Source organism: Arachis hypogaea, chromosome 15, assembly GCF_003086295.3.
Source record: "Arachis hypogaea cultivar Tifrunner chromosome 15, arahy.Tifrunner.gnm2.J5K5, whole genome shotgun sequence".
Lineage (NCBI taxonomy): Eukaryota > Viridiplantae > Streptophyta > Magnoliopsida > Fabales > Fabaceae > Arachis > Arachis hypogaea.
This window is the reverse complement of record NC_092050.1, coordinates 20023465-20095553: the sequence shown is the minus strand read 5'-3', so window position 1 is coordinate 20095553 and position 72089 is coordinate 20023465. Positions and strand designations below refer to the sequence as shown.

At 34.0% G+C, this 72089-nt stretch overlaps 4 protein-coding genes across 8 annotated transcripts; 2 read left to right on the top strand and 2 right to left on the bottom strand.

Moving 5' to 3' along the window:
• Positions 1-26574: 26574 nt before the first annotated feature.
• Positions 26575-33783, top strand: LOC112749884 (long chain acyl-CoA synthetase 6, peroxisomal). Of its 2 annotated transcripts, none has more exons than XM_072218828.1 (23): positions 26575-27032; positions 27864-27924; positions 28030-28107; positions 28256-28327; positions 28436-28517; positions 28605-28710; positions 28806-28882; positions 28997-29045; positions 29123-29205; positions 29561-29650; positions 29782-29861; positions 29969-30062; positions 30542-30630; positions 30724-30812; positions 31056-31185; positions 31301-31419; positions 31587-31710; positions 31800-31886; positions 32120-32223; positions 32326-32411; positions 32942-33028; positions 33127-33213; positions 33323-33783. In XM_072218828.1, exons 1-23 carry the CDS (start codon positions 26915-26917, stop codon positions 33416-33418), a joined length of 2088 nt encoding a protein of 695 aa, XP_072074929.1. In that variant the 5' UTR covers positions 26575-26914; the 3' UTR covers positions 33419-33783. The 2 variants fall into 2 exon arrangements, with proteins under 2 accessions (XP_072074929.1, XP_072074930.1); XM_072218829.1 differs by having other exon boundaries at positions 26640-27032; positions 28264-28327.
• Positions 33784-34736: 953 nt separating this feature from the next.
• On the top strand, positions 34737-42616 carry LOC112749882 (chloride channel protein CLC-d). Of its 4 annotated transcripts, none has more exons than XM_029292820.2 (22): positions 34737-35525; positions 35676-35748; positions 36522-36743; positions 36851-36897; positions 36986-37084; positions 37429-37592; positions 37698-37838; positions 37928-37998; positions 38098-38177; positions 38372-38521; positions 39207-39266; positions 39346-39420; positions 39639-39790; positions 40062-40197; positions 40266-40397; positions 40607-40684; positions 40772-40827; positions 40951-41037; positions 41123-41279; positions 41381-41482; positions 41570-41611; positions 42188-42616. In XM_029292820.2, exons 1-22 carry the CDS (start codon positions 35343-35345, stop codon positions 42200-42202), a joined length of 2322 nt encoding a protein of 773 aa, XP_029148653.1. In that variant the 5' UTR covers positions 34737-35342; the 3' UTR covers positions 42203-42616. The 4 variants fall into 4 exon arrangements, with proteins under 4 accessions (XP_029148653.1, XP_029148651.1, XP_025654091.1 ...); XM_029292818.2 differs by having other exon boundaries at positions 42065-42616; XM_025798306.3 differs by having other exon boundaries at positions 41570-41616.
• A 488-nt stretch (positions 42617-43104) lies between these two features.
• On the bottom strand, positions 43105-44349 carry LOC112749883 (mavicyanin). Its single transcript, XM_025798307.3, has 2 exons — positions 44049-44349; positions 43105-43966 (listed from the first exon to the last, which is right to left on the bottom strand). The coding sequence occupies exons 1-2, from the start codon at positions 44221-44223 to the stop codon at positions 43563-43565; spliced, it is 579 nt and encodes a 192-aa protein (XP_025654092.1). The 5' UTR covers positions 44224-44349; the 3' UTR covers positions 43105-43562.
• Positions 44350-47041: 2692 nt separating this feature from the next.
• Positions 47042-52190, bottom strand: LOC112749881 (sugar transport protein 13). Its single transcript, XM_025798305.3, has 5 exons — positions 51950-52190; positions 50155-50480; positions 48848-48972; positions 48057-48348; positions 47042-47949 (listed from the first exon to the last, which is right to left on the bottom strand). The coding sequence occupies exons 1-5, from the start codon at positions 52083-52085 to the stop codon at positions 47254-47256; spliced, it is 1575 nt and encodes a 524-aa protein (XP_025654090.1). The 5' UTR covers positions 52086-52190; the 3' UTR covers positions 47042-47253.
• Positions 52191-72089: the final 19899 nt, after the last annotated feature.

Genomic DNA, 72089 nt, shown 5'->3' with positions numbered 1-72089 from the left:
TCCTCTTGATGTGCTGATCATGTACAGCCTTCATCTTTTCCTTGTACAACCTTGAGTTCTCATAAGCTTCCAGGCAAAGTCTTTCTAATTCTTGCAGTTGCAATTTCCTTTCAGCTCTGGCTGTTTCAAATCCCATGTTGCACTCTTTTACTGCCCAAAAGGCTTTGTGCTCTACTTCAATTGGGAGATGACAGGCTTTTCCATAAACTAAGCGGAAAGGACTCATCCCAATGGGTGTCTTGTATGCTGTTCTGTATGCCCAAAGTGCATCTTGTAGCTGGTGCTCCAGTCTCTCCTATGAGGTTTGACTATCTTTTGTAATATACGCTTTATCTCTCTGTTTGACACCTCGGCTTGCCCATTAGTCTGAGGATGGTAGGCCGTTGCAACTTTATGAATTATCCCATGCTTCTTCAGTAATCCTGCTAGTCTCCTGTTACAAAAATGGGTGCCTTGATCGCTCACGATTGCTCGTGGGGATCCAAAGCGACAAATAATGTGGTTTCTAACAAAGGAAACAACAGTGTTAGCATCATCAGTGTAGGTAGAAATTGCTTCCACCCATTTGGAAACGTAATCTACAGCTAACAATATATAAAAGTAACCATTATAATTTGGAAATGGACCCATGAAGTCAATGCCCCAAACATCAAAAACTTCACAGAAAAGCATAATTTTTTGAGGCATCTCATCCCTCTTGGATATATTACCAAATTTTTGGCATGGGAAACAAGATTTACAAAATTCAGCAGCGTCTCTAAAAAGAGTAGGCCACCAGAATCCACAGTCTAGGATTTTTCTAGCTGTTCTTTGAGGGCCAAAATGTCCTCCACTCTCAGATGAGTGGCAGGCCTCTAAAATGGACTGGAATTCTGATTGAGGCACACACCGTCTAATTACCTGGTCAGCGCCACATCTCCATAAATATGGGTCATCCCATATATAATATTTAGACTCGCTTTTCAGCTTGTCTCTTTGATGCTTAGTAAAGTTTGGAGGAAAAGTGCGGCTAACTAGATAATTAGCTACAGGTGCATACTGAGGGACTACCTCAGATACTGCTTGTAGGTTATCAAATGGAAAATTATCAGCTATAGGAGTGGAGTCATGCTTAATGTGCTCAAGGTGACTTAAGTGGTCTGCCACTAGATTCTGGTTACCACTCCTATCCTTAATTTCTAAGTCAAATTCTTGTAGTAGCAGTATCCAACGTATAAGCCTTGGTTTGGATTCCTTTTTAGCTAATAGATACTTTAGAGCTGCGTGGTCTGAGTACACTACTACTTTCGTACCAAGTAAATAGGCTCGGAATTTATCCAGAGCAAAAATAATAGCAAGAAGCTCTTTCTCAGTAGTAGTATAATTAGACTGAGCGGCATCTAAAGTTTTAGACGCATAAGCAATTACAAAGGGGTCCTTACCTTCACGCTGAGCCAGTGCTGCACCTACTGCATGGTTAGAAGCATCGCACATTATTTCAAATGGCTGGCTCCAGTCTGGTCCTCTTACAATTGGAGCTTGAGTCAGGGCGGTCTTCAGCTTATCAAATACTTGTTTGCAATCCTCACTGAACTCGAACTCAATATCTTTCTGCAGTAGTCTGGATAAGGGAAGAGCTACCTTACTGAAGTCCTTAATGAATCTCCTGTAAAAACCTGCATGGCCAAGGAACGAACGGACTTCCCTCACAGAAGAGGGGTAAGGTAAACTAGAAATAACATCCACCTTTGCTGGATCTACAGAAATTCCAGTATTAGACACAACATGTCCTAGTATAATCCCTTGTTTAACCATAAAGTGACATTTTTCAAAATTCAATATAAGGTTTGTACTGACACATCTATCTAACACTCTAGATAAACTATCCAAGCAAAGATTGAAGGAATCACCATATACACTAAAATCATCCATAAAAACCTCCATACAGTCCTCAATAAGATCAGAGAAAAGACTCATCATACACCTTTGGAAAGTAGCTGGTGTATTGCATAAGCCAAAGGGCATTCTCTTGTAAGCATAAGTCCCAAAAGGACATGTAAAAGTGGTCTTTTTCTGATCTTCAGGAGCTATATGAATCTGGAAATAGCCTGTGTAACCATCTAAAAAATAATAATGTGATTTACCTGACAGGCGATCCAGCATTTGATCAATGAATGGAAGAGGATAGTGATCCTTACCAGTGGCCTGGTTTAGGCTTCTGTAGTCAATGCAGACCCTCCAGGCGTTCTGAACTCTGGTTGCCATGAGCTCTCCATGCTCATTCTTCACTGTAGTAACTCCAGACTTCTTGGGCACCACTTGTACTGGGCTTACCCATTCACTGTCTAAGATGGGGTAGACGATATCTGCCTCCAGTAGTCTGGTCACTTCCTTTTTGATAACCTCTAAGATAGTGGGGTTCAGTCTTCTCTGGGGTTGACGGACAGGCATTGCTCCCTCTTCTAAAAATATTCTGTGCTCACAAATTTGAGGGTTGATGCCTACTATGTCTGCCAAACTCCAACCAATTGCCTTCTTGTGCCTCCTCAGTACACTAAGTAACTGCTCTTCTTGTTGAGAAGTGAGTTCCCTTGCAATGATAACTGGAAACTTCTGCTTGTCTTCAAGGTAAGCATATTTGAGGTGTGGAGAGAGGGGTTTCAATTCTAACTTCTGCTCATGGTCAGGCTCTGGGGTGTCTGGAGCTGGTAACAGTGGTAAAGCACTTTCATTGTCCTCTGAGAATGTCCCCACACTTGGACCTTGTCCTATATACCTCTCTTCAAATTCCTCCTGGTGAACTTCAGCCACGGTTTCATCTATGATGTCACACTGGAGGATAGAATGATCCTCCGGAGGATGCTTCATAGCTCCATTCAGATTGAAGATTACTACTCGGCCATCTATTTCAAAAGAGTATGTTCCTGAAAAAGCATCCAATTTGAACTTTGAGGTCTTCAGGAATGGTCTTCCGAGTAGGATTGATGATGGCTTTTCTGAGTCATTTTGGGGCATCTCCAAGATATAAAAATCAATGGGAAAGGTGAGCCCTTTAATGCCCACTAATACATCTTCAGCAACTCCAGCCACTGTAATAATGCTTTTATCTGCTAACACAAAACGAGTTGCCGACCTTTTTAAGAGAGGGAGCCTCAAATTATCATTTATAGACAAAGGCATTATACTAACACATGCTCCTAAATCACACATGCAGTCAGAAAATATCACACCACCAATAATACAATTAATCATACATGGACCTGGATCACTACACTTTTCATGTATACCTCCCATTAAAGCAGATATAGAACTACCTAAAGGAATAGTTTCTAATTCATTAATTTTGTCTTTATGTATACATAAATCTTTTAAAAACTTTGCATATTTAGGTACCTGTTGAATAACATAAAAAAGGGGAACAGTTACCTCAACCTTTTTGAATATTTCTACCATTTTGAAATCAGGTTCCAGCTGCTTCCTGGGCTTCCTTGCAAGTTATAGAAATGGAAATGGAATGGGAATGGTGTCTTCTGCAGTGTCAGCATCCTCTGGTGCTTCTTCCCGTGGTTGAACTTCTTCTTCATCAACCATGTCCTGTATGTCCTCTTCCTCTTCAACATCTTCTACCTCCACCACCTCTTCAGCTGAGGCGTGTTCTGGTGGGTTTGGCTCGTCCTGATTCCTCTCCTGCAGTGTGGTTCCAGACCTTAGGGTGATGGCATTGATGCCACCCTTTGGCTTGGGTAATGGTTGAGAGGGGATTCCACTAGAGCTCAAAGGCTGGTTATTTGAGTTATTCATTGATCCAATCTGTGAGATAAGAGCTTGCAAGGTAGAGTTCAGACCATTTAGAGTAGAATTAAGGTTATTTTCCATGGCCTGTTGCCTCCGATCAATAGATTGTAGTAACTCATCATTAGCAGATGAAGAGGGGTAAGTGATCTGAGAGGTCTGCTATTGGTTATACAGTGGTCTTGGGATTGCCTCAGGTGAGGTGCTCTATATGGCTGGTTCTGGTTCTGCTGCCTGTTGTTGTTATTATTCCACCTCTGATTTTTCTGATTATCTCTGCCTCCTCTGTTATTGTTGTCCCTCTAATTCTGGTTAAAATTATCTCTCCAATTCTGGTTAGAATTGTCCTGCCATCCATGGCTGTAACTGCCACCTTGATTGTGCCCTTGGTTGGGGCGGTCATAGAAGTTATGAGTGCCTGCCACGGTGTTATCTTCCTGCTGGAGCTGCGAACATTCATCAGTATAATGGCTATAATCAGCACAGATTCTGCAAACTCTCTGTGGGACTAACTGTTGGCTTTGCTGTGGTGGAGAAGGTTGAGCTTGCTGACTTTGTTGTTGATTCAATTGCATCTACTTCAGTAAGTTGGTCATTTCACAAATACTCTGAGTTAGAGCAGCAGTCTCTCTGCTAGAGGATATTTCTGCAACAGCTTTTGAACGGCCTTGTTTCTGCCTGTGATTCCGAGTAGATTCAGCTAAGTCGCTGATCAATTGCCATGCCTCATCAGTGGTCTTGTACTTTTTCATAGACCCATTGCTAACACTTTCCAATGTGGTCTTATCTTGGGGCCTCATACCCTGAGTGACGTAGCCGAGCAACACTATCTTGTCAATCATATGGTGGGGGCATACTTCCAGAAGGTTGTTGAAGCGCTCCCAGTATTCATAGATAGTCTCCGATTCATCCTGAACAATCATGGAGATGTCTTTCCTCAGTTTATCAGTAACTTCAGCTGGAAAGAATTTTTTCAAAAATTCTCTTCTAAGTGTATCCCAGTCGGATACAGTTGCTGCGGGTTGAGTGTAGTACCACTCTCTCGCCTTTCCCTCAAGAGAGAATGGGAAGGCTTTTAACAAAATTGAAGTTTCATCTGCACCATCATGCCTGACAGTAGAACAGGCTGCTTGGAAGTCTCTAAGGTGCTTGATAGGCTCTTGAGCAGGTAAGCCATGAAACTTGGGCATCAAATTGACCAGTGCTGTTTCTATTTCAAAGTCTGTAGCCACCGTTGGGTGATGCGCTTGAAACGGTTGCATTGAAAAATCAGGGGCTCCAGCCTCCTGGATAGTAATTCTCCTAGGTGCTGCCATGTCACCTGCACGTAAATCAACCGAATCAGCAGAAAGGGAGCCTGTTTCTTCCTCAAGTGACGTTTCAGATCCGCCCTCAGAGAGGACTAACCGACGCCGAGCTTGCCTTATTCGTGAAATAGTTCTTTCAATCTCAGGATCGAATACTGGCAAGCTTGGATTAGGAAGTGAACGTTTCATCTAACGACAGAAACATGCAGCTCATAGTAGCAAAATAAAATAAAATACAAATAAATAAATTCCAATTAATAACTTTAGCACTCTATTGCAACTCCCCGGCAACAGCGCCAAAAATTGACGTGGCGGAAATTGGTGAATTAAGAAATTAATATAAGAGATACGTTGCAAGTACAGTTCTTAACCAACCAGAAATCCGCTTATCAATTTAGAAGGTTGTCACAAAATTTAAATTAAAATAATGGGAGTATGAGTCCCAGGTCGTCTCCCAACGAGTTGCAGAAAGGTGTGCTATTTTATTAATCAGATGTTTTCAAAAATGGTTTGAGTTGAATAACAGGAAATTAAATTAGAAAATTTGTGTAATTTTAAATAAAAGCCTTGGCTGGGAGTAGATTAGTTGGAAGCCCTATTCTTGTTGGAGTACTCTCAAGATCAATTGATAATTGAGGGTTGTTCTCTTTAGTTATCCCTTACTAGGTAAGGAAAAGTCAAACAAGTTGGAAAGCTATTTCTATTCACAAGTCCCAATCCGCTCAATTGAAAAGGATTGGTGTCAGTGACTAGAGGGCAAACCAATAATAAACCCAATTACAATTTTTCTTTTAAGCATTCCAACTCAAGGTCTTCCTTTTAATCAACTCCCATCCAAGTTATGGAACTACTCGCTCATTGTGAATATAGAATTCATAACATAGGAAAGGAAAATATAGAAAGACATGATAAATAATAATCAAATGGATCAATTAAAAATAAAGATAGTTCAGGTATTAATAAACTCTAAAAATAATTCAATAATAATTCTAAATTAACAAAGGACATGGAAGAGTAAGAGATAGGTAAAGAAAACAAACTAGAATGACGAAGTCTTGCTGAGGTAATAACTCTTCTCAATATCCCAATGCGAAAAGCAATCAAAATAAAATCCTAAGAACTATGAATGTGTAGAGAGAAAACCTAGAGGAGGAGTAAAACTAGATCTAAAACTGAGAATTGTCTGTAATGAATTGTTGTTTTTGTTTCTGCATGTTCCTTGGCTCTAGTCTGCTTTTCTGGGCTGAAAATTGGGTTAAAACATGGCCTAAAATCGCCCCCAGCGAATTCTGCAGATTCTGTAGATCGCGCATGTCACGCGATCGTGTCATTCATGTGGATGCGTCATTCGGCGTTTTGCCTTGCCACGCGTGCGCGTTGTCTACGCCTCCGCGTCACTTGTGCAGTTCCAATCCGCGCGGTCGCATGAGCCATGCGTCCGCGTCACTGCGATTTCCTCTATGTCGCGCGGTCGCGTGAGCCATGCATCCGCGTCACTTCTCGCTGGTCATCTCCTCAATTTCTTGTGTTCCTTCCATTTTTGCAAGCTTCCTTTCCAATCTCCAAGTCATTCATGCCCTATAAAGCCTGAAACACTTAACACACAGATCACGGCATCTAATGGAATGAAGGAGAATTAAAATACATAATTAAAAGTCTTTAGGAAGCAAATATTCAATCATGTAATAATTTTAGGAAGGAAATATAAATACATGCCAATCATATGAATAAGTGGGTAAAGAATTGATAAAACCATACAATTAAGCACAATATAAACCATAAAATAGTGGTTTATCATCCCCCCTTCCTTTACCAAAAAAAATACAGATAAATTGAAAACTACCATCGCAAGGGTGGGTCAAACTTAATACAGACGGAGCATCTAACAACCAAACACAAAGAACATGATGTGGAGGTGTGTTGCGCACTTACTTGGGAGAGTGGATTGGTGGATTTGAAGCTAACACAGGTTATTGCAGTGCAGAACAAGCAGAGATGCTTGGGATGAATTTGGATCCTCTAAGTTTTGAATTTTTACTTTAGAGGATAAAGTGTGATCTCTCACATTTAAATAGTTTCTCTTTCATATTTTCTCTTGGTCCCACCTATAAAATAAATGGTGAGAGACCATACTTTATCCTCTAAAGTAAAATTCAAAATTTAGAGGATCCAAATCCGTTTGAGATTCTCCATGGGTTGCGGATGGCTTGGGATATGGGTATGCGCCGAGTCATTGTGGAAAATGATGCAGAAGAAGTTCTCAGGTCTATCACCAAAGAAAGAGGAATTAATCAGATCCATGATGAGAGAATAAGAGAAATTGTTAGAATGAAACAAAGACGGTGAGAGTTAAGGTTCTACCATATTTACAGAGAAGCCAATAGAAGTGCTAACTGGTTGGCAAGGAGAAGTTTAGATAGTGATTTAGGACTTAGGTTCCTAGACATAGCTCACAAAAATTTAGAAATGCTATTACAAGAAGATGTTTAGGAGATTGTACTCCCCTGTACTCTTAATGTAATTCAAGACTGTAGCTAATGTTTTTCTTTCCTTGGGCCTAGGTCCCCTTTTATTACCAAAAAAAAATGCGCCCCACCAATAAATTATAACTCAAATGACATAGTCTCTCCCTCTCTATCTAGAGATTTCGGGTTCGAATTCCACAGGTTACAATAAAAAAAATCTAATAAATATGTGAGTGTGTTATATAGTACCTAATATTGAAAATTGTTCAATCCATCAAATTTTGTCATGTTTTGATAAAGTTTCTTGTACGGAGGAGCTGTAATTGGTGTTTTATTATAAATAAAATATTAAACCTCTTTTTTATTTCTTTGATGTTAGGCATCAGCGAATGGTGAATTCTATGGTGTCTATAATTTGGTACCTAATTTTTGTCTAACTTATTTTTTATGGAAAATTTTGAATATTTAATAATTATTTACTTTTATATTTTTAAAATTAAATATTAACTTTTAATTTTTTTTTTTGTAAGTTAGGTAAATACTTTTAAGCAACATAGCAATCACCTTAGCAAATGGCAAGTATGACAATAATATATGTTAAAGTACTAAATTGTTTTTTTTTTTTTGGAGAACTAACTATCAAATAGCAAATCTACAAATTTATTATTAAACTATTTTCTCTTTTTATCTATCATAACACTCAAGAAAAATCATAGAAGTTCATACACAAATAATTTTTGTTCAACAAATAGAATAAATTTCTTTGTCATATTTTTTTATATTTTTTTAGAATAAACTACTATTTTTACCAATAAAAGTTAAAAATGCTAATATATTTATCTATAGAAGACAAAAAGTACCATTTGTACTCATAAAAAATAGTTTTTGCAAGTAAAATTATCCAAACCCTAAAAAAATAAATAAAATTTTTAAACTACCTGATAGAGAAATAAAATGATAAACAAGAAGATAATGATTCAAACTGAAAAAAAGAAAGATATATTGAAATTGAAATAGAAACAAATAGGATAGATTGAAATTGAGTACAAAGAGAATCACTCTACTTTCTACCCAATTTCTTGACACAACAAGAAAGGGGCTCCTTAACCTAACTTGTCAACGCCATAGTTTGAGAATTGAATCGAAGGGACTCCTCAACCTTTTACTCAATTTTTTGATGCAACAAGAGAGGGACTCCTCAACCTCAATTGTCCACACCATCGTTTCATCACGAAACCAAAAAAGGGGTTTTCAAACCTCTAAATCATTCTATACCGCTACTACCCTAGTTTATGAGGTATTTATAACCTCGTATTAGGTTAAAATATAGAAAATCTTAAGGCCACAAACATAAGGCCCAATCTAGTAATTAAATAAACAAAATCAAAATACATTAAATTAAAACATTCTAAATATGTAAGCTAATATCTTTTAAATAATACTTGAACTCTTCATATCACAAACATTTGAAGCATGTATCATTCTCCTCCTCTTCAAAAAAAGATTCGTCCTTGAATCTTGTAGGTAGAAAAATAGTATATGAAAAGGACAATAATTACAAGGAAGATATTTTTTTTGTATATTTTTCTCTTTTCTTTTTTTTGCACTGTATGCTTTTTTTTTTAATTTTTGTTAAACAATAAAATTAACAATAATGAAACGCAAATGGAAAACAAGAACATAAGAAAACTTAAAGAAAGACACGACAGATACTGGACTCTTTTTTTAAAATAAAAGAAGAACAGATATAGATTAATAAGAATTAATCCAATACTTGAACTTAAAGAGTACACACCTTGAAGTTTCTTCTTATTATTAGTAATTTTTTTTGCCAACACATCTTGAGTACCAAAAAAAGAGGAAGAGTACGCACTTTGAAGTTTACAAAGTGGTACTTAAGCAAAGTAAAAAAAAAAAACACAGAAAAAATCATTGTGTTCTTATTTTTCTTATTAAAAAAAATCATTAAATAAGTTATTATTATTATTCTTATTCTTATTATTTTTATTTTTTTATTATTCTTATCTTTTTGTCTTCTATGTCTTTGTCCCTTTTTTTCTCATCTTTTTTTTTCTTTCCATCTTTTTCTCTTATCGTTGCATCGAGTTTTCTCTATCTTTTATTTTTATTTGATTTCTAAAGTACAACAGTTAAAGAGATTCAAGAGTGGTAAAAAGTAAGACTGGTAAGTTTAATAGAGAGTAAAAGCTAATTTTGAAAATAAATACGAGTGTCCATCCTTGAGTGAAACACATGAGAGAGTGATTGTGAGGTCCTTTCTATAACATTTTTGTTACAGGATCATTGTTATGGCAGCTCATTCCGAAGATACTTTAGTTGACATGGAGTTTATGCAAAGGGACATTCAACACTTAACTAATCGCTTGACTGAGTTGGAAACATGGAGGCAAGAGGTGACACAGACACTGTCCAAGAATACTAAACAAGGACCTTTCCAAAATTGGTGTCAGAATCATGTACCTTCTGATGATGACTCTGATGGGGTTATAACACCTCGACATAAAAGTGAAGATAGCAACATCAATGCCATCAAGATGCAAATACCACCATTCAAAGGAAGAATGATCCTGAAGTTTATTTGGAGTGGGAACGTAAGGTAGAAAGAATTTTTGCTTATCATAATTACTCTGAGGCAAAGAAGGTTCATTTGGCAGCAGCTGCATTCTCTGACTATGCCTTGCTTTGGTGGGATGAACTAGTGAAGACAAGACGGCAGAATGATGATCACCCTATAGAGTCTTGGGATCTCATAAAGCGCCTCATGAAGAAAAGATTTGTGCTTTCGTATTACTACAGGGAAGTGCATCAGAGGTTATATCGGCTGATTCAAGGCTCCAAGTCCGTTGAAGACTACCATAAGGAAATAGAGATGCTTATGATCACTTCCAACATAGAAAAGGACACTGAGGTTACTATGGCATGATTTGTAGGTGGTTTGAATAGAGCGATTGCTGATATGGTGGAGTTACATCATTATATGAAGATGGAGGATTTAGTCAGTATGACAATGAAGGTGGAGAGACAACAACAAAGAAGAGCACCAAGAGGATTGTCTCATGCTAATCTAAAATGGGAGTCTTGTAGCACTAACACAACAACGACTAAGGGTGCTAAACCTAATACATTGTTTGATGCTACAAAGAAGAAAGGTAATTCTAACTCTTCTTCTGCCACTTCTAGGCATCGAGATATTAAATGCTTCAAATGTCATGGTATGGGTCATTATGCTAGTGATTTCCCAAACAGAAGATTGATGGTTATTAAAGGAGATGATATTGTCTCTGATTCTGATCATGGTGTTGATTCTGATCATAATAGTATGTCACTTTTGGAGGATTGTTCTGATGGTGATATTGAGTATGAAGTCTATGATGAATCTCTTGTTGTTAGACGTGCTTTGAATTTGCAAGTGAAAGAAGATAACCTAGAGCAACGGCAGAATCTTTTTCACACTAGATGCTTGGTGGATGGAAGGGTGTGTAGTCTGATTATTGATGGCGGGAGTTAGACTAATGTGGCTAGTACACTTATGGTGGAGAAATTGGGTTTGACATGTGTTCGACATCCTAAACATATATGTTGCAGTGGTTGAATGATAGTGGAGAGATCAAGGTTGACAAACAGGTGACAATTGCATTCTCTGTTGGAAGTATGTTGATGAGGCATTGTGTGATGTGGTGCCAATGCAAGCTTGTCATTTATTATTGGGGAGACCTTGGCAGTTCGACCGTCGAGCATTTCATGATGGTCACACGAATCGGTTCTCCTTTAATTTTAATGGTTGTAAGATCACTCTTGCTCTTTTATCACCTAAAGAGGTTTACCTTGACCAGTTGAAGCTTCAACAGGATACTAAGGGGAACATGGGATGTGAAATCACAGAAAAATCTGAGAGAAAAGAGGCTATGAGAGAAAAGAATTTAGCAAAAGGCCCAAAGGTGAGTGAAAAGAAAGAAAAGAGTACATGTCATGAGAGTAGTACAAATACAAAGAAAATTGAGAAAGTTGAGAGCAAATTGTGTTTCTTTGCAAAAGAGAGAGATTTAAAGAGTGCTTTAATAGGCAAGAAAGCTTTGTTTATGGTTCGATTTAGGGATACTTTATTCTCTGACACTGACCTTAACCCAAATTTGCCAAACATCTTTGTCTCTTTGTTGCAGGAATTTGCCAATGTCTTTCCTACTGACGTGCCACATGGTTTGCCTCCAATACGAGGGATTGAGTACCAAATTGATTTTATTTCTAGTGCTAGCATTCCTAATAAACCAGCCTATAGGAGTAATCCTGAAGGGACAAAGGAGTTTCAAAGGCAAGTGGAGGAGTTATTAGCCAAAGGTCACATCAGGAAGAGTATGAGTCCATGTGTTATACCAGTTTTGTTTGTTCCAAAGAAGGATGGTACTTGGCGAATGTGTGTGGATTGTCGTGCAGTCAATAAGATTACGGTAAAGTATTGTTATCCATTCCCTAGGTTAGATGACATGCTTAATGAGTTATATGGTGCATGCATATTCAGTAAAATTGATTTGAAAAGTGGGTATCATCAAATTAGAATGAAACCAGGGGATGAATGGAAGACTGTATTTAAAACAAAATATGGGTTATATGAGTGGTTAGTAATGCCTTTTGGACTAACTAATGTACCTAATACTTTTATGTGTCTAATGAACAATGTTTTGCGAGAATTTTTGGGTAAATTTGTTGTTGTTTATTTCGATGATATTCTCATTTATAGTACTTGTTTGAATAACCACTTGTCACATGTTTCAGCTGTTTTGGGAGTGCTTCGAAAAGAAAAATTATATGCCAATCTTAAAAAGTGCACTTTTTGTATTGATCGAGTTATATTTCTTGGTTTTGTTATGAGTGCGAGTGGAATTGAGGTTGATGAGGAAAAGGTAAAGGCTATTCATGAATGGCCCATGCCTAAGAATGCTTTTGATGTAAGAAGTTTTCATGGGTTAGCTGGGTTTTACAAGAGATTTATAAAAAAATTTTCTACCATTGCTGCACCTCTCACAGAGGTTATCAAAAAGGATGTTGGATTTAAATGGGAAAAGGAACAAGAAATTACATTTCATACCTAAAAGACTGTTTGTGTTATGCTCCTATTCTTGTTTTACCTAACTTTGATAAAATCTTTGAGATTGAATGTGATGTTTTTGGGATTGGTATATGTGTTATTTTGATGCAGGAAAAACGAGTCATTGCCTTCTTCAGTGAAAAGTTGAATTTAGCTCAGCATAAATATTCAACATATGACAAAGAATTATATGCTTTGGTTCGGGCTTTGGAGGTTTGGCAACACTACCTCTTACCTAAGGAGTTTGTGATTCACGCGGATCATGAATCTTTGAAGCACTTAAAAGGACAAGGTAAGCTTGATAAAAGACATGCTAAATGGGTGAAATTTATTGAAACATTTCTATATGTGATTGCCTTTAAACAAGGTAAAGAGAATGTCGTTGTTGATGCTTTATCTCAGAGGTATGCTTGAATTACTACACTTACTTCTAAGTTGTTAGGATTTAAGTTTTTAAAGGAGTTGTATGCAACTGATTCTCACTTTTTTGCTATTTATGCCTCTTGTGAACATAGTGCATTTAACAAATTTTATAGACATGAAGGTTTTCTGTTTCGTGGTAATAGAATTTGTGTGCCTGCTTGTTCTATAAGGGACTTGTTCTTGAATCACATAATGGGGTTTGATGGGTCATTTTGGTATGCATAAGACATTGGATGTCTTATCTGAACATTTTTACTAGCCACGCATGCATAGAGATGTTGAAAAATTTTGTGCTAAGTGTATTGCATGTAAACAAGCTAAATCTAAGTCTTTACCACATGGTTTGTATGCCCCTTTACCTGTTCCTATGCATCCGTGGGTTGATATTTCTATGGATTTTGTTCTTGGTTTGCCTCTAACTAAAAAAGGTAGAGATAACATTTTTGTTGTGGTAGACAGATTTAGTAAAATGGCTCATTTTATTGCATGCCATAAAACTAATGATGCAACAAATATTGCTGATCTGTTCTTTAGAGAGGTTGTCCGCTTGCATGGTGTTCCCCAAACTATTGTTTCTGAACGTGATGTAAAATTTTTGAGTCATTTTTGGAAAGTTTTATGCGGTAAATTAGGCACAAAATTATTATACTCTACTACTTGTCATCCTCAAACTGATGGTCAAACTGAAGTAGTAAATAGAACATTAGGAACCTTATTACGTACTGTTGTTGATAAGAATTTGAAAACCTGGGAAGATTATTTACCTTTTATTGAGTTTTCTTATAATAGAACCATTCATTCTTCTACTGGTTTTTCTCCTTTTGAACTTGTGTATGGTTTTAATCCTTTAACTATTTTGGACTTATTACCTTTGCCTTTGAGTGATCTTGTTAGTTTGGATGCAGAAGGTAAAGTTGAAAAAGTTAAAGATATGCACTTGAAAGCACGTGAGTTGCTTGAAAAGAAAAATAAATTGACAGCTCAACGGGTGAATAAAGGTCGAAGAGAACTTGTCTTTGAACCTGGTGACTAGATATGGGATCATTTGAGAAATGAGAGGTTTTCTACTCAAAGAAAATCCAAGTTAGCCCATAGAAGTGATGGTCTATTTCAGATGCTCGAAAGGATCAATAACAATGCTTACAAGATTGACCTTCCATGTGAGTATAATGTATCAACTACTTTTAATGTCTCTAACCTATCTCTTTCTGATTTGGATGCCCTCGAATCTTTTTCGGGGGGGGGGGAGGGATGATATGAGCCTGTGGGACAAACTAAGAACTATCATATGCCAATTGGTCCAATTACAAGAGCAACAACTAAGAGAATAAAAGAAAGTTTTGCAAACATGGCTAAATCATTTGTTCAGGAGATGCATCAAGAATTGGGCAAGACAATGATTAATGATTATCAAAAGTCAAACATCTTACTATTTACAAGATGCATTGAAGACTCTCATTAGTCAAGATGAATGAAAAAGACATCACCTTCTTAGAATTTATTTTATGTTTATTTTATTTTTGTTGTTTTGTTTGTTTTAGGCCCAATTATGATTTGGCCCATATTTTTTTATTCTAGTGAACTTATGAGTTAGGGTTTTAAACTCAAGAGGTATAAAAACCCTCTAAAACCTAGTAGCCACTTTTTTTTCTTTAATTTTTATGAATGAGAATTTCTTTGAGTTTCTTTGAGAAATTTGGGTGTGAAGATGTGAAGTAGAGTTATTCCCTTAACTGTTGCATCAGGAAATCAAATTGAGGTAGAAGAGTCCCTTTCTTTGATTTTCCATCTTATCCTAGGTTATATTCCGTATCACTACCCTTCTTTCCACCACTACTACCATCGTCTTTCCCCCCTCCCCCCTCTCTCTCTCTCTCTCAATGTTCTCAGCTACTCTAATTCTAAATTCTGCCACCACTCTCCTCCCCAACTACCGTTATCACTGCTGTCATTATTACCATCACCACCACCACCATCACCACCATTCCTCCTCTCTTCACCTCTTGGACTCCGATCTTAACCGCAGACTCCGTTTTCCCCTCACCTTCCACCTCTTCCAAAACTCCAACTCCGTTGCCTCCTCCCTTACCAGCTTTGAAAGGAGATGGGAGAGCATGAAGAAAACCATTAACCAGCAAAGACCAAGTCACTACAAACTTCAAGTAATTATTACAAGAAGAAGACCCATCACCCTTCTTATCCACTTCATCACCATTCACATTCGCATTCCCATTACCACTCACCGAGTTCTATGAAAAAATACTCAAGAAAGCTTTCAAGGGAACTTTCCTTGACAACCCTCTCTTCTTCTTCACATCACATATATGAAATTCAATATCTTGTTTCACCTAGGCAATCAAACAAACACCTTTCGTGCCCTTATTCTTGTGTCTTGATAGGAAGCAGTGCTCAAGATCTTTTACAGCTTTTTGAATACCCACTTCCAAAGGGGACAATAATTCCTTCACAACCTAAATAGAATTGAAGAAGGACTCAACTGGGTCATTCCCAGACACCATTTTCCGGTCAACCCTTGAAAAAGTTGCAGCCTTTGAGTGTGTGTGCAGAGAAAACCCAATTCGATTCTCTGAAACTCGATCCAAATCATCGAATGGTGGAAGCAAAGATGCGTAATGTAGAAGCCTCTTCAGGTGCTCTATGGATTCCGTTAGGGTGTTGAATTCTGAGGCCAGACAGTTAAGCTTGACGGTGATGGAAGATGGGGAGGATGATGAGGTTAACGGTAGTGACGGTTTACCCATCCCAACGGATTGCTCATGCTGCTCACAGCATCCTTAGATCTAGAGGCTGAGCTTGCATTAGATGATTATGCTGGTGATGGTGGTGCTGGTGCTGTTGAGTCGCGACTGACACCGATGGGGGAGTGTGCGGCGAAGGGTCTAGGGTGCGGTTGAGGAGGAGGGCGAGGCGGTGGTACTGAGCGGTGATATGGTCAATGTTGGGATTGGGTCCCTGAGAACATTGAGTGAGAGAGAGAGAGAGAGAGAGAGAGAGAGAGAGAGAGAGGAGACGATGGTAGTAGTGGTGGAGAGAAGGGTAGTTTAAGAATTTTATTTAATTTGTTACGATTTGGATAATTTTGCTTGCAAAAGCCATTTTTTATGAGTGCAAATGGTAATTTTCATCTTCTATGGATAGATATATCTGCGTTTTCAACTTTTATGGGTAGAAATTGTAGTTTACTCTTTTTTCTAAAACAAAATTAGTTATACTGACTTACCTTTTAACAGTTAATACCTTAATGGAATCACCTAGAAGATTTTATTATTTTATATATTTCTATATTTTAGTATAAAAAATATACACAATTAAATTATTCTTTGTCTTAATCTTCTTATCAATTTATAGTTTTATTATAGTATTAGAATTCTACTCGTGGATAAAACAGCCAATTTAAATCGTCAATTTTATTTCCTCACCTTTTTCTCCAACGATGGATGATTAGCTTTTCAATTTAGTTCAGGATCCCACCAATTTCTACTATATTTATCCTATTAAAAATCCTACTTCAGTTTTTATTACCTCTATTTTAATAGGAAGTAATTAATATTCATAGAGTAGAGCATTCATTATAGCTATTATTTCTAAGAATAAACATGTATTTTTTATCGGTTCTATCTCATCTTCTATTCCTGATGATCCTCTTTTTTCAGTCTAGAAACGTTGCAACAACATGATTTTGTTTTGGATATTTCATTCTCTGTCCCTCTTTATTATTTGAAGTGTCATCTGTTTTGCCATTAACTCCTCTGTTTGGACAGACTTAAAAGAACGTTTTGCTCATAGCGATCTTCTTCGCATTGTTGAGTTGCAAGAAGAAGTTTATATACTCAAGCAGGATAATTTGTTCGTTACTAAATTTTATACATATCTGAAGTTTCTCTAGGAGAAACTTATCAATTCTTGCCCTCTACCAGTTTGTCCCTGTTTAGTAGCATCTCACAGATAACAGGATTTCATAATCTGATTTTTCAAGGGATTGGATAAATTGTTCTCGGTGGTTTGATCTCAAGTGCTTCTTCTCGACCCCTTATCCCTGGTAACCTAAGTCTTCGACTTAGTCATCCAACACGAATGACAGCTATAGGCTGTCGTGCGATATTCTCGATGATCTTCACTCCATCTCTTTCGTCATTGATGCACGGCGTCCTCCATAAGGTCGCGGACGCAGTCGCAGCATATTCTTTTCTGGCGTGGGTCACGGTGGTCCTTTGAAGCTCTGCACATATTGCGGTCGCGGTAGCCACACAGTTGAAGTATGCTATTCGAAACACAGTAACCGTTGGGGCACCCGCGTCCTCTCGGCCGTCTAAGGTTTCATGACTATGTTTCATTTTATGCAAATGTGGTCATCATCACTGATTCTTCAGTTGCTACTCCAGCCCTAGTTCAAGAAGAAATGACAATCTAGCAGTTCACTTCAAACCCAGTTTTGGATCTTTCATCAACCCAATAATAAACTTTCATAACATTTCTAAAAAAGGCCGAGTCTCACTTATCATAATGTAGAGATAAAATTACTCTATCTTTTTCCAAAGATAATAGGCCATCTAATCAAAATAGATTTTTGTCAAATTCAAGTATTCATTACCTTTGTTCTTTAAACACATTTTCTATCTTAAATAATTTTATCAATCGAAACATTTTCTTAAATTCTTTGATTATTGATTCTGGTACCACAGACCATATTGCATCAGATTTATCTTGGTTTATTTTATTACAAAATCTCCCCTATCATTGTTCACTTACCAAATAACACTTAAGTTACTGCTTCATATAAAGGTTTCGTGCAATTTTTTTCTCCTTAATCCTTATTCGAGAACGATTGATTTGGGTAGAAAGAGGGAGTGATTATATGTTCTTGAAAACACCTTTATTTATAATCCATCAATTTTGCACTCTATTCATACAATCCAAACAAATTCACCGATTACATCCTCCAACTTATGACACTTTCGTTTGAGTTATTTTTGTGGACAAATGGTCAATTATTTACACATAGATAATTTTTTTTATTTTTATGCATCATGATGAAACTTGTCATATTTGTCATTTTTCTAAGAAAATAAAACTTTCTTTCTCTCAAAGTTTTACCAAAGCAAGTGCTAATGTTGATCTATTATATTTTGATATATGGTCATATGGAGACTGTTTCGGCAAAATTCTATTCATAATCATAAATATTTTTTTACTATAGCCGATGATTTTAGTCGTTTTACTTGGGTTGTTTTATTAAGGGATAAGTACTTTTTTCGTCCCCAAGGTCTAGGGTCAAAATCAATTTCGTCCCTAACCTTTTTTTGTTATTAAAATCATCCTTAATCTTTACAAACACATTAAAATTGTCCTTCCCCCAATTACGAAAATTTTTGGACACATTTGCCCCTGGAGTTGTTACCGGTAGTTGAACCACATAATGGTATAGAAAATTAAGTTTTATTGTTAATTAAAAACCTCACCCCCAAACGAGAAGCACAAAGCGTCTGCTAGGGTTAGGGTTCGAGTGCAGCAATGGCGTCGAAGAGCTCAAGGTCGTCTCGGAGCAGGGGGTCTGAGCAGAAGAGGGGGATTCTTTGTGGGCATGGAGAGAGACCAGTGTTGCGAGTTTTGGGAACCAAAGAAAACCCAGGTCGCCGATTTTGGGGCTGCGTCTACTATGAGGTGAGTTCATATTTTATTGTTCTCAGCTGATCGCAAAGTTTTGTTTCTGAGCACTGAGTATGGTGGGCTCATGTAGGTTAATGATGAATGTCAGTTTTTTTGTTGGGCAGACCCAGAAGCTGGAAGCAAAGATCCGCATGTTGCAAGGTTGAAGAGGAAAGTTGTAGCCCTGAAGGCAGACGTGAAGGCATCTGAGTGGAAGTTGAAGGTTGCTGCAGTGTTCTGCTTGGTTGGCAAGGTTGGTTGTTTATGTTGCTGGCTGCAAGTTTTGTTGAACCACAACCAGGGTTTACCATGTTTGGTGCCTCTAAAACTGGGTTGATGAAAGTTTGGTAGAAAATAGGGCACTTTTAGTTAGTTTGTACTTAGGCATTGAAGTCTACTTTATGTAATTAAAAAATTACTACTGTGGCTGGATAGTTATTTGGTATTGAAATTGGTTCTTGTAGGTGAGTATATGTGTATGTAAGTGATGGTGTTGTGTCTGTAATTTCACAAGAAATTGGCAATGAAAGTGGAAATGGTTGAGATGAAATATGACTGAATATTTGTGTCTGTTTTACTAATGCATAACATGTAGTATAGAGTACTTGCACAACATCAGAATGAAAGTAGAAACAGATAAACCAACACATAACCATGTGACTTCATTCATTAACAAGCCAAGGGTAATAGTCTTAAAGCATTCATGAAACCAGATGACACTTGGACTTATATCAAAACAGCAGTAATTCTGTTCACTTTTACACAACCTTAGGCATAAAGAGTATGTAATAATTTCCAATCAAAATGAAATCTCACAACCATACAGTATGATCAAACTGGATCTACATTAACAAGCTAACATCTTAAATAGTTAGTAAACATTGTTAAAGTTTTCCCCATTCCCTTGGAGGCAGTTTTGCTATCAGCCTCAATTTCCTTGGAGAAACATGTAGTGCAATGTTGTGAGTGAAGGAGACCTTGTTCATAATTGGTTGGCTTGAGCTGGATGCACCCTTCTCCTTGGTAGCTGGTGGTGGTTGGGTTGAGCTTCTGATGGGCTTCATGTTGGGCCTTCGTTGGGGAGTAGCTGTTGGTATTGTATTGGGCCTAGTTGCATGTGTTATGGGCTTGGGGATGAGCTGGGAATGGGATGACTTGGACCTGGTTATGGGGGTTGAGCTGGTGGCTGGTTGGGGCTGTGATGATGAATTTCCTTGTGCTTTGGACCTCTTCCTCCCTCTGGTAGCAGATTGCATAGTAGGTTTCAAAATTGACCTCTTCCTTCCTCTAGTATCTATCTTGGCAGCAGTTTGTTTAGGTGGTTGGGCCTGCAATACACCAAGAAAGAGACAGATAAGCCCTAATATACATATGGAAAACATTGCAATAAACCCTAACAGTCATTAAAAGAACTGAGCTTACAGGGAGGGGTGGATTGTTGCACCTTCCTCTCTTGTGACCTGCTGCACCACACTTTGAACACCTCTGTATCTGTCCCCTCCTAGACAAGTGTGTCTGGCATCTATCCTCTGATTCATTAGGTCCTCTTTTCCTTTTCTTTACTGGTCTGTGGCTAGGATTCCAATAAGGTGGTGGCATGACATCATCGAAGTTAGTGTGCTCCCACAGATCTGGGCCATTGAGAAGGTTGATTACGGATTCATAACACTTGACGTAGGCATCTCTCTTGTAGCAGTCATCCACATACGAATCCAATTCAAGACCCTTGAAGTTTATACAACTGATTGTATGTGTGCAAGGAATTCCACTTAGCTGCCATTTCCTACATGAACACTCACGAAGAGACAAATCAATAGCATATTTGCTCAACCCATTGACAACCTCATAAGTTTGTGCAGCAGACCAGTAAGGCCTCCACTCACTGGCTGCCCTTCCTCTTCTCTCTATCTTTTTCCTAATTCGAGGTAAAATTGTTCCATTGAACTTTTTAATTCCTTCTTTATTAACAGCCCATCTACTCATAAGGTACACCCTAATTTCTTCTAGCATAGTAATGATGGGCTTCTCCCTAGACTCTAATATTGCCCCATTAAAGCTTTCACACATATTATTTACAAGAGTATCACATTTGGAATGGAAGTTAAACCTGGACCTGCTCCAGAATCTAGGAGGAATAGAGTTGAGATGCTTGTGAGCCTCTACATTTACCCCTCGGACCACTGCCATTTCTCTCTCCCAATCCTTCCAGTGTGTAGCTTTAGCACATCTCCACATCAGTTGCTTCAATTGCAGTCCAGAGAACTTTTTTCTGAAGTTGCTGTAGAGATGCCGAACGCAAAACCTGTGATCTACAACTGGGATCACCTCATCAAAAGTTGGCAGTAACCCCTACCAAAAGGAGGTAAGTATGCATAATATTAAGTTCATATTAAGTTAAATGAGGAAGCTAATATTAAGTTATAATCTCATACTGTTGAGTATGCATAAGTATGTTAAATGAGGAATGTATTTCAATTTCACACAAAATCATTTACCTTTTGCTGATCAGACATGAAGGTTGCCCTGCCAATTGTCTCAGACCCAAAATCATCAATTAGCAGCTTCAGGAATCAAGTCCAGCTATCTTACGTTTCTGACTCCACAACGGCATAGGCAATCGGGAGCATTTGATCATTCGGGTCCCAACCTATAGCAGTCAACAGCTGCCCCCCTTGAGGTGTTTTCAGAAAGCAGCCATCTAACCCAATGAACTTCTTACATTGCAGAAAGCTTTTTTTGCAAGCATCTAGGCATACATAAAGTCTTTGAAATATGCAATAGTTGTTCAAAGATGAGTGTTGTTGCTCATGCTCAAAGTCAGGGACATCTGTACCTTCAGAGTCACTGAGGATCCTGGATTAGAACGGAGCAACTCATAGCAGTAATCACCAATCCTCTTGTACTGCTTCGTATACTCTCCCTGTATGTCATCCAACGCCGCTTGCCTTGACCTAGCTGCCATTGAAGTTGTAACTGTCAGATTCCACTTTCTTTGTGCCTTGTTCACCAATTCCTTGATCTTAACCCTTGGATTATGTTCCACCTTCTTCTTAAAAGCCCTACTCAGCCACGAAGTATGCATTATCCCAACCCTATGAGACTGGCCACAAGTATGCTTAAGGTTCATGGATCGAAGCTGCCAAGTTGCTTCCTCTTTCATCTTAGTAGCATATAACCAGAAAGGACAACCAGGCTGACAAACAGCCCTCACTCTAACCAAATCAAGCTTCGCATACCTGAGTCCCCTTCTCGTTTGTACTGCATACGATGTCACAATATCCTTAAATTCCTCTCTTGAAGCAAAAACTGTTCCCACGTCCCACTTGTAACTATTCATGTCTTTACAATCCTTATGAATTGGATAACTCCTTGCCTCATTCTTATCTTCCCCTTGTCCTTCCTCATCATCTGAACCAACACCAACCTCATACTCCAAGTCCACTTCATCGCTATTAAAGCCTTCCCCATCACTAAAATCGCCATTCATAACCCCTTTGCCTTTATCAACCCTCTTACTACCCTTGGCACTTGTATCTTCCTCAAATCCACTCTCATCATCATATTCCTCATCACTATCTGTAAAATGAATGCCGTCTGCACTATCACCCTCAGGATCAGACAGAATAAACTCCTCATCATCGCTGTCATCATCGCTATTTGTCTCAACCCGTTCATTTTCAGCTCCCACATCTGTATCTAACTTATCTCCTTCATTGCCTTGTTGTACATCATCATTTTCCATCTCTTGAACTTTTTCACCCTCATAAACCACCAACTCATTACCCGGATTCTGCTCTGTTTGGCCTCCAACATCAATAAACCCAGCTTCAGGAAATTCTTCTACATCCTCAATCACATGCACCACAAACACCTCAACATGACCCCTCAAGTTCACTATTCTGCACATCTTAAGTGCATCTTTATCCGTAGCAAATAATTTCAGGGCCTTCTCTAACTATTGACTAGCTGGATCCTTATACCACAGAGCTGAAATGTTCTCTCTGGTGTATCTGAACTACCTCAGCTCCGCATATGCCTAAAATAAATACTAGCAATCACTATCAACATCTTCTATAACTGTCTTTTCTCCCCCTAAATACCACAACGACCCTTCCTCATAACCAAATCGACCCCCATGGTAAACAGTCAGAGTAAAGCTTCCCATTTCTTAAAGACACAAGAAAAACCAAATCAAACCCTCGCAATACTATTATTACACAAATGCTGCATACATACCTCAATGTCGATGACAATGCCGGACCGACCTCCTTCCTCACCGTAGCTAGCGACCTCCAAATGCAGTTCAGATACTCCTCCGATGAAGACACACCACAGCTAGGGCATTATTGAACATGAAACATCACCTTCGAATGTGTGTAATGGCAAATGAGATAGTAAATGACTTTCGCGGGAATGAAAAACGAAGCGTTATAGACCTCAGGGACAAATGTGTCCAGAAATTTTCATAATTGGGGGAAGGACGATTTTAATGTGTTTGTAAAAATTGAGGATGATTTTAATAACAAAAAAAGGTTAGGGACGAAAAAAGTACTTATCCCTTTTATTAAAATAAAAAGGAGAAGTACAAAATCATGAAAAGAATTTTATCAACTTAGTTGAAAGACAATTAACTCTAAAATTAAATGCAATTATTCATAAAATGGACTAGAATTTCTTTTACATGATTTTTACTCTTCCAAAGACATAATTTCATCAATGCAGTTGTGTTGAAACCCACAACAAAATGGTGGAGTCGAACACAAGCACCGACATACTTTAAATATAGCCCTTGTTTTTATGTTTCAATCTAATTTATCTTTTTTATTTTGGTCTTATATTGTTAATCATGCTGTTTATTTGCTTAATCGGATTTCTTCTTCTGTAATTAATTTCAAAATATCATTTGAGGTTTTATTTACTCATTTCCCAAATTATCATCGTTATTCTGAATGAGTTTGCTTATCTCCAATATATCTCTTTGATTATTTGTTCGATTCCTCTCTCACCTACGCAAATTCCTCTTTCTCAAAGTATCAATATCCTTTATTTTCATTCATGTCTTTTTTTTCTCTTTCACCTACACATAATTAGTCTCTTTTATCTATACAGTCTGATATTGAGCCACAATCTTTTAAAGACATCAATACCCACTCTAATTGGTACAAAGCTATGAAAAATGAGTTAGATACTCTTGAATTGAACAAAATCTGGTGTATTGCAGGTGTTAAGCAGTTGGCTATAAAAGAGTATATCACATCAAACACAAGATTGATGGTTTAGTTGATTGGTATAATGCACGTCTTGTGGCTAAGAAATTACCCAAATTGAAGATGTTGCTTTTTTTGAAAAGGTTCTCTCCTGCTATTAAATCTTCCACCATTAGATTGGTTTTGGCTTTGGCATCTTTAAAGCATTGGCCTATATCAGTTAGATGTCAATAATGCTTTCTTACATAAGGATCTTTTTGAAAAAGTTTACATGACTTTACCATCCAGGATTATATCTCCTTGACTAAATTGATGTTGAAAGTTATTGACGTCATTGTACGGTTTACGACAATCAAGTCGTATATAGTATGACAAACTTTCTAATCTTTTGCTATCTCATGAATATCAACAGACCTTATATGATTATAACTTATTTGTAAATTAACTGGTGCTGAAATCTATATTCTTCTAGTTTATATTGATGATATTGTTTACTGGTAATTTTATTTTTGAATTTATTGCCATTAAGTCTTATTCTACACTAACACTTTCGCATTAAATACTTGGATCTGTTGAAATATTTTTTGGATATTGAAGTTGCTCAATCGGTAAAAGGGATTTGTTTATTTGAGAGAAAATATTATCTTGATCTTTTAGAAGATTATGATTTATTAGGTGCCAAACCTATCTTTGTTCTCATAGATAGTGCATTAGTGCCACAAAATATATCAAGACAATAGTCTCTTGCTATATGATCCTTTTGTTTATCATCATTTGGTTGGACGGCTTATCTCTATCACCACTACAGGACCAAACATCATGTATGCCACTCAACAATTAAGACAATTTATGGTATCTCTTATTAAATCTCATCCTAAAACTGCCAAGCGTGTGTTAAGAAATATCCTTGGCAAAGGAATTTTCTTCCCAAAAGAATCTGAAATTCAAATCCTTGGATTTAGTGAGTCCGATTGGATAAGATGTCCTGATACTCGAAGATCATTGGCTGGTTATTGTTTTTTTGGGTAATTCTTTGATTTCTTAAAAAACTAAAAAACAAATCATTATTGTCCGATCATTCATCGAAATCGAATATCATACTCTTGCTAGTACAACTTGTGAGCTTCAATGGTACATATTCTGCATATATCTCTCATTCGTCCACCAATTTTGTATTGTGATAATCAAAGCGTTATTCACATCTCGGTTAATCCAATTTTTCATGAACGGACTAAATACCTAGAAGTTGATCATTTAGTTCGCCAAAAAGTTCAAGTTGGAGTGATAAAAATTTTTTTGGATAGTTAGCAGACATATTTATCAAGCCTTTATCTCTTCAACCTTTTCACCTCAATCTTTCCAAACTCAATGTTCTTAACATTTTTTACCCTCCAACTTATAGGAACATATTAAACTATCTTTCTTTTTGTACCTATGACAATACCAAAGAAAAATCACAACTGTCTATACACAAATAAATTTAGCCCAACAAATAGAATAAATTTCTTTGTTAAATCTTTTTATATTTCTGCTAAAAACAAAATTAGTTATACTGACTCACTTTTTGATAACTAATGGAATCACCTAGAAGATTTAATTGTTTTAGAATTTTAGCCCTTTTGTATTCATAGTCAATTTTGTATATATAAATAGCATTGTTTTCTATATTTCAATATAAAGAATATTCACAATTAAATTATTCTTTGAGTTTGTTTCCATGAACTTTTAATAAGAATTTTTTTTCAAATAATATTTTTTAAAATAATTTAAAAAAAAAGTAAAATTAATTTTATATTTGGATATTTTATACAAAATTTTTTTTTATATATCAATTATATTTGAATATAATAATATAAAAATAATTTATTTATTTATTTATTATGTGAATTTTTTTAAAAAAAATCTTTTTAAAAAAGGTGTAAATGGTAATTTTTTAAAAAATGTGTTTTTTTTAAATTTTTTTATTTTTAATTTTTTATTATTAAAAATTTATTAAATACGTTAAAAAATAACAAAAAAATATTTTTTTTTTCATTCAAAAAATTGTTATTTTCTATCAACTTAAAGACATTCCAACCAACACTATTTTTTTTTAATCCTTTTGTCTATTTCAAGTTTTATTACTTATATTAATATAAAGCATGAAGAATGATGAATGATTTGGAAATCAAAGGAAGTGGTACCAGAAACATAGGCCATCTACTGAAGTATTTAATGCACAACATGAAAGTGTTTCCGGATCCCATGAAGCAATCTCGTGTCTGTGAGGCAACTCACGCCATGACAAGAAGGACGGAGACATGTTTACTTGTATTTTTTCTGCATATGCCATTGCCGGCAGATATTTTAAGACTTTGGAATTAGCTTTAACCATGACCATTTTATCTCGTTTCCGATCAATACAAAATGTCACAGTCACGGACGCAGACATTAACAAAAAGAGAAAAAAATAAATTAAATAATAATAGTGTGTTGATCGTCTCCTCATCCAATATGAAAAAGAGCTATGCAAGAATTAAAAATTACTTAGCAAAAAGGAAGGAATATCTTTCTAGGCTTTTAGAAATTAGAAAAGTTCAAGAGCTTATAATTCGTATTAATTGTCACGGGAAAGTGACTGACGACATATTATTCATCAATCCAATCCACCTAATAATAAAGTATTAATAAAAAAATAATGTGAAAATGCATGTTCGAAATAGGACGCAATCATCATCTTAACCATATCCGGATCATTATTCCAAAAAAAAAAAAAAATCGGGATCATCAGAATCCTCGCTTTGCGTGCCACGCTCCTTACATTTCTATCATTTTCTTTTCCATTATATAATTTTTATTCACTTTCCTGAGGGAAAAAAAACGCCAGAAGAAGAAGAAGGAAAAAAAAAAAAAGAAAAAGAAAAAGAAAAAAAAAATAGAGTCGTTCTCTTTTCCTTTGTGTGTAAGCTCTGAGTTTAAGCTTTCGCGTTAATGGATTCAGCTCCTGCTCAACGTCGTCTCAAAGCCATCCATGGTCACCTAGTCTCCGCCGCGGATTCTCCCACCGCCCACCTCCGACAGAACCCCACCGCCGGAGAGTTCTTCTCTGGTACAACCCTTCTCTCGCTCTCTCTGTCTTTCTCTATGAGTTTCTCTTTGTGATGATTGTTGCAGTGGAAAATTAGTTGCGGCCAAGGGTAGTGCAAAACTATAAATGGGAGATCCAGCTCTGAATTATTTTTTATCATTTATTTCCCCTTTATTGATGAATATGATTTGCGCTTCTTCATTGAATACACTGAGAATATGGGCAATTCAGTGTGTTGTTGACTTGGTCTTGCTGGCTTCAGTGGGATTTTTTTTTCTTTCTTTCCAGAAATATTTTCGGTGAAATGACAATTCACTGTTTAGTGATACTAGAAATTGGTAGAGTTCTGAATTCTGTTTGGAATTCTGGTGTACCTCTGTATTATAGCTTATTTATGATTTTGAATCTGAATTTCCTGCTTGGTGTTGTTAATGAACCAAATAGTCAAAGAAGATAATGAATAGTATTGCACATTTTTCTCCGTCTATGTTTCTTCTGAACTTTATTTGGATCCATTTACCTTCTATTGGTGACAATCACAGGAGCCAATACTCGAATTGCTAACCACTTGCTGTCACTTATTAATTGTATGAACTATGACTTGAGACAGGGCAGAGCTGACTAATTATATGATCATTGTTGCTTTGATCATGTTACTGAAAGTGGATTACATTAATAATACTGATATTTGTAGGGCTTTTGTCAGAACTATGAAACTTTTATATCCATTTCTTCAAATTAGTCTTTCATTTGCATGGCTTGTTATTGTTATTATACTATCTTGCTATGCTTCTATGTTCTTTGTCAACCATATTGTTAATGTTACTAGTTCTAATCTTTACTTGGGAGCAGAACAGGGGTACAGTGTTGTATTACCAGAGAAATTGCGGACAGGAAAGTGGAATGTGTATAGGTATATCCCTTCCAATGCACTTGGTCTACTTTAATCTAAATCGTTCTGAACCATTATTCAGATTCTTTTTATTCTCTTTTCTTTTGTTTTCTATATGGGGTGCAGATCCTCACGTTCTCCTCTCAAGCTAGTGAGCAGATTCCCTGATCATCCTGAAATTGGTACACTGCATGATAATTTCGTGTGAGAATTACTCTTTTTTTTCCTCTGCAAATTTCAATTTCAACTCCATTTGCTGGATGAGTGCTACTAATGGACAATACTTTAAGGGGAATATGTTTTTGTATGCCTAAGACATTGATTTATATTTTATCGAAATGTTCAATCATAGGCGTTCAGTTGACACTTTTCGAGACTATAAGTATCTGGGAACCCGAAACCGTGTTGATGGAACAGTTGGGGAGTAAGCAGCTCAATTATTTATCCATTATGCTTTCTTGTCCTTCTTTTCTTTTATAATAAAACTTATTTATGAACTTCTCATCATTTCCACTCTTATTCCACTGTCAAGGTACAAGTGGATGACTTTTGGAGAAGCAGGTACTGCACGGTCAGCTATAGGCTCTGGTTTGATTTATTATGGAATTCCAAAGGTTAATTCTATAATATAGTCATGAACAATTATTTATTTCAATACTTGGCATATATTATTACCTAACCACTGGTACGTGCATTTCCAGGGAGCTTGCGTTGGCATATACTTTATTAATAGACCGGAGTGGCTCATTGTTGACCATGCTTGCGCTGCATATTCATACATATCAGTGCCTTTATATGATACTCTTGGTTTGTTGATTCTATCTATTAGGCAGCATTATTTCTTTCATAATGACCTTGGATTAATCTTCATATATAACAGCAATGAATTTTTTGCTCGATAGGTCCTGATGCTGTCAGGTATATTGTTAATCATGCTGCTGTGCAAGTAATATTTTGTGTGTCTCAAACATTAAATTCGGTATGTATTGTGACCTTCAACTTAGTAAAGTATGTGTTTTTTGCTGTGCTTGTCAATTGTATTTTACCATAAGTTCTCTTGTGAAACTTAAGTATTTGTCACCCCACCTTGCAGTTGCTGAGCTTCTTGTCAGAGATTCCAAGTGTACGACTAATTGTGGTAGGTATTATATACGATTAATTTTTCTGTTAAATTAAATCTGCATTGTTTATCCATGATGCTCAATTATTATGCAGGTAGTTGGAGGCATTGATGGTCATATTCCATCACTTCCATCATCAACTGGAGTTCAGGTTGTAACATATTCAAATCTACTAAATCAGGTAACTTTTTTTTTTTTTGGGTCCAAGAATATGATTATCTAGAGTTAATACTTCGTAGTCTACTATTTGCTTCTATGGAGTAATTAGGAAGTGTCACTTATGTTCTGTCTTGCTTTCTCTCTTTTAATTTACCTACCCACCACATAATCCTTTTCTTTTTATTATTTTTTATTTTATAAAAGAAACACAAAATATTTCTTTTTACTATTTTTTCTTTGCACTAACATGGTGATTGTAGTTTCTTACCACCATCTGTAGTTGCTAATGATTTATAATTTATTTATGCAACAAGCATCATTTATGATTTCATTGCTAAGTACTTGTTACCACTTGCCTTTTTCTGCCTTGGATGTAGGGAAGCAGTAATCTTCAGCCCTTTAGCCCACCAAAACCTGATGATGTTGCAACTATTTGCTATACAAGTGGTACAACTGGAACCCCAAAGGTGAGTAGGTTCTTGCCAAATTACTATTTTTTGTTTATGGTAGATGTTGTGTGCATGAAATGCTTTCCTCGGTAGTGGTCACTTTATAGAACATTCTTCATTTATCTTTCTGCTAAACGGATTCTCTTCAGGGGGCTGTCTTGACCCATGCAAACTTCATTGCAAATGTTGCTGGGACCACTATGGATGAAAAATTTGGCCCTTCTGATGTGTGAGTTCATTTTGAATGCCTACCTCATATTGTACAGTAGTTATTGTCATATTTTGGCTCATAAAATATTCTAAATGTTCTTGCTCTGGATTCCTTTTGATTTTCAGTTATATATCATATCTCCCTTTAGCACACATTTATGAGCGGACAAACCAAGTCATGATAGTGCATTTTGGCATTGCAGTGGGATTCTACCAGGGGGTATGAATCTTGAACAAATTCCCTTCCTTTCATTTTGCTTATGTTTTACCGACTTATTCACACTACACTTAGTGAGATGTTATGCCGTTCTAAATGAATTTTGCATGAATAACACTCTTTTGAGTTCAACTGAAATGGGTAGAAGATCCATGAAACCTGAAAAAAGAAAGATATTGTTCTAAATGGTTCTACCATCTTACTAAAAAGTTTGGTTTTTGAATCTTGAAAGGCCAGTGACATTAATTTTTCCAAGTAGTTGACTCCTCTTGGTGCGGTGAGGATTGTTTGTTTTGTCTACACTATAATGTAACTATTTGATATTTGTAAACCGAAGGTCCTATGGTTTCGGTAGATGCTAGATTTTTCTTTATTTATTACTTTTAAAGAGAGAGAGAGAGAGAGAGAGAGAGAGAGAGATTAGCCAACTTTCTTTTTTTCTTTTCCGCTCATTACCTGACTCACGTATTTGTATCATGCAGGATAATTTGAAACTAATGGATGATCTAGCTGCTCTCAGGCCTACTATCTTCTGCAGTGTCCCTCGGTTGTATAATAGAATATATGCTGGGTAGAGTATCAAACTGTAGTTTTTAAACTGTTAACAGGCTTTTGGTGTATTCGATGTGACTTAATGATATTCACTTGTACGGTTTTGCTGTAGTATTCTTAATGCTGTTAAAACATCTGGTGTTCTGAGGGAAAGGCTATTTAATGCTGCATATAATGCTAAAAGGCAAGCATTATTGAATGGTAAAGTTCATTATGTAAACCTTATTTTGTACAGTATGCATTTATATAGTTATTGTTCCTCATGTGTTTATTATATTACGTAATTGATTCCCATCATGTTCTTAAGATTGATCTTAATAATTCATCCCTCTCTCAAACTGAACCCCTGGAAGCAGATGTCTTATGGGTATTTATTTGTGTAGCTGTTTTTGTTCTACCGAGAGGTGGGGAAAAAACCTTACTTTCAAATTCCATCTGTTTCAGGTAAGAACCCTTCTCCAATGTGGGACAGATTAGTTTTCAACAAGATAAAGGCAAAGCTTGGAGGACGAGTTCGCCTTATGGTATCAGGTGCCTCACCTTTATCACCTGATATCATGGAGTTTCTAAAGATGTAAGTTCTTGTATAAAATCGGTATGCATTGCTACAGAGGATTATCCTTCATTTCTTTTATTTTATCATTTTAAAAAAATTCCTAGTCCAATGGTCTTTCACAACTACTTCACAGTTGCTTTGGTGGTCGGGTGACTGAAGGATATGGAATGACTGAGACTTCTTGTGTTATAAGCTGCATTGATGAAGGCGACAACCTTGGTGGTCATGTTGGATCTCCCAATCCAGCCTGTGGTGAGTAAATGATGAGTTTCATGATTGGGATTTGAGCACCGCTCCCTTCCCACTGCCAGTTCAAAAGAATAAAAATTGAAGTCATCTAGTTCATAAATATTAAGTTTATGTTGGCTGTTGCTTGAAGTGCCATGCCAAGTACTAAGAGTTTGTTCTTTTTGTTTCAGAGGTAAAACTCGTGGATGTGCCAGAAATGAACTATACATCTGATGATCAGCCCTATCCACGTGGTGAAATTTGTGTTAGGGGTCCAATTATTTTTCAAGGTTATTACAAAGATGAAGCTCAGACGTAACTCCCTTTCCTGTTCTGTGGTTCTTATGAGTCAAATTTTATTTATTCTATCTGAAAGATACCTCATATTGGATCAAATTGATCAGGAGGGAAGTCATTGATGAAGAGGGGTGGCTCCATACTGGAGATATTGGGACATGGTTACCTGGAGGTCGTCTCAAAATTATTGATAGGTGAGGTATTATCATTCCAGGCATAATGGGTAAATTTATGTGCTGACCTGTTAAATTCCTTGGCACAAGTATCCTCTGTTCTATAAGTAGGCTTCAGTAATAATCTTGGTGCAAACATGCTATCTTCAGTTTTTGTCCAATATGTCCTATCATGTAAAATTGGCAACTCTTTCTTGATTTACATTTGTTAATTTTGTTAACCATGCAAATCAAAACCTTGCATTTCTGTGTAGGAAGAAGAATATCTTTAAGTTGGCACAAGGCGAGTACATTGCACCAGAGAAGATTGAAAACGTATATGTCAAATGCAAGTTTGTTGCTCAGTGCTTTGTATATGGTAGGGGAATTGTCATACAAATTCGACAAGCACACATGCGTAGTCCTCTTTTGCTGTCTTATTTTCTCCTTTCCTTCATGATGCTTCCTTTTCCTTTTGTAGGTGATAGCCTAAACTCTTCTTTGGTAGCTGTTGTCGCGGTGGATCCTGATGTATTGAAAGCATGGGCTGCTTCGGAAGGCATCACGGTACTTCAATTTTTCCTAGAAAACGAACTTTCGATATCTGAACTTTGAAGAGGAATTGATAACCCTGTTTTGCATGCATTGTGCAATTTTTCACAATTCATGAATCATGCTAGCTGAGTGACTGTGTTCTTGTCCTCTATTTGAGCAAGCTGTTAATGTTATAGTAGGGAGACCAAGCACAGTTATTCAGTTTGAGAATTGAATCTTATGAGATGGATGGATATTTTCTTTCGCAGATATCATACGTAGCAGATAAAACCTTCTCTCAAAACCATGCAACTAACTATACTTTTCTAAGGTTTAAAATTTGGGATGGTTATTATGCCAGTGCCTATCCTTGTATAGGGAGGCCTTATTTTTCTGAAAAAATGGTAGTTAATGCTATGTTGCCAGCGTGTGTTGTTTTGAAAACAAGAAGCAAGGATCCTTCTATGAAATTTACTATAGTTCCTTTTCATTTTTGTATCACTGCATGCTGATTTTAAAATGCAATATCTTATGATAACGTGGTTTTATTGGCTTGGTTGCAGTATAATGATATATCACAACTTTGTAATGATCCAAGAGCGAGGGCTGCTGTCTTGGCGGACATGGATGCTGTCGGACAAGAAGCTCAAGTATGTTACTAAATGTTTTGTTAAGGTTACGTTACTTGTTCATTACACCCCATTGTTAATAATATTAAATATTACTATCTTAATTTGATGCCTTTCAGCTTAGAGGTTTTGAATTTGTAAAAGCTGTGACTTTGGTGCCTGAACCATTCACAATGGAGAACGATCTGCTGACTCCTACATTCAAGGCAAGTGTTGAAGTCTCTGAGATTTCCTGATTGTCATTTCAGCAAGCTTCAAACATTATGTTTGTGACAATAAATGATGCCTAACTAATTTGCCTCTGAATTTTCTCAGATTAAGAGACCTCAAGCGAAGGAGTACTTTGCAAAAGCAATATCTGATATGTACAGTGAGCTCTCAAAAACTGATCCTAATCAGAAGACATTGTGATGCTGAAGGCCCTATAGTAGACAAAAGAAGACGCATCATCAAGTGGCCCTCATCAGAAGCTTCCTCAAGCATTACCCTCATAAAAATATCCTATCTTGGAGGATGACATTTTAGACGCATCTTATAAGAAAGATCCCAAGGATACTTCTGTACTGGTATCGTCTCAAATAATAATGCCTAAATCAGATGAACATTCATAGGTTTCTTTTTGTCCTTTTCTTTTGATAAATGAACATTCATAGTATTCACTCTATCCATCTAGTGGAATATACAAATGGAATAAGGCTCAATTGTTGATGTATTTACTTACTGTTCTTTCGGCATTATTATTTTTTACAATAAGATATTAAGATGCGTTATTTTTATTTTTTGCGGCGATTCCTCATCAGTCATCACTATTCATTTCATTTGATTCCATAGCGACAGTTTAGATTTGAGAATGCCCGAGAAATACTAATAAGTAATAGCCAGTGAGAGTGAACTCAAGTTTTCCTAGTACTAATAGGCTAATAATACCTTTGACCTTTGGTTCCATAATCGAGTAGAAATAGGTCCACTGAGCTAGGCGAATGAAACTTGGTCCTGAAATGCCGGGGTTCGAACATTTTTGGCTTGTGTGGGCCAGCTGGCCAGTTATAATTAAGTCCTGAAATGCCGGGGTTCGAACATTTTTGGCTTGTGTGGGCCAGCTGGCCAGTTATAATTAAGATGCATCACAAAATGGCTATTCTTGGTTTAGAAAAATGTTATTTATACATCAAATATGCTTAACACTTGCATAAAGATATATTCTTTTTGTTGTCTACAGTATTTCTTAGTTTGATAGTCTAAAAATTAATTTGTCCCAAATTTAAATTGTATAAGATAGGATTGACAAGTAAATTGACTACTCGATCAAAAATATAGTTGTTATTAGTTAATTATGTATTTGAATTCTTTTAATCAACAAATAAAGAGAATCCGTTTGTCTATTAAGAAGATATGATTATTATAAAAGAGGTAGACGTAGCTTGAATTGTTCTTAATTCAAGCGCCTTGCTCACTCTAAAACCATTGACTACTTCTGTTAAAATTACCTTGGAACCACTCTTATTTTCAAGTTGTTATTCAGGATGTGACTTCAACTTACCACGCCCTTAAACGAAAAAGATCATAAAATTGTTTGTGCACAAGATCGCAGCCTTAAATTCCTCATGTCCACCAAAAACTAAAAAGTTCAACTGTAACGTGTCACCTCTATTAGCCAACCAAAATATTAATAGTAAAAAGCAATTTAATTAATGAATATTAATAAGTTGATTAAAAAAAGGATTTTTTTAATTTTTCAATAGCTAGTGGACTTGAGATTAGTTCCCCAGCTCGTGTTGTTTTCGGCAGGTAAGTCCACGTAAGATCTCACATGACTTGCAAGTCATGATCCCCTACACCGTCACCCTACAGCTACCTCAACAGCGATCAAGATCTATCCGTTGATCTAACTGACTTTTGTGTCTGATTCGGATGAAGCCAACAAGTTGGAAAATCCATAACGTAGGCTTGCGCCTATTATAAACTATGTCTACACCTTTTTCCTCTTTGCGACTTTGCCTCTAAATCGATTTGCTTGCGAACAACGTTGGTAGGGGAATGATTTCGCGTTGCACAGTAAACAGAGCATCATCGAAACGCGAAAACGACGCAACAGCAAAGGGAAGAGAGAGTCGTTTTAGATTATACCACACTGTGCTGGTGCGGTTCCCTGCATTGATTTGATTCGCAATTGCTGCGGAGTTTTGAAGCCAAGCTGATCCGTGCGAGGAAGGTTCTTCTGATGCGATTGAATCTCGAACTTGCGGGCTTATGCCATTCAGGTTTTGAGATTGTAGGTTTTTCAGACTGAGGGGGACAAAAGGAAAAGGGTTTCGCTTCCGAATTCCAATCGACGATGCTGTCCAATCATTTTCAAAACGGCGTCGAAACGGTGAGGCACGCTTGGTCGCGGATCCCAAACTCCGAAGAATCACAGTTCGTCGACGACGCCGTTGGGCTTGTGAGGAAAAGCGATGGAAGCAGCGTTGAGAGCCTTGACTATGAAGTCATAGAAAATTTTGCTTATCGAGAAGAACAGGTTTTTTTTTAAATATATTATCTTTTTTAATGATAAGAATAATTTTCCATGTGGATTCTGAATTTTATTTTACTTTTGTTTTAGTTTGGTTTAATTATTGTTGCTCAAATTATAATGGGATGATGTTGGGCTGTGCTTCGAGATTTGTAGGCGCGCAGAGGGAAGCTGTACGTGAGTTATTTGCTGGTGGTGAAATGGCTTTTCGCCTTGCTCATTGGCATTGGTACTTCTCTCTTGAATAATGCATAGTGCTTCGCTTTACCTAGTTACCGGAAATGGCAAATTTTTGTTTCTTTTAGGGAAGGTCCCTTTTTTTTGGGGTGCTATAGGTAGCGGAATTAATTTTGTGATTATAGTTATCCCATGCTCAGAAAATTATTATTTCATGGGTAGGATATGGAGTGGCGGGGAGACTGGCTAAATTTCCAGTTCTTGATCACTTCATGTTGGATCTGTTGGTTCTTTTGAGGCTTCACAACTAATATTTCGATAATTTAATTTCCTTCTATTATGTAGTGTCTTTCCATGATACGCAAGCCAGCATTTGAAGTAATTGCATGAAATTGTTATTCACTGAGAGGTTGGGGTAGGGATAAGGCACGGGCATGAATCTTTGAGCTTTTAGATTATTTGAACTCAATAGAACTTCTTTTTTAAAGGTGGTTCAAATCTATTGATTAAAGTGTTAACAAGGTAAGGCCTAAATAAAATAAATTGAAGTATGTGAAAATGACTCCACCATAGGAGACCATGTAATACTTTCAATACGATTCTATCCTTGCTCAAATTATTTAATGGTGCTAGTTCCCCTGTCTCTTGTTCATTTTATTCAGTTGCAATTGTTTACTTTGATACAGATTCAAGGCTAAATTTTCAGTTTAACCAAACCCATTTACTTTGAGTCATGCCCCATGTGTTTCTAATGCTAATCTCATAGCTCTTTTTCTGAAGTTTGTTTCTTGACAAAAAAATGTCTTCCCATTTTATTGCTTGCAGGCACTGGTCTTGCTGCTGTTTTCATCAACTTGTCTGTTGAAAATTTTGCTGGCTGGAAATTCTCGTTGACATTTAGTATAATTCAGAAGTCATACATTGCTGGCTTTCTCCTATATGCCCTGATAAACTTGGTTTTGGTGTTTTCCTCTGTATATATTGTCACACAGTTTGCACCAGCTGCTGCTGGATCTGGTATTCCTGAAATCAAGGGTTACTTAAATGGTGAGTTAGACTTTTCAACTGTTTCTGGGGTTATTGCGTTGAAATTTTGTCCAGCTTGCGCAAAAATCCTTCATATGCTGATAGTGTGGATGCTGAATAATGTTCAGGGGTTGATATTCATGGGATTCTTCTTCTGAGAACTTTGATTGGAAAGGTCAGAGGGCTGCATTGATTATTTTGCTTTTTTAAGTTTTAGAAATACATAGCTGTTTATTAAATGCAAGGATTCTTCTTATGTTCAGATATTTGGCAGCATTGGATCAGTGGGAGGAGGCCTTGCTTTAGGTAAAGAGGGTCCTCTTGTCCATACTGGTGCTTGTATTGCTTCTTTGCTTGGACAAGTAAGTATGTACTACTCAGTATATGGTAGTATCTAAATGGTATGTTAAAAGTACAATATGCGCATAGTATGTGTTAGATCTTTCAGTATGTCCTTTCAATGCTTTGTTTCCCTTAAATAAAGAGGCTAAAATGTGGTGGCAACACCACATAAAGTGTCCATTGTATTTTAACTGACCATTTAAATGAACCTTGCTTTATAATTTATCAACACTTGCACATTATATTACCTGAATTATCCTCTGTGCTTCTGTGCATTACTTTTTTAAGACTAGTTGATTTTCACTGAATATGTATTTTATATGGAAGAAACTGATATAATCTGTTGGTGTCATGTCTTGAGTAGGGTGGTTCCACTAAGTATCATATAAATTCAAGATGGTTTCAAGTATTCAGAAGTGATCGAGATCGACGAGATCTGGTAACCTGTGGGTGTGCAGCAGGAGTTGCTGCTGCATTTAGAGCTCCTGTTGGTGGTGTATTGTTTGCATTGGAAGAGGTAACATCTTGGTAAGGAATTCTTAGTGACATGGCTCTTTTTCATTAGAAGGGGAAATGTGGTAAATCATTCATCATATATATTTTTGTTTTGATTTTTTTCCTATGCTCTTGAAGGTGGAGGAGTCAACTTATGTGGCGTGTCTTCTTCACTTCTGCTATTGTTGCTGTTGTAGTGCGAACTGCAATGGGATGGTGTAAGAATGGAAATTGCGGACATTTTGGGTCTGGCGGATTCATAATATGGGATATATCAGAGTAAAGATCTGTGCTTTCTCCTTTTTCACTGCCAGTTGAGCATTAAGGTTTTATTTTTGTCCTCTTCCCTTGACTGGTTTTATTTTTAGTGGTCAAGAGGATTATTCCTTTGCAGAGCTATTGCCAATGGCTATTATTGGGGTTATTGGAGGCCTACTAGGTAGGAGTTTTCACCTTTGTTTTGCACTTCAATGTATCATGAATTTTTACATTTGGTTGGTTTTGGTACACCTGTTAACTTATTGTCAATAATTTGCAGGAGCTTTATTTAACCAGCTTACACTTTATATTTCTAGTTGGCGTCGAAACCACCTTCACAAAAAAGGGAGCCGAGTCAAGGTATGTTGTTTTTTATACAATTGATTTGTCTGTATCTGCTTCCTTGTAGTAAGGACAACAAAAGAATGGAAGAACTGTACTGAGGAAAGAAAGTGATTATTATTGATATTTTGTTGTTTATCATGCTAGTGGTACCTTTATCTTCTCACTTGTCTTCTTATTTTTGTTTGCTCCTTCCTTCTCCTGCACTGCAGATTATTGAAGCATGCCTTGTCTCCCTTTTAACGTCAATTATTTCATTTTGCTTGCCACTTCTAAGAGAATGTAGTCCATGCCCGGAATCTGATCCTACTTCTGGTATTGAATGCCCACGTCCTCCTGGAATGTATGGGAATTATGTAAATGTAAGACAGTTGAATTTATATGATGTTCATCATTGTTAGTCTTACTCAATTTTCTCATTTTTTATTTATTTTTATTTTTATTTTTTGGTTTCAGCTTGATCTTTATTTTTATTTTTGTGTTTTCATACTTTAATACTACTTAATGACAGTTGAAACAAGGGGGTCGGATGAATTCAACAATGAAGCACCTTGTTTTTGTTTCAATTGTGAAAATGTTTGCCTGATTTGGTATTCTTTTGAGAAATATACTGTTTTTATTAGATGGAATATAAGAAATTAAGGTTACAGTTGTCCTATACAGTCTAAACAGAATGTTTTTGAGAAATATACTGTTTTCATTGCTTTTTCCAAAGGCCTTCACTCCTCAAGAGATTCTTATATAGGTACAAGCTTAATGTCATCTTTTTTTCTTAACACAAGCTTAATGTCATTTTTGGATACACATAAAAGTTGATAAGACTCATGAATGACCAGATTATCTTAAGTGGGAACCACTGTGTGTGCGACTAAAATAAGGCTTTAAAACTTGGGTCTATGCAGGAATCTCTATTCTGGCTCGTTTTACCTCCATTTTGAAATCTGACGTTCTTCTTAATTTAGTTCCGTTCTAAAGATAATATAGGTTGTACTCCTGGACTTAATTACTTTTGGAGATTCCATTTAATTTATGCCCTTTTTTTGGCAGTTCTTTTGTAGCAGTGACAAGGAGTATAATGATCTTGCGACTATTTTCTTCAATACACAGGTTTTGAATGAACTGGGAATCATAATTTGCTTTTTCATTTATTGTTATATTATATTAAGTTACTTCTCTATTGCTTCAGGATGATGCCATCAGGAATTTGTTCAGTGCGAAAACAATACATGAGTACAGTTCCCAAAGTCTGTTAACCTTTTTGGTATTGCACTCTTGCTTACTGGGTTGGACTTTAAATGCATTAGCCTTTATATTGAGTTATTTTCTATTTTTTGATTCAATAGAGTTCTTGGATACATGTATGTGGCCCTATATGGTTGATAGGAATTCTTGTTGATTTATCTTCATGCACCAATATTGAATAGAGTTGCCACTTGATGCACTTGATTATATACCAATTATTTTCTCTGTATGTGGCAGGTTATGTTTTATAGTTTAGCAGTGTTGACGTTTGGTACTGCTGTGCCAGCCGGTCAATTTGTCCCTGGTATAATGATAGGATCAACTTATGGACGTCTTGTTGGCATGTTTGTTGTAAAATATTACAAAAAGCTCAACATTGAAGAGGGAACGTGAGTGTCTTTCTTGACATTCCTTTAAAGTCATGGTCAAAAAGATATATACTTCTTCCATAGTTATATTTTTTGAAGCCTTTTGTTTCTTGATAAAAGGGATTATTATTATTAAAAGAGAAGGATAATACTAAGACCATTGAGGACAAGAAACAAAAAATATCAAAAGAGCAAAGCTTTCTAATCCCTACTATACTGAATGATTTTCTTTTTCTATATGTGGAATCCCCATTTCCCCTGTAATGTTCATATGATACTTTCTTATGTTCAGGTATGCTTTGCTGGGAGCTGCGTCTTTTCTTGGTGGTTCAATGCGGATGACAGTGTCTCTTTGTGTCATTATGGTTGAAATAACAAATAACCTGAAACTTTTGCCCCTTATTATGCTTGTTCTTCTTATATCGAAGGTATGCAGATCAGGACTTTCCTGTAAAAAGAAAGTCACTTCAAAATGCACTAAGTTCTTCCCTTACAGGCTGTGGGTGATGCTTTTAATGAGGGTCTATATGAAGAGCAGGCAAGATTAAGGGGCATTCCATTACTGGAATCAAGGCCTAAATATGAGATGCGGAACATGACAGCAAAGGAGGCCTGTGGAAGTGGAAGGGTGAGTGAACTTTCAAATTATTTAACAAATTGCATGTCCTTTATTAGTTGTCCAAGTATTGTTTTTTGTTTATTATTTGTTTTTTGGTGTGTCATTCTTGTGATGTGTAACTTGCTAAAATTGATGCTACCACTGGTTAAACTATATGTTTCACATGCCTTATTCTTTTGATACTTTGGCTTTTGACTCTGTAAATCTGTCTATTGAAGGTGATCTCGTTACCTCGGGTAGTTAAGGTTTCAGACGTAGTTTCCATTCTACGGAGCAACAAACACAATGGTTTTCCAGTATGTATATCTCTTATATCTATCCCTTCTATTGATAAATATTCCTTGCATTTTCATAGTTGTAGTTATACTTAAAATTATGCCCAGGTCATTGATCACACAAGAAGTGGAGAATCACTTGTTATTGGATTAGTACTTCGGAGGTGAGCGTGTACACAATATAGTTTTCTGAAGTTTTCTTATACTTTGATGTCTCTCTGGGTGACTCCAGGGAAAGCTTGAATTCACTTGGAAACTAAGCTTCTATGTCCCTGTCTTCTGTCTAGTCATTTGTTGGTAATCCTTCAGTCAAAGGTTGATTTCCAGCATAGCCCTTTACTCTCTGATCCCAGAGGTGGGGACAGGTCAATAAGGTAAGGCTTGATGAGGTATTTTTATATTTGGGCTTTTTCATCTGTATTCTATAATGATGATAATTGTTGACTCTCTAACTTCCAGGCATGATTCTCATGAATTTGCTAAGCCTGTTTCTAGTAAGGGGATATGTATCGACGATATACATCTAAGTCCAGATGACTTGGAAATGTACATAGATCTTGCTCCATTTTTGAATCCCTCACCATACATTGTCCCTGAAGACATGTCTTTGACAAAGGTGTGCAGTTTAAAATCCTTAAAAGATTTTTTTTTTCATTTTTTATTTTCTGTTATCCTTTTTTGTTGTCAGATAATTATGATCTCCTGCTTATGACACAGGTGTACAATCTTTTCCGCCAACTTGGTTTGAGACATTTGTTTGTTGTTCCTCGACCATCTCGTGTGCTTGGTTTGATAACCAGAAAAGATTTGATGATTGAGGTAATCTTTTTTTAATAACTGTTAAATTTAACATCTTTTGGACCTCCTGTTATTTATTATTAGGCTTGTTACTTTGAAACTGTGCAGGACACGGAAAATGTGAATACATTAGAGCTTCAGTCAACTAGTGTAAGGTCTCTGATGCTTTACTCCTTACTCATTTGGCACTCTATTCATCTTTTTAATAAATTTAAATATAATATTTTGAGTAGCCATATTCCTTTATACTCTAAAAGCAGTTTGAGTTTTTCTTTGTAGTTGAATGCCACGGTGCCATAAAAGTATTGCTGGCTCTTGGCAAACTTTTGGTCTAATATTTAAGTTGCTATCTGTCTGTCAAGGTTTGCACTGCAATGCAACTTGTCTGACTACCATAATTCCGACACTTGGTGATTATTGCTTTGAGTGTTCCCATTTGAGCATAAATAGTTTTTAGGTCGAGTTAATTACGATGAGCTTTGTGCTGCTCGGCTTACACAGTTTATCCAGTTGTAGATCCATTATTGGATGATTTAGAGTTTAGATAGATGAAGAACTTCATTGTGCATTTTCATCCTCTGGTGTCATTTTTCATCTCTGCAGTACAATCTGTTCCAACGTGGTGCCTTAGCAAAGCAAATTGCTTATCTATCTTGCAAGGATTTACATACTTACTCCAATAAATTCAGTTAAGTAGATTGTCTCTTCATGATTTTCTCCTCACAGAAATCGGCATCATAATAAAAGACCGACGACAAGGAATTCAGATGTGGAGCGCCCTTTGCTCAATGGTCTTCTTGTTGGTTCAGAATAATCAAGATTGTCTCTTCTGCGCAGATTGGTCCTTTCTGCCACCAATTTTCCGGGAAGATCATTATTTATTGTATTTTTTCTTCTTCAAATAGATTAGATAACCCAGAATTGTGTATATTATGAACTAGGGAAACCGGTTAGAGTATTCGTTAGATTTGTTAAAATTGATGCTGATAATGAGGGGTTAGTGTATACTTGCTAGTTTTTCGGGTTCTCTTTACCAGTACCAAAAAATAGTTAAAATGTTAGCTGGTTTAGCATGGTCCATTAGAATATGTGGAATATCTTCCATTATTTTAAGTAGAGGTTTTGCCAATTTTAATGAATCACTTTTATTTTCTATTCCCCCTCATTTATTTTTCTTTTTTCTATCGTTCTAAAGGCATTTGTATTCCAAGCGCGCTTCGAGCTTTGAGACCTGGGATTTGAGTGTGTTCAGGAATGAGTGGAGATGCATGAAATAAATAGCTTTTGTGTAATTTTAGTTTTTGATGGGTGTTGAAACCTTAAACCTTTAAAGTGAACTTCAAAGAAAAGTACTACATTTTATGCCATCATTCTAAATTATTGTCACTTCCAAGTGTTGTGAGACACAAATCATAACTTACTACAATAAATATTCAACTATCATCTGCATAGCATGCTCGCCTATGTTACTGAGCCCCGCCACCTTTTGTGGCGTTCCATCGTCATTAGCCATAATTGTTTGTACTTTGTAGCCTTGTACCAAAATCCCAAAAGCTAGGCTAATAGTCGTCATTGTCTTGCGAATATAGACGTACTAAAATTTGGACGGATGATACGCATTAGAGTAAAGACTAAAGAGAATTCCATTTTAAATATAAGATATGTATATAGTTATTTCAAGCTAGTCTCATATACTCATCCAAATCTATGATCTTGTAAATGAAAAAGAAAAAAAACAAAAGAAGAAAAAGTAGATGTGATTGAGAAGGTTTACAAGGTTGCCTAAGTTCTAAGCTATGCATAATCATAATGAGCTTTGAGAAAGGAAGAAAACTTGTTCCCACAGGAAAACCCCAACCAAATGATTAAAATAGACCCCAGAGACGAACTCCAACAATAACTAAAAAGACACTTGACTGGTTAATAACAAATATTTTAGATGTATACCAAAACGTAAATAAAATATTCGCATAATGACTAATTTAGTAATAAATTTTCAGTATAATTTTTTTAAAAAACAAATTAGTGAACAAAAAAACATAAGAAAACAAGGAGGCTTGGCTTGATGAGTTGCATGCATACTAAGGAAACGCAAAAGAAGCTAAGCGGTAGTATATCCAGCAATGAGTAGGAGGGCTGAAACCAAGAAAGGAACAAGTCCTGTTTTTGTCGTTGAGGGTGCTGCTTTGCTTGGAGCAGGTGCCGGTGCAACTGGAACTGAATACGCGAATGCCGAAGATGATGACGGTGCCGGTGCCGGTGCCGGTGCCTGTGATGCGGCTTCTTGTGTGACATTATTAGGCCTGTGGACATTGATGTCAACCTTCTGTCCAGCTTGGCAGTGGCCAGGGACTCCGCAGATGAAGAAGTGGTGTCCGTGTTTTGTAATGTTGATGGAATCATTCCCGCTTGCATAGCTCTCCAATGGAGCTGACGTGTTGCATGTTCTGTACATTGCGTGCGTCACCCTCATCACGTTGTGGAACTCCTCATTGTATTCAAATACTGTACACAAAAACAAACCAAAGTTAAATGAAAAAGTGGCAGCAGTATCCACTATGCATGGAAGATGGAAACACAGACTTACTGATAGTGTCACCGACATGGAAGGTCTTGGGAGAAGCCCAGGAATTGTAATCAACGTTGCCAATGATAGTCCATCCTGCTGAGTCTCCAACCTTATACACTGCTCCATGTGATGCGCTCTGCAAACCTGACATCACTATTAACAAAACTATAACTCTCTCCATCATCATCGCCATTGAATTTGCACCACGCTGATCACTTAATTTCCTGTGATATGTGTGTTTAATTGTGTATAATGTCCACTCCTCTCTTCTCTCCTCTCTCGCCTTTATATACTCTTTTTACTACCCACCTTAATAATATATTTCAATTTCAATTTTGTTTTTATCTTATCTTATATATCTTTCTATTTTAAATGTAAATAGTTTATCTACTATATCCTTTTTCATAAACTTCGTATTGTTTTCTTTTTATTTAAGAAATACTAGTGAATCATATTTTTTTAATCTTTTACATCTTATATAAATTTTAGAAAATAATTCTCTTTTTCTTGTTATTATTTTCTGGAAGACGAAAAAATATATATTCTTAAATTAAGATATATCGAATAAGTAAGAACTTTATGATTGAAATAATGATAAATTCAATTCAGATAAGGAGGTTACATAAATAAATTCGGTTCGATAATGTTAAACAAAATTTGTTTTATTTAATATTTATTAATTTTTAGTAATAATGAATAAGTACTAAATAAAAATAATAATTAATAAATATCAAATAAAATAAATTTTAGTTATTTTTAATTAATTTTTTGTTATTAAATATTTTCTAATAAAATTGATAAGAATGTTCCATTAACAACTATCATTCGTACATGAGGGATTATTTTAGGAGGAAAAGATTTATGATTATATTATCAAAAGATTAGCTATAAAAGGAATTCCTTTTACATATGTAACGAATAATAATAATTCTAAAAAAAAATTGATACCCTAATAAAGTTAGATTACCATTAAATTTGACCTTTGTAATTTTGTGTAACAACAACCAATTTAGAGAAGCGAATAGTGATACGACAAATTGAATAAAGATAACCGCATTTAGACTATTTAAAACTTTTCTGAAAATTTCTAACTTATATTATCTTATTATTTTTTGTTGTAAGTTTATCTTTTGTTTATTTTTATCAAGCGAGCTAGTATCATCTTCTGATCTAATAATAATAATGATGATAATTTCCCTTCATAATAGACCAACATATATAATCCACAGTTAAAGCCAGGTTTCACCAACAACAAGAACATCTTTAGCTGTAACATCATGAATGAAAAGGCCAATAAAATTGGTGGTCCCGCATTCTTTTTGCAATTATTTGGTTTGATGAGATCATACTTTTTATATTTATACATTAGAAAAAGAGGTGAATCATGTACAGATTCAAAAAGCATAGAGATATAGAAAAAGAGAATAAAAATGTTAGTTCTTTTTGCTTTTTTTTTTTTTTTTGTCTTTTTTTGTGTTTAGTATTTACTCAATATTTCTACACCTTTTGAATTTGTACGTGAATCATCACCTAATATAATAGGTCACTTAAAAAAAGATAAAATATTAAAAATTGAACATAAAAGATAAAAACACAAAAATAAATATTTTTTATATTTTATTTAATGATAAACTGAATATAAAATAAAATAAACAATATAAATTTAATTTATTTTTATTTTTTATACAAAATTTAAAATAAAAATAAAATAATAAAAAATATAATTAAAAAATTTGATAATAATAATAATAATAAAATTAAGTTATATTTCTGTCTAATTGTCTTTCTGTCTTTTTTAAAAGCATAAAATATATTAATTTAATATCTTAAAACATAATATTTATATTTATATCTTATTTATTACACACAATTTTATGTCTTTATATTTATATTTCAATGTCTTATAAATAAACGTAGCTTTAATTCTGTCTTTAGTGAGTTCCAGTTGGATGGCGATATTCGGTCGAAGACAATTTTTTCATTTTTGTTTAATAAATTCTGTGTTACTATAGATACTATGTTCTAATCAAAATCTTATCATATTATTATGTAGATAATAAATCCAATGTACCAAAATAAATAATATAATTCAGTAAAGCGGAATATAAAAGCTGGCTCATAAATTTAGGCCTATTTTGACAAATACTGAGGAAAGCATATTTGTGAAAGATAGGTTAGTATAAGAGAAATGTTAGAAAATCATCAAAAGTTATTGTTTTTTACCATCAGTTAATTATTATCATTGTTAAAAATGTGATTTAAAAATGTAGGCTAAAAGTATATTGTTGATTTAATAAACTAAAAAAATTGAATTAATAGCTAAAAAAAATAATAAAAAATAATAAATTCTGATGGTCATAGAACATTTTTAATGAAATATTATTGATGTATTAATTAATTGATTTATCTCCCCTCTATCCTCACTAGCAGCATTGATGGTGTTGGTCCTTGGTAGCCACTGGCCAGCAAGTTGAGTTGTAAGGTTGAAACTTGAAAGGAAAGGAAAGTGAGGAAAATGGAAATGGTTTCCGAGCTGAGCAACAACTCCTCATTGAAAAATGCTTAACGAAGCCAATGATGACCATTTTTATATATAAATCTTAACTTATTCTTTTGTATCAAATCAAAGCAATTGATTGGTGAGTGTTATCATAAAATGGTAACCACCATATATTGTTTCCATTTGGTGATCACATTGATTTTGCGCATGAGAAGAGAATTGAGCATATATATCACTTGCTTTGATTTATACATCATCCATCCAGTGGCATCCACTACGCATCATATCCATCCATGTGTTGGTATATCTTTATGTCCAAAAATGCAAGGGAGCAGCAACATTCATTGGCGTAGATACAAAGTATTATAAGAAGCTATTCATTCCATCATAATCACAAAGATGTGGTGAGTAGTGACCTCCATTCACAACATAATTTAAGCAGGAAATCAATTTACTTTAGGAAACAATTTACAATATTTTTTTTCTAAAAAAACAAAGTGTGGGAAGGTGGTAAGAGGAAAATTTGGCATATATGTTTAAATAAATAATATAGCTTGCAAAAGAGGATAATGGCTTATGACTGTGTTCACTACAATGTTGCAGCCCTGCAGGCATAAAGAAAAGAAAAGAAAAGAAAAGAGAAGAGAACTAATATATACTTTCGTAGGAATGGGAACCATTCACTCTAAAAGGCCTACCGAATGAAATGATAAGAGTCATGTCTTACAACTGGGAAGCGGGATCAAAGCCATTATTGGCTGCTGCTATTTTATCATCCTTAACATAGTCATCATCGTCTATGAACCTCTTCCAGAACCAATGCTGCTTCCACACTCTGTTGGTCATCTCTTCAATGGGGACGCCCTTTGTCTCGGGCACAAGCAGGAAGACGAAGCAGGACATGATCAAGACCCAGCCGGAGAAGAACAAGAAGATGCCGAACTTGAAGTGGCAGAGCATAGAGAGGAAGGCCTGCGCAATGACAAAGGTGAAGAGCAAGTTGACGCAAACCGTGACGCTCTGGCCGGCCGAGCGAGTCTCCAATGGGAAGGTCTCGCTGGGGATCAGCCATCCAAGAGGACCCCACGACCACGCAAAGGAGGACACGAAGGTGCACACCATCACAACCACAAAGATGGCAAACCCCTTTGAGAGGTCATCGGAGTGGTCCTTCACCTTGAATCCGAGGATGATAGCTATCACCACCTGGGAGAGGAACATCTGAACACCAGCCTCAAGGAGGAGCATTCGGCGGCCGATTTTGTCCACGGAGTAGATGGAGACAATGGTGGAGAGCACATTGACGGCGCCAGTGATGACAGCAGAGTAGAGGGAGGCATCATTCTTGAATCCCAGGGTGTTGAAGAGCACTGGTGCATAAAACATGATGGCGTTGATGCCTGTGAATTGCTGGAATATCTGTTGGACAATTTCACAAACACATACAAGGCATGCATAAGTTAGTTAGTTAGTTAGTTAGTTAGGAAGTGGTTCAATTGCAATGTGAATGAGGAATGAGAAATGACCTGGAGGGCAATGGAAATCACGATCTGGGGGCGGTTTTTGCGCTTGAGGAGGTTGCGGAAGGGGTGCTTCACCTGCTTCGCAATACGGCTGGCCTCACACAGCTCCAAGAACTCAGCTTCAATGTTGTCGGTGCCGCGAATCTTTCTCAGCACGGCTTTTCCGTCATCCAACCGCCCACGCTCGATGAGGCTGTTGGGAGTGTCCACCACCAGTATGGCCCCCACCGTCAGCAGAAGTGCTGGGATCCCCGCCAGTCCAAGAGACAGCCTCCATCCCCATCCCCCTTTGATCCTGCGTGTCACTCATTCCGATCAATATCAATATGTTAAGAATCTATGGGCCTCCACATTGGGCCCTTTTTTTTACATGAAAAGTAAGTTCTGGGGTGGGCCTGTTTAATGAATTCCAAAAAAAAAAGTTGATACATGTCGCGTACTAGAGAGTGAAGGCATGTGGTAGAGTTTGGGAGGGAGATCACAACTCACAAGTCAAGGCATGACAACTATTTAGATTTCAACATTATCTCTTAGATACGCTAATCAGCAATTTTGACCGCCATCACCCATACCTTAATTTCATTTTTGGACCATTATGCTAACTTGTACTACTATTCATGAAAACATTATCGTGAATGATGTCAAAACTTTGGAAATTAAACTAGCTAGTTAGACTACTCTTCTGACTTATATATTATGATGAGTTGTTGTTTTCTATAACACATACGTCATCTCATTCAATTCGTTTTACTTCTTATAAATTACTATGCCAATTGCCATGAGTAAACACTTACTTGTTGGTGCCATAGTTGACAAGGTTAGCAAAGAGAATGCCAATCGTAACGTTGAGTTGAAACAGTATGTTCAATGCTCCACGAATTCTTGGAGGTGCGATCTCAGAAAGAAACACTGGCACCGCCTGTCATCAATCAGATTCAAAACACAAACCAGTCAACACACTCCGATATACAATTGAGGGATATTCAATTCTTCTAAGTTTACGGCCAGTGATTTTAATTTATTTATTTTTAGTAGTAATTATATAGACCAAAGTACTTTAGTTCTATTCTTTGTTTATACGTAAGGAATCAAAACTTAAGTCCAAGAAACGACGCAACGATGCAGAAAATATAGAAAAGGAATTTGTAAACCGTAAAAGATACTGCATATGCACTTGATAATAAAGCCTCTGTTCAAAAGCAAAAGGCTAAAGACTTTTCAATATTCTAATACAGAAAATTACTTTAAAAAAATGTATATAGTGTGGTAGATTCAAAGAAACTGAGTTGGGGTTGGGTCTTTAATTTCTTTGTCAAAAGGGACACCTAGTACTCATCATCATAAAGTAGGAATTTTTCCATAAACTATTAGAATGAAAGGGGCCCCCCAAGTGGCATATATGCATAACAAGTTTGGTGGACTGGGGGACTCGAGTTGGATAAACAAGTGAATAATTAAGACTTTTAAGTTTTACTCTCATGTAATTAAATTCCAGTTCAAACTATACACATACACTTGCGTGCATCACATAAAATTCCACATACAATATTTTCTTGGGGACATTCATCTTTGTTCCCTCTATGACACTACCCTTTTAGCTGTAATTCTTAAATTCATTGTAATTTTCATACGTCGTTGGTCTATGTTCCTTGTATATAATATTATGCATACGTTACATGTAGAAACACAAAATTAAAATAAAATTCGTGCTAAATCAATTATTATTTGTCCCTTTGGTAGACAGAGACACGGGAATCTGACATCAACTAATTAAGTTTTAAGCAATTAAATAAGCACGATGACATTTCAGTAATACAGACACTTAATCAGGCACCATCTAACGAACAATATACAGTAATACCTAAATTAATTAATTAATTCCCTTCAGCAAATTATAGAACGGCACTTATTGAGCAAAACAGATACGTACCAGCAATGATTCATCGTTTAATTATTTTCTATTTTGAAAGAATATATAAAAACTATGCATAGTAACCAATGAGTAGCAAATCACGTGAAGAGTAGTTATCGTGGGAATTAAATGTCAACAATGTTACTTTTTGAAATAAATAAACAAGCAATGATAATAAAATGAGATTACCTGGTTAGCAAAACCAACACCGCAACCAAGGAGGAGCCTGCCAACGATGAGCATGGCAAGGTTTTGAGCGGCGGCGTTGAAGGCAACGCCGGCGATGAAGAAGAAACCAGCCATCAACATGGTGAGCCTTCTTCCCAACTGACGAGTGGTGTAAGAGGCAAAGAAGGTGGCGGTGAGGCCAGCAAGGTATAGGGAGGAGGTGAAGAGCTGTAGGCCCTGGTTGTCATATTTGCAGTAATTACTGTCCAACCCTTGCTCTAACACTGTCCTTCTGTATACCGCCGGAAAGAATTTTTTCAAGAATGGGGGCATAGACGTCACTCCACCTGATCATTACATTATTTATTAATTTGAATCCCATATTAATTATACTAATTTAATTTCATGCATAAAAAGTTTTGTTTGAAGGACTATTTCTACTGTTAATATAAAAAAATTTTATAGTATTTTTCAATTTAATAGATTAAAGATTAATTTATTCTATTTATAAGATAATATTTAAATTTTTACTATTTATTTATGTAATATTAGACCAATTTAAATTTGTTGATTAATATAAAAATAATCAGATACACATGTAAATTAAATTCTAATTATATATACATGTAATAATATTTGATATAGTTGCTCTCAATGATTATTAGTAATATATGGTTGATTAATTATGTAAGGATTTAGTTAACATGTTCTCAAAAATATATATATGATAAAAAAGTTTTTAATATTATTTTTAATGAATATAAAATAAATATATTAAAATTTTAAAATTTTTATAAAAAGATTTTTAATTTATAATTTAATTTAATGTGCTCTAAAACACAAGTTACATTATACAAAAGTTAAATCAATGATAAAGTATCATCAATTATTGAATTCATAGTAATTTAATTGTGTTTGACTGTGGAAATTAAATGTGTACAAAAGCAAACAAACCAAACTTTTAGGTGGCACAGTGGCAGGCATGTTATTAGCACAAGAGAAAATGGAGATATGAGGCATTATAATTAGAAAGTGAATTTGGTCAAGGTAAGCCGTTTTGATCTCACAGGTCACAGCCCACAGGACAAGTGAAGTGAAATTCCAAAAATATCCTTGTCGAAATTGTTTGGTGATCCGGAGGTTAGGTAGTTGAGAAATTTTGGGAACTTATAGCTACCTTATATTAACATGTAAATGTTAATCACTACTCATCAACATAAATCAAAATGACAAAATCAGTTCAACCTCTTTTTGGTCAAATAATTATTAGTTTTTGGAAGAAATTTAAAATGATATTATAAATTGGTTTTTATACATAAATCTCATAAGCTAGCTCTGTTAAACCGTATTCTCCTTATCTTTGATTGATATAATCAACGATATTATTTCGTTATAAAATTATTTGATTCCGAGTAACACATACATATTTAAAAAAAAAAAAAACGTTTTCTTGGAAAGAAGGATATTACGCCACTAATTGTGCGCGTAAATTCATCCGAGATCGAGAATAGCATTTTAACCACTTGCAACGACTAAGACACGTTTTTCCGGTTCCTTATTCATCACATAAAAATATGATGAAAGACACGTAAACCAAGACGTAAAGTTTATGAAAGGTTCCTTTTCGTTCTATAACATTGTTCATAAAAAGTTAATACACATACATATATTGAGAAGGAAAATATAATATTAGGTGCGTGTAAGATGGGTTGAACAAATGAGGTTAAGATGTTATGTATATATAGGATTGGAACACACTTAAAAAGGAGTTGAATGTGATGTATGCGAGAGAGAGAGGGAGATCAGTTATTATTACCTGAAACACCGACATCATATCCAAACATAAGGCCTCCGGTGGCAGCCATTATGCATGAGATGATGACTATTGGAGTGATCTTGGCCTCGAAGTCGACGGCGCCTCCGCCGTTGGTGGTGAAACCTCCACCGGCCATGGTTGAAGAAGCTAGCAAAAACTAGTAATACTTGATTGTATGATGAGAGAGAGATTAGGGAAATGGAAAACAAAATAAATGTGAGCGAGTGAAGTGAAGGAGGAGAAGATGTATTTATAAGCGAAGTGGTGAGGATATGTATTATAGTCATGTGGGCCATGGCAACCTCTCTTATCGACCCACGTGGCTTCCTTCTTTTATTTTATCTTTCTTGACGGCAGCTAAGTCAATGCCAATTGCCAAAATTAACAGTATCAAGTGCTTCGAAACGCGGTAAATCTCATTTTTTTCGGCAAAAATCTTTTTAAGAGATAATCGTCTGAGTCATTTATAACAGTATTTTATTTTATTTTATTTTTGTTAAAAAATCCACTTTATTTTGACTACCTATTGCAATTTGTTAATAAATCAAATTGAGATATAATATCTTAAGCTATCTTTTATTTTTGGTAATTAATGGTTTATCTAAAGTTAGTTACTATTTTCTCTTTATTTGTTTCTTTTCTCTTGTCATACAAACCTAACACATAATAGATTTTAGATTCTGTACTATTGAATTGAACCCCGAATACATATTTCTTTTAAAATGGATAAATCATTCACCAAATTGATATAGCTTATGTGTTTTTTTATTAGTTTTAGATTTAGTTTGGTAAAATTTTTATTTTTAAAAATAGTTTATAAAAGTTAATTTTAAAAAAATTATAGTATTTATAATTAATAAATTAAATTAAAAATAATTTTTAATAAATACAAATAATAATAAAGTGCTTTTGATAAAATAGTTTTTAACATTTAAAAATACTATAATAAATATTAATGTAAGAATTAAATTTAGATATTAATTAATGTATAAAGTTATATTGAACTTTTTAATTTTAATAAGTACAAACTATTTTGAAAAGCTCTATTTTAGATATTTTTAAAAGTATTTCTATCTTTTAATAAAGCTACAAGTATAAGTACTTGATTTTTTTATTTATTAAATGTAAAATGAAAAGTGGAAGTATAGGGAAAATTGTGTTTTTAAAAAATATAAGTATTTCTTTAAACAATTTTATCAAACCAAGTTTAAATAATTTTTTTTATTGTTCACGATATTTCCCAACTTAATAGGCATATATAAGGAAATTCCTAAACTGACTACTCAACAAATTCAAGTTGGTTACCAAATCTTAATAGTTGATATGAAATTTTCTGCGTGACTTAAGCCGTTTTTAGTTTCGTGTTTACAATCAAAATAATGATTTATTAAAAGCCTAGACCGAAACGACCAAAATTTGAAAGATTTAGTTAGCTTAGAGCATCTTGGGCAATTAAATAAGCAAAGTATTCAAATATATACTGATTGGCTTGAAAAACAGTAAAAATACAGGATAAATAAAAAGTAAAAAATGGTAAAAAAATTGTATAGAATAACTAATAAAAATATAACCAAACATGAAAGGTAAGAAAAAAAAATTATCACCAAATATTTATGTATGTTTATACTTATTATTTATATTTTTTAGCAAATTAATTACCTACTAAAATAATTAAACTTCTACAATAAAATAATTAAACATAATGAAACATTTTTATAGTATTACAATTTCTATAAGTGTATTATAAAATTAAAATTATTTTATTTTATGTGTGTAATAATCTATTGATCAATAATAAAAATAACTAAAACTTGTTTTGTTTAATATTCATTAATTGTTGTAACAATTAATAAATATTAAATAAGAAAAATTCTGGTTGATTTTGGTTAAAAAATTTTTGTTAGCAAATATTTTTGCTAGGTTGACAAAAAAAATAGCCAAAATTTGTCTTATTTAGCATTAATTAATTATCGTAACAATTAATAAATGCTAATAAGATAAATTATGGTTGTTTTTTGCTGATTTTCTTTGGTTACCAAATATTTTCGTTTTAGTTAATAGAGTTAGATTTATGACGAATTAATTATTGAGTAATAAAAGATAAATAAATTACAAAGTTATCGAGTCATACAAATATCTTTTTTAATGATTTGTGCTTTTAGTTTATTTAATAGTTTAATTAAACCTATATATTATCATTATAGTCGTTTTCGATTTTTGAATAACTAACGAAGAAATTAAAACTGAATCTTTATACCGGAAGTATACTGAAAAATTGGTTTCGTGGAAGTTATGTTTGAATAAAACTCTCAATTCAATAAGTTTGACTCTTATTACAAACCGATGATATCACTATGATATGTGCTGTTCTGTTGCTATAGCATACGTATATCACCTCAGAATAAATTAATTAGTATTAAATCGGTGTGAACATGTGAATCTTACCTACGCAGAAGTAGAACTCAATTATAATTTATATAAGTGATAGTAATTTATTGAACTGATACTAGTTCGTACGTAAAAGTTAGGGGAAGTTACATAACTAAAACAAATGAATTTTGAAATTATACAATTATAACTTTATCAAACTATTATACGTATGTGTTTTTTTTTTTGTATTTTTATGTAAATCGTTATAGATGGTAGCGATTTAGCATTTTTATGTAAACTACAGGAGGGTAGTGCGATTTACAATAGAGAGCGTAAAGACCAAAAATTGCTAAGATAGTGTTTGGTGGAGAGATAGAAACAAAAAGATTGAAATTGAGAGACAGAGACTAAAAGACAGAGATTGAAATAAATTTTAGTATTCTGTTTGGTGCAAAGTGGGAGACAGAAATTGAAATAAGAATGAAATTCTAATGTAATTTATACAAAGGGTAAAATTGAAATTAATTAATTGAAATGAAGGTAATTTAGATATAAAATGTTATTAAAGTTTCAGTTTCCATCTCTAAAAATTTTAGTCCCCTGTGTTCCTATTTTTTGGAGGTACTGAAATACTTAAATTTTGGGAATAAAAACAGAAATTTTAGTACCAGTCTCTGAACCAACAAACATGATACTAAGTTTCAGTCTCCCAATCTCTGTCTCAGTATCTCAAAACAAACGCTACCTTAAAAGAATGTAGTGGTTTATGCATAAACGACGTGCCAGCTAATCTGCTAGAGAGGTGTAGCAATTTATGTGCAGATGGACTATAAAATCACGATAGCCAAGAGCAAATTTTTCATTTGGTAGAACCACCCTCATTGAGTTTGAGAGAGTTTCATTTGGTATGAGAGAGGGAGGAAGAGGTTGGGAGAGAATTGGGCATATTTGAGATTATATTTAAGTGAGACCATGGCGGACGATAATCAATTGTATCGGCTCAATAGTATTGTCTGAATTGTTAGAAACATCAATAAAAAAATTAGTTTTTTTTTTCCTTTTAACTGTAAAAGCTCTTGCTATTTAAATATATAGATGAAAGTAAACATTTTTATTAGGTAATGTTTATTGAAGTTTTTGTATATTTAAAAGATTGGAGTGATAACACACATCTGTATATGTGTACTTTGATTAAATTATTTTCATACATAATTTATTGAATTAGGGTTTAATGTACTAGTTAGATAAATAATTTTCATAAATTTGTTTATCAATTATTTTTATTGAACTATTTTTTATTAAATTATTGAGATAAAATTTTGTTGATAAATTGTTTTTATACATTAGTTGGATAAGTAAGTTAACTATTTATTAATTAGATTTTTTTTAATTATTTTTTTGTTGTCACGACTTAAAGATTAGTTACATTATAATTATATAATTTTTGCATCGAATTAGGATATTTTTAATAATAATTTATATTCCAGTCTTGTATGTATTAGAATTTAATTAGGGTGTGGTTATTTTTATAATATGTTATAGCTAAGTAGGTATATGTACAGTATTTAGAGACAATAGAATATGTCTCTGTATGAACAGATTATACCTTATTTAAAAAGAATTGGTTTGTTCACCTGGCTAGGATGAACAATCGTTGGTTCTGGTTTGTCTGAAGATGTACACGTTTCACATGCCATTCAGAGAGTGTACTATCATGCTGTAAGATGTGGTGTACCATCTGGAGTTACGTGTTGATAGGAAGGCTATTAGTGGGTACCTCATTGACTTCAAACAATATATGAAAGATGACAGACTAGCTTGAGAGTGGCTTCAAGAATTATTCGGTGAGCTGCCGCCGCCAAATAAAGTTAAGCAGATGACAGTCCAATGCACATGGTTTCATGAGAGGTTTAGAATGCTGCCAGCCGATGCGAGTGATGACACTATTCGCATTTACGCACGTGCATACATCATGTGCTATCCACCCAGCCGTTTGGTGATAAGGGTGCGAACTGGGTCCACAATATCAAACCAATAGTCAAACTCTGCCTCTATCTTCGCATATGCAGCATTCACAAGTAGCCTTTTCACATTCTGTCCCTTAAAACTGAGGGAAAAATTAGCCGCGACATGACGAATGCAGAATGCTTAATATGCATGGGAAGGTAGTCAACCACTATCAATTGCCTCTAGAGCAGCCTTAATGCCATTGTGTCTGTGTTTGCTTATTATATTACCTTCTCTTTAACAATAGTTTTGTCTTTTAGGTTGTGAAAATTTTTTTAAATCTTAATTACAATTAATACACGTATCAATTAAGACATGAATTGAAATTGAAAAAAAAAAAAAAGATAGGTTGAAATTGAATACAAAGAGAATTACTCTACTTTTTATCCAATTTCTTGATACAACAAGAAAGTGACTCTTTAACCTAACTTGTTTACACCATAATTTAGAAATTGAATCGAAGGAACTCACTTAACCTTCTTCTACCAAATTTTCTGATATAACAAGAGAGAGACTTATTCAACCTCATTTGTCAACACCATGGTTTCATCACGAAACTAAAAACACTTTGACACTACTCTAATTACTTTATATGATGACTATAATAGTTTAGGAGGTATTTATATAACCTCTTATTAGTTTAAAACAAACAAAATCATAAGCTCACAAATATAAAACTCAATTTAGTAACTAAATAAACAAATAATACTTGAACTCTTCATATTACGAACATTTGAAGCATGCATCATTCTCCTCTTCAAAAAATATTCATCTTCGAATCTTGTAGTTGAAAAAAATAATAGATGAAAAGAACAAATACAAGAAAGATAATTTCTATTTTTCTTTTTCTTTTCTTTTTGCATTGTATACTTTTTTTATTTTTTTTCAAAAATAATGAAATCAACAAGAACGATAAAAATAATAATGAAACAAAAAAAAGACAAAGATGACAAAAACATAAAGAAGGACATGAGAAATACTAGAACTCTTTTTTTGGGACACAAGAAGAACAAATATAGATTAATAAATATTAATCTAATACTTAAAATCTGATACCAAATGATACGAAATGACAACTAATGATAAACAGGAAGATAAAAATTGAAATAGAAAAAGATGAATTGAACTTAAAAATAAAAAATAGAAAACAAAAAAGATAGGTTGAAATTGAATAGAAAATCATTATACTTTTTATCCAATTTCTTGATACAACAAGAAAAGAGTCTCCTCAATCTAACTTGCCCACACTATAATTTCGGAATTGAATCGAAGAGACTCACTCAATCTTCTATCCAATTCCGTGATACAACAAGAGAGGTATTCACTCAACCTCACTTGTGCATATCATGGTTTCATCATGAAACTAAAAAGAATTTTTCAAATATTTAAATTACTCTATATGATGACTACAATAGTTTAGGATGTATTTATAACCTCTTATTAGGTTAAAATAAAGAAATCCTAATCCCATAAATATAAAGTCCAATTTAGTAATTAAATTGACAAAATTAAAATACATCCAATTAAATTGAAAATTTTAAAATTGTAAACTAATAACTTCTAAATAATACTTGAACTTTTCATATCACGAGCATTTGAAACATGTATCATTCTCCTCCTCTTCAAAAAAGATTCGTCCTCGAATTTTATAATTAAAAAAATAGTGTATGAAAAGGACAAATATAAAGAAGATAATTTCTTTTTTTTTTTTATTTTTTTGCACCGTATACTTTTTTTATTTTTCTTCTAAATATAAAATCAACCAGAACAACAAAATAATAAGAAAATACTAACAAGAAGAAAAGAATATAAAAAAAAAACGCAAGAGACATTTGACTTTTTTTTAGGACACAAGAAGAAGAAACATAGATTAATAAGGATTCACTTAATACCTGATATCAAATGATAAAGAAGAAAAGAAGATAAACAAAAAGACATGAATTAAAATTGAAATAGAAAAAAAAAAGCTTAAAATTGAATACAAAGAGAATTACTTTATTTTTTATCCAATTTTTTGATCCAATAAGAAATGACTCCTCAACCTAACTTGTCCACACCATAATTTGGGAATTGAACTGAAGGGACTCACTCAATTTTTTACCTAATTCTCCGATGTAACAAGAGAGAAACCCACTCAACCTCACTGCTTGTTCATACCATAGTTTCATCACGAAACCAAAAAGTATTTTGACACTCCTCTAATTCCTCTATATGACGACTGCAATAATTTAAAAGGTATTTATAATTTTTTACTAGGTTAAAATAAAGAAACCCTAAGCCCACAAATATAAAATCCAACTTGGTAATTAAATGAATAAAATCAAAATACATCAAATTAAATTGAACATTCTAAAAATATAAACTAATAACTTTTAAATAATACTTGAACTATTCATATCACAAATATTTGAAGCACATATCATCATTGTTCTGTTTTCCGTGACAATCCAAGGAAAGACAGCCGCTATAAATGGTGGTGACTTAGCCGCGATTAGGGAGACACAAATTTGGAGTTCTCCACCGCTGATAGTTGCTATTGAAGCACCACATGCTTCTCCCTTTTCTTTCGTGGGAGTCTCGGCCTTAGCTTGCTTTTGGCTTCGTTGTCGATGTCACGACCGCCAAATGCCGCTACTAAAGATCCCATGGTAAGAGCTATTTTTGACTGGATTTATGAATTTAAATTTTGAATTTCTGTGGATTTTTTTATTACACATTTTCTGTTAGAAATAAATCTAAATTTTTTGTAAATAATTTTGTTAAAATTAATTCATAATTTGTTAGTTTTTGACTTCTTGTAGTTGTTGAATTTGTCATTGAATTTTCTTTTGAATTTGAAGCTTGATCTGCAAATATTTTTTTATAAAATTTTGCCAAATACAAAGTGCTAAAAAGAGATTTTGCATTTTTATATAAAAATTTATCTGTAAATCTAAATTTATAATCCATTGATGAAGTAGCAATATTTCATAATCATGCATATAAACACAATTTGCATAAGCTATAAATTTGTCATAATACTCACTGATCATGCTCGTTTGGATTATTTTAAATTTGCCAAATCATTCAAAAAAAATTGATAAAATGGTCAACAAAAACACCATTAAAAGGGTAAAAAATAAAATAGAAAGGAATGAATAAAATTAGATAGAAATAAGAAAAGAATTTACTAGATCAGAGAAAATTTTAAAAAAAAATTTCTACAAGAGAGGAATCTATTTTTACTCATTACACACCATAATTAGTTTTTATTGACTTCTAAGTTCTAAATACATAGATAAAACAATTAATCTATTTATTATTGTAATCTCAGTTTTGTTGATAATAGGTTATAAAGTAAGTAAACGATCCATTACGTGTATCTCTACTTTTTTTTTTTTTACCAAAATTAGGAGACTCGAACCTGTAACCTCTTAATTAAGTATGGGAAGACTATGTCATTTAAGCTATAACTCATTGGCTTACGTGTATCTCTACTTAGATGATTTTGATTATCAGAAAATATTAGGCAGCCAAATTTTTTTTAAATTAACTCTAATGAAGTTGTATGCTTACGTATGCTTTTTTTCTGTATTTTTTTTATACGTGACTTTTATATGTACTGTTTTTAATTTTCCTTTTTCAATATATCTACTTTTTTTTCTCTTCTTTTTTTATGTTTTCTTCGTTTCCTCCTTCTTTTTATTCTATATCATCATCATATATCTTCTTTTTCTTTATTTATTTTTTGTTCTCTTTTAATAAAGAACAATAACAATGAGAAAAAAATCAATGATATAGTAATATTCAAACTTTATTATAGACAAAATATCCACTATCAATTCAGATGTTCAATAGAATAAAAGATAGATATATAAATTAATATATATATATATATATATATATATATATATATATATATGTATTTTTGTTATAGATATTATGTTACAATTAAAAATTTTTTATGTCACGATTAAAAATGTTTGATAAAAAAATTATTTTTAATAATTTCTAATAGGTTAAAAAAATTTATCCTCGTCTTTCTTTTTTCCTCTTTTAGTTACATCCTCTTATAACTATTTTAATTTGACCCGCTTAAAAAGAACAAAAACAAAAAAAAAACAACAAAAAAATATTATAATAACACAAAAAAAAAACATAATAACAACAATAGCAATTAAAGAAGAAGAAGGATTCTTAGAAAAGAATTATAAACCGTTCTATATAACTGTGCGCTTCTAGGGTTTGAGAGTTTTTGCTAGGGTTTGTGTGCCAACTAGAGTTTGAGAGTTTCTAATTCGTGAGTGTGTCTTTGAGGGACCTAAGAGTGAGAGATCAACTTACTAATCCTAAACACACCTTGTGAATTTTGAATGCGTCAGAGGAGACTCGGAGGACTCAGAACTCCATCTTTTTGGGATTAAATGAGGAGGAAGTGGTAAATTTAGGATAGGAAGACGTGAGAACAGGAATCGAGAATTGTTTCCGGAGCCTAATAGGAAGGCTGATAGCAGATAAGGGTTTTAGCTCGGGGACAATGGAAGGAGCTTTCAACTTCATATGGAATCAACTGGAGGGTATGAGGGCAAGGCTCATGGATATAATATTTTTCAGTTCTTTTTTAATAAGGAGACGGATATGCTTAGAGCTGAAAGTGGTTTACCTTGGCTTTTCAAACATTTTATCATTCATCTAAGGAAATGGCATACGACAATGAGAATTGAGGAAGAGGATTATACACGTATCCCGATCTGGATACAATTCTGGGGCATGCCAGAATATTGCAAAAAAAGGAAGCAGCTAGAAAGATAGGAGGAAAGATCGGTGAGGTCATGGAAGCTGAAATATATATGATGCGAGATAAGGAAGACAGAATTATGAAGGTTAGAGTTCATATTGATGTCACTAAAACTCTGAAACAAAACATCAAAATTGCCAGTCCTGATCAAACTATTTTTAACATTGCCTTGAGATATGAGAGAATAGGAATCTACTGTTGTTTCTATAGTTTTATAGGCCACGAAACCAGAAATTGCAGCAGCTATATGAAAGCATTAGCAGAATAGCAAACAGTGAATGAAAAATGGAGGCTAGATTTGAAAGCAGACCAATTTGGGTGGAAGATAACAGAGCAGAAGGAGAACAATAACCTAAATAATAGAAGAGAAACCTAACCTGAACCGCCAGATAAAAAATCCACACCAGTCAATTTGCTAAGGAACTTTGCAAACCTTTCATTTTCAGACACACAAAGAACCCAACCACCTGACCATTCACCCAATCAATCACCACAATACATTTTTATACCCACACAATTGCAACAATTGTACAACCAAAAAGCACCCAACACCTCTCAAGATCACCAATAAAAACCAACCTAATAATCTCAAATCAATCAAACACACAAAACCTTCAAATCAACAACAACACTGAATATCACACAATAACCATAAGCCAACCCGAACCCCTTGTTGACCCACCTAATAAACCCCAACACATGAAACAACCAGAAAATTTTTGCTCAGAAATTAACCATAAAATCTCTATCAAACCACATAAAAGACTGAAACTTAAACACCTAGCTAGGAATATGGAGAATGAAGGGAATGTGGATAGAATTGCTGGCTTTAAACGAACCTTAAAGCAAAAGGATCAAAAGGAGAAAGAGGAGAGGGCAGACTTGATGGAGATGAATGTTGCAGAAAGGGTGAAGGGTGCCATCCCAAACTGGCACCCCGTATGCCATGAAGATAATCATGTGGAACTGTCGGGGTTTGGGAAAACCCCTAACAATTCACAACATTAAAGGGATGAGAACATCCCATTCCCTCGAGGTATTGTTCCTCTGTGAAACAAAACAACAGCCCTCGTTTGTGGAACGACAGTTGCAAAAATGTGGGTTTACAAAATTCTATCATGTAGCACCAAATGGCTTAGCGAAAGGTCTAACATTGGCATGGATAGAAGAATTTAATGTGGAGGTTATAAGGGAAGAAGGATTTTGCATGATGTTTGCTGCTACCGATTTCGAGAGAAATATAAGGTGGAATGTGATTGGAGTCCACTTGCATAGTGCTGACCACATTCGGGTGAACCAATATGAAAAACTGCTGGAAATTATTTATTCTTTAAATGACAAATATCTAGTTATTGGAGATTTTAACGCAATTACAGCTGCACATGAAAAGGAAGGAGGCATTGAAAAATCATCCCAATCAATTAGACAATTTCAAGAATTTATAAACAGTGGACAACTTGTGGATATGGGATTCATAGGTAGAAAGTACACATGTGGAATAAAAGTTGCCAAAACAGAGTAATAAGAGAAAGACTAGACAGGAGGCTGATCTCGATGACTCTAAGAGAAGAATATCCAGCTGCAACTATCACTCATTAAGAGGACACAGGATCATATCACAAGCCTATCTTAATGTGTACTAGGCCAATTTTTCAAAAAGCCAAACGTAGATTTCACTTCTAAGAAAGGCGGTATGGAATGAAAAGGGTGGATGAAATAATAAAGGAAGGTTTGGAAGACAAATGTCTCTGGATCTTCAATGTAAAAGCTTTATCAAAAGTTAAAATAGTGTAGACACGACTTAGTCAAATGGCAAGTTTCGGATGCGAATAATTCAAAAAAAGTAATTGAAAGACCTGAGGCTAAATTGTCAATAGTTAAGGATCAGTCGGCAGCAATAGAAAAGGCTCAAATATTGAAGATTGAAGGCGAACTGGCGGCTGCCATCATAAGTGAAGAAAGGTTTTAGAAAGAAAAATCCAAAACTAATTGGCTCAAATGGGGTGATCAGAATACAAGGTATTTTCATGTACAAAGCCAAACTCGAAATAGGAGGAATAAAATCTTAAAGTTAGAAAATGAAAAGGGCAATTGGTGTACTACTCCCAATATAATTGGAGCATGTGCACAGAAATACTATGAAGAATTGTTCTTGGCAAACCATACTCAAGATCCTAATGAACTACTGGGAGGCATAGGACGAAAACTGACGGCAAATATGAATCAGTCCCTTATCAAACTTGTTATGGAAGAAGAGATTAAAAGGGCAGTTTTCTCTATAAACCCAGAAGCAGCTCCGGGGGGATGATGGGTTTGCCGTGAAATTCTACCAATTTTACTGGCAAATTATCAAGTCTGATGTGATTCAAGCAGTGAAATTTTTTTTAGGGGAGGTAAAATCCTTAAAGGATTTAATCATACACAAATTTGCTTAATTTCAAAGATACCTAATGCTACATCAATGAATCAAGTGAGGCCGATTAGCCTTAGCAATGTCTTCTACAAAATTATTTCAAAAATTTTGGTTCATCATTTTCAACCTTTCATAAATTTACTTATTAGTAAAAATCAGAGTGCTTTTATTAAAGAAAGATTAATAAGTGATAATATCTTAATTGACCACCTTAAAACTAAGAGAGAAAATGGCATTCAAAGTTGACATGAATAAGGCTTACGATAGAGTGGAGTGAAATTTTTTATGGTACATTATTGAAAAATTGGATTTTTATTTAAAGTGGATTCGGTGGATGAAGGAATGTGTTTCTTCAATCTCTTATTCTATTATTTTGGATGGATCACCAACTGATTTTTTTAAATCAAGTAGAGGACTCCGACAAGGAGATCCTCTTTCACCATACCTATTTCTTATTTGTGCAGAAGGCTTGTCCTATTTGCTCCACAAAGAAAAACAGAATAATGTAGTGCAAAAACTTAGATTGAACAATAGATTCCCCTCCATCTCACACCTACTCTTTGCAAATGATTCATTACTTTTTTGTAAGGCCACAAAGCTAAACTGTGACAATTTGTTGCGAATCTTAGAACAATATGGCAACATGAGTGGACAGAAAATAAATTTAAGCAAATATGCCGTATTTTTCAGCAAGAACTCCCCCAATAAATTCGGACTGTTTTGGCTAATACATTAGGAGTTTAAAATAATGGCACTCAAGATAAATATTTAAGGCTGCCATCTATAGTCAATAGGTCTAAGAAAGAAACCTTTTCTTTTATTAAAGATAAGGTAGGAAAGAAATTGGCGCATTGGAAAAGAACATTCTTACCCACTAGTGGAAGGAAAATACTTATAAAGGCAATAGGATGAGCAATTTCAGTATAAAATTTAAGCTGCTTTAAATTACCCGACTCATTACTGGAGGAATTACATAGAATGATATTGTAATTTTGGTGGGGACAGAAAACTAATGAAAAGAGAATGCACTGGGTCAACTGGGATATCATGAGCCGAGACAAGAATCATGGAGGATTAACCTTCAAAGATCTCAAGGCTTTCACATGCTAGGCAAACAAGGCTGGCGGCTTCTCACAAACACTCACACACTCTTTTACAAAATTTATAAAAATAAGTACTTCAGGTACTCATCATTCTTGGAAGCAAGAGCAGGTAACAGACCCTCATGGGCTTGGCAAAGCCTCTTAGAAGATATAAAAATACTAAAAAAAAAGTAAAATGGAGCATAACGGCACAAAGTTCAATTAAGATTAAGCAAGACCCCTGGTTTGGAGACCAGGCTCCATTCAGAATCCCAAATGGTGAATGCAATGATGATAATATTACCTGGGTGCGATAACTCATTATAGAGAATAGAGACTGGAATCCCCCAATTGCTTAGCCACAACTTTAATACTGAAATAGCTCAGCAAATCCAACAAATTCCTATCATACAAGAACCGGAATTAATTAAATGAACACTTCACACTTTTGGTGCTTACTCAGTCAACTCTGGATACAATGTGGCATACCAATTTTTTTATCCTCTGTGGATAACCTCCATGAACACCTTTAAGACAAGACCTTATGGCAGAGTATTTGAAAACTTTAGTGTCAACCAAAGATCAAAACATTTGTTTGGAAGCTAATACATGATGGGTTACCGATAATGCATAATTTGAATAAAAGAATACCTCACATTGACAAGACTTGTCCGATCTGTCAAAGTCCTCTATTCCTCTCCACGCTACAGTGTTCTGCTTTGCAGTGATGAACACATGGAACAGCTCCGATTTAGCAAGTATAATACTTAGAGATCCAACAATGGTAACATGGAATTGGTAGAAACTAGGGGTGGCAAAACAGGTCGAGCCCGTCAGGCCGATCCGCTAAACCCGCTAAAAAAGACGGGTCGGGCTAGGATTTGGAGCCCGCCAAACCTGCACCGCCAAATTGGCGGGGCGGGGCGGGCCGGTCCGCCGGGCCGAAATTTTTTTTTTCTTTTTTTTTATTAAATAAAAGTGTGATTATTATTATAAAATTAATAATTATAGAATTTTTAAACATTTTTTTCATTTTTTGTTTTTATTCTTCTTTTAGTTATTAACTTTATTTATTTTATTTTACAATTTTGTATATATGCTCAAATTATGTGACTTATTTTTTAAAATAAAGATGATTCTATTGACAAATATTATTTTGAACAATTTTATTGAAGTTAAAAATTAAAAAAAAATAGTAAAAAATTATATTATAATTTGACTATTTTTTATTTGTATTTGATTTTTTAATTATTATTTTTTAGTTAATTTTAATGAATTTTATTTAAAAAAAAAAAAAAAGAAGCGGGCTAACCCACCAACCCGCTAATCCGCCATAAAGTGGGGCGGACTAATATTTTGAACCCATTTTAGTTGGCGGGGCGAACCGATCCGCCCCGTTTATAGGACGGACCTAGGCGGGGCGGGACGAGTTGGAACGGACCGACCCGCTTTGCCACCCCTAGTAGAAACAAGCTGTGGGTATGTTGAAGAACAACCGAATTTTAAAGAAAAGTGGTCAAAAATGGCTTACCTATTGTGGCAATCATAGCTAGTTAAAAATGCCTTTATTTTTGAAAAAAAGGAGAATATGCATTGAAAAAATTATGTCTCAAACTTCTCAAGCAACAAAAAAATTCAAAAGGTTTCAGAGAGTTCGTCTCAATGGAACAAGTTAAAGAAAAAAACAGCATACGTCTTCTGTTTTTGCTTCTCATTTCTTTTTAATTCTATTTTCCTTACTTCAAGTTTCTGAAAACTTCCTCTTAGTTTACTATTCATTATTTACTTTTAAAAAAAATTCTTATTTATATGTATTGATTTATATATATTTTTTTTCAATGCAATAAAATACCATGTTTTTGATAAAAAAAAGTTAAAAAAAAAAAGAAAAAATATACAAAGGAGTGCCTAATTTACAGTGATTACTAAATTTAAATTAAGACTTAATTTTTAAAAATATTTGTACATACAGCAATATTGATTTATTTTTTTATTTTTAAATATTTGGTTTTTTAATTTTTTTTTATTGTAACACTACTGAAATAGATTAGTTCTACTAACTTACTAAGAGCAAACCTTCATATCTTCATAAATATACACCCATAATTTTTTTTTTAGTCACCAAAAAAAAAAGCAATGTTTTTTTATTAACAGTATTTAAATTTTTTGAAAAATCAGTTCGGATTGATTTTGAAAAAAGTATTTAATTTTTTTAAAAATAATTTTAATAGAAAGCATTCTTTCTGTAATTAGTTTTTTATGAGTTTGAAATAATTAATTAACTAATTATTAATTTTTTTAAATTGTGTTTGAAGTTTTAATTTTATTATTAATTTTTAAATTTTAAATATAAAATATATATATAATTTGATATTATTTTATTGGTAATTATTTTTTTAGTTGTAATTATTTTTTGTTTATTTTATTATAAAAAATATATTTAACATTAAACATTCTATTTGATATAGAAAATAATAGAGTGTGTACTTTTTGACAATTATGCACATAAATTAAATGTTTTTTTGGGATCAGACAATAAAGATGGAAATGTTGTCGTCTTACAATTTGTTAGAGTGAAGTTATATAACAGTAATATTTATCCATAATTATGTGAATTTTTATATGTGAGTTTTTACTCATTTGTATTAAATTAAAATTTTCAAAAAAAATTATTTTACGGAATTTCATGTATGGCACAAAAATATTCTTCAATCTTGAAGAAGCAAATGTCATTTAATTTATGGGTGTATATTTTTTTAATTCTTTAGTTTAATATTATGTGTGTTATCTAACGTAGTTTTTTTTTGCTTTATTTGTCTAGCTTTGTAAGATTTGAAGAATCTAAGGGTAATATCGGTGGAATTCTAAATGAGGCTGCATTATTAAAAATTTATCAAGGCAAAACCATTGATCAGTTAAAAGAATTAAATACGGAACTCACCAAATTTAGGAAATTTAAATCATTAAGTTTTTTTTTTTCAGAATGTTTTTTGTGTTGTCTTGGCTACTATAAGTCATATTATAGATACTCCAGACTGGTGATACGGCCAATGTGAATGCAACAGGCTCACATATGCTTTAATAAAAATTTTCAAATGTTTAAGTTGTGGCGGTCTCCTTTTATCCATAACTCCAGGTTATGTATTTATTTTTTTAATTTAAAGTCTAATCACGATGGATTATATATTGAATAAGTCTATATTTATTTTTTTTAATTTAAAGTCTAATCATTAGTAGTATCTAATTTATAAATAATAATTAATAACTAATTATAATTTTAGGATGTTGACTACATCGGTGGTTTACTTCCAACTTCAAAGGTATCCTCAATCATTGAAGGGGAGAAAGTAGAAGGTGCTAAGGTATTTGTTCAAAAATAAATTTTTTGTTTGTTTGTTTTCTCAAAGTTAGATCTTTATTTTATTCAAAAAATATTATTGAGATAAAATCAAAGGTGAAAAAGAAGTCTTTAATTTAACGTAGTATTTTATACAGAATTTGTTGCTTGAATTCTCTAATGAAATTGCGGAAAATGATGAATCCGAAGTGTTGAAAAATGCTATTACACCAACCAAGCAACTATCCTCGGAGTTGAAAGATTCGAAGGTGTAAGGAGATACCTCAACTTGCAAGAAGATCAAGATTGAGAATAAAACTTGAGAATTTGGATGCACATGTTTTGGAATCCATTTTAGAATTTATTTAATAGAATAATGCCAAACATATGTTTGTTTTGGTGAAAATATATATTGTCTTTTCTTGAGTTGTTATTTTTTTTTTTTTGGTTCATTTCGATTTTTATGTTTGGAATTTAGAATTTTTTTAAATATAAATTGAAGTTATTTGATTATTACTTGTGGTTTTATTTTTAATTCGATTCACACTGTTGATATTTTGTTAATTTCTAATTTAGTATTTAAGGTCATAAAGTTATAAATTTTTCATATGAATTATTGTTGATATAATTAAGTTAGTTATTAATTTTTAATGCGTACTTATTTTAAGAAAATCTAATTATAATTTTTAATTAAAGTATTATGTTTAAAATTTTGAATTTAATTCAAATATACTTTTTTTTTTGAATTTTTAAGTAAGCAATTGGGTTTGAGAATATTTTTTAAAATTTTATATAATTTATAAGTTACTATGCTAATTACAGAAGATTATATTAAAGTAAATAGAATTACCAGTCTTATTAAAATGTGAGGAAATTTATACTATTTAAAAGAAAATTTTAATTTGACATTCTTTTATATTTAATTCTGTTTCAAATGTTGTTTCGGTAAACTTGAATTAATTTAAGAAAATTTATTTAAAAATTTAAAATTTGTACTAACTAATTAGGAAACTCTATTTAAAAATTTGTTATCTTTTAGATTGTTTCTACACAATAGAAGTACTTTCATTTTTTCTCTTTTTTAAATATTTTTTAAAATTTACATAATTTATAAGGTTATTAATTTTTAGATTATATTTAATTTTATTTATTTTTATCGACAAATAATAGGATTGATACAATTTATGACGAAACTAATAAAAATTATTTTTAAATTAACAAATTCCTATATTCCTAATGAACAACGAACGTTTAATTAGAAAATTTTATTTAAAAATTTAAAATTTGTATTAGCTAATTAGGAAATTCTATTTAAAAATTTAAAATTTAAAATTTTAATACTAATTTCTAATTAAGTGACTTCTTAACCATTTCGATTTTTAGATTTAAATTAAAAAGCTATAAAAACTCAAGGTATTTTACTATGTCTTTTTTTTTATATATCAAGATTGTATTTTTTTATTATTTTTATTTTTATTAATAATATTAATAGTTTTATTTTGGAATTACTTATTAAATATTTCATAAAACCACCATGTGCTTTTGCTAGGACTAAACATGACTAATGACGAATTGAAAAACCTCTTTCTTATTGAGATTGAGAAGATACTCAATAGCAATGCGAAATCTTTAAGAGACTATCAATCAATGCCATATCCTGAGATGTCTGATGTTCGCCTTTTTCAGAATAAACTAATAGAGGAGGAGTTAGTATATGACACAAATGATTTGACTCATACAAACTAATATACGGAACAAAAGATGACTCATGAGTAAAGGTTAGTATTCGATGAGATACTCAATGCTGTTATTACAGACTCTGGTGGTTTTTACTTCGTTTATGAGCATGGTGGGTGTGGTAAGACATTTATTTGAAATGGACTTTCTTCTGCTATTCAGTCTAGAGGAAAGATTGTTTTAAATGTCGCATCCAGTGAAATTGCGTCTTTACTCCTACCTGGTGGCAGAATGGCTCATTCTAGATTTTCAATAACCATTACAATCACGGATGAATCTACTTGCAACATCAAGCATGGCAGTTTGAAGGCTGAGCTGCTCATCCAAAGTAGCTTAATAATTTGGGATGAAGCTCCAGTACTCAATAAAATGTTTTTTGAAGCACTTGATCCGACTCTCAAAAATCTTATGTCAGTTACTGATCAACATAAGATACATCAACATTTGGTGGTAAGGTTGTTGTTCTAGGAGGTGATTTCAGACAGATACTTCCGGTGATTCTGAAAGGGAGTAGACACGATATATTGACATAATCTATTAACTCATCCCATCTGTGGTCGTTTTGTAAGGTTCTGAAACTGCATACGAACATGAGGCTTCTAATGTCTTCTTTAGATCAAGATGAGGGTGAAATGAAGAGATTTGCTAATTGGATACTTGATGTTGGAAATGGAAATATTGGTTCTGTTGTTAGTGATGAATCAGAAATTGAAATTTCAGATGATCTATTGATTACAACTACTGATGACCCTCTCTCTCATTTGGTAGACTTTGCATATCCAAATTTGTTACAAAACATGTCAGATTACAGCTTATAGGTATTTTCAGAGTAGGGCAATTCTTACACCCACGCTTGAGAGTGTCAAGAAGGTAAATGATTTTGCCTTGACAATCTTTTCAGGGATGAAAAAAGAATATTTGAGTTCTGACACAACATGTCAAGCTGATGAGAATAAAGATATACAAATAAGAGTGGTTCACACCAGAGTTCCTAAGTGACATTAAATGTTCAGGACTATCCAATCACAAGTTGACTTTGAAGCCAGGAGTCACTGTAATGCTATTACGAAACATAGACCAGACTTCAAGTTTATGCAACGGGACAAGATGAATAGTTAACGAATTTGGCAGCAACGTAATTGGAGTGACGGTAGTAACCGGTAGAAATATTGGAGATAAAGTGTACATTCCAAGAATGAACTTGATCCCTTCAGATTCAGAATTGCCATTTAAGTTCTAATGGAGACCATTTTCATTAACAGTATGCTTTGCAATAACCATTAACAGGAATCAGGGTCAATTATTATCACATGTAGGACCTTACTTGCCAAAATCAGTGTTCACTCATGGACAACTTTATGTTGCTTTGTCAAGAGTTAAGAGTCGCAGTGGCCTCAGGGTTTTAATTCTAGACGAAGACGGCAATCCAAAGTCATCAACAACAAATGTCGTGTTCAAAGAAGTTTTTAATAATATTTAGATAAGAATAATATTATTTTCATTTTAATAGCCTGTTATGATTTACACTTTTGTATAAATATTTACTGTAAATATAACTAATTTATCTATGACTCTGTTTTCAGATTTGAGATGAAATGTGTAACAAGGAGCACAACATCATATGCTAATTGCTTTTTTAATGAAGTTAGTAAGATACTAGGTTGTCAATAAATTTTTATTAGCCTTTTGATATAAAATTTAGTGTAAAATTGACATGCTATTATTACAGTTATATATGTTCTTATTTTTTTTTTATGTCTTCCTCCTTATGATTCAAGAATATTATAGACTTCAAAATCTTCTATTTGCTTTTTACTTTGAATAAAGATAAAATAGCATATTTAGTACATTTATTATATAATGACAATAATCGTGTTATACTAAACACAAAAAATTTATAATTATAAAATATTATTTTTAATTTAACATGTCAAATATAAATATAAGTCTGTGCATTGTACGGGTTTAACACTAGTATATATATATATATATATATATATATATATATATATATATATATATATATATATATATATATATATATATATATATATATATATATATATATATATATATATATATACGCGTTAAAGTCAACGAGTAATTCGTAATATTATTATTATGGATATTTATCTTCGGGATGAATAGAAAATAGACCGTAAAATTCGGGTATACACGTCACTCCTGAAACAACTACGACTGTGTATAAAGACTTACATACAGACTTACAGGGTATTGCGGTTTAATAATAGACAATTATTTAGTAACAAACGAAATATGAAATATTGAATTCATAATTTAATGGTTTCGTTTTGCTCATCTCATTTGAATTTAAAATGGTGTTAAATTCTCCTTCTCTTTTATTTTATTGATTAAAAAAAGTAAATTATATGATAAAGATATAAGTTTACAGATTT

Excerpts from the sequence above, each read along its gene's own strand:
- LOC112749881 (XM_025798305.3), bottom strand. The coding sequence starts at position 52,085 with ATGGCCGGTGGAGGTTTCACCACCAACGGCGGAGGCGCCGTCGACTTC. Across the intron at positions 50,481-51,949 it reads ATATGATGTCGGTGTTTCAG|GTGGAGTGACGTCTATGCCC; the intron begins GTAATAATAACT and ends TGTAATGATCAG. Across the intron at positions 47,950-48,056 it reads TGATTTCCATTGCCCTCCAG|ATATTCCAGCAATTCACAGG; the intron begins GTCATTTCTCAT and ends ATTGTCCAACAG.
- LOC112749884 (XM_072218828.1), top strand. The coding sequence starts at position 26,915 with ATGGATTCAGCTCCTGCTCAACGTCGTCTCAAAGCCATCCATGGTCAC. Across the intron at positions 29,046-29,122 it reads TGTACGACTAATTGTGGTAG|TTGGAGGCATTGATGGTCAT; the intron begins GTATTATATACG and ends TTATGCAGGTAG. Across the intron at positions 33,029-33,126 it reads CTGTCGGACAAGAAGCTCAA|CTTAGAGGTTTTGAATTTGT; the intron begins GTATGTTACTAA and ends GATGCCTTTCAG.
- LOC112749883 (XM_025798307.3), bottom strand. The coding sequence starts at position 44,223 with ATGGCGATGATGATGGAGAGAGTTATAGTTTTGTTAATAGTGATGTCA. Across the intron at positions 43,967-44,048 it reads CCATGTCGGTGACACTATCA|TATTTGAATACAATGAGGAG; the intron begins GTAAGTCTGTGT and ends TTTTGTGTACAG.
- LOC112749882 (XM_025798306.3), top strand. The coding sequence starts at position 35,343 with ATGCTGTCCAATCATTTTCAAAACGGCGTCGAAACGGTGAGGCACGCT. Across the intron at positions 39,421-39,638 it reads AAAGTCTGTTAACCTTTTTG|GTTATGTTTTATAGTTTAGC; the intron begins GTATTGCACTCT and ends TGTATGTGGCAG. Across the intron at positions 41,280-41,380 it reads AAGACATGTCTTTGACAAAG|GTGTACAATCTTTTCCGCCA; the intron begins GTGTGCAGTTTA and ends CTTATGACACAG.